The sequence below is a fragment of the Podarcis cretensis genome (genome assembly GCF_951804945.1).
Source record: "Podarcis cretensis genome assembly, chromosome: 3".
In the NCBI taxonomy this organism is placed as follows: Eukaryota; Metazoa; Chordata; class Lepidosauria; order Squamata; family Lacertidae; genus Podarcis; species Podarcis cretensis.
Window position 1 is genome coordinate 101,904,580 of NC_137172.1, and position 72,089 is coordinate 101,976,668.

Sequence of the window (72,089 nt, forward strand, 5' to 3'; positions counted from 1 at the left end):
TACCAAAGGATCTCTGCCCCACCTTTGCTTTTAGATTATGGATGCATATAGCACAGGAAGCATAATCTTCTGCTTTCTTGTACACACAGGAAGCGATATTCTTCTAAGATTTTCTGTACAGGTATGTGCACATGTGCATTTGTGTGTTTGTGTACACAAAGCACAAATATTTTTGCAAATCACTTAGAAGTGGCGGTTTCTTAACCACCAAGTAGTATATAAGTTTTATTAAACACACACACACTATGCCTTCTGATAAATTAGCAGTAGGATTTGGAAGTATATGCTCTCATAACCTTTCTTTCTAGACTGAGGAATGGAGGCAACCTCCTTATGATGCTCCCTTTTCCAAATCTCATGTAGGTCAACCCCCAAATGGCCAGTGCTAGATGTGTGGGCTTCAAAAGGTCAAGCAAATCACTTAAGCTACACTTTACACAAAAAGACATAATGAAAATAATCACAGAACACTAGTTTTAATTGAAACCCAGATAATGCTATAAAGTAGCTGTAGAGTATAACTGTGTACAGGAGGATCAAATGCATATTGCAAGTTTTAATGCAATGTAGTTAAAAGAGCTTACTGTTCACTGTAGGGATATTAAAACACCTTGATCCAAATCTTGCCTGCCTTCTATCCCAGCATTTTTTAAAATGGGAAAACCTACACTGAGATCTAATTCTACTTTTATGCCCAGGCTAATCAATATTACTTTTATAACACATCATATAGCTTCTTCCCTGAGGCTAAAGAAATAATCTGGGTAAGGACTCCAGGTAATTAGAATGGTCAAAGTGATGATGTACCCTTTTATTGCTTAGGTAATAAAAAGTGGAGCATTGTTGGTATAAATTTTCTTACAGCAGATAGGATTTGATGTGTTCTGTATACTAGTTACGTCTCCAGAGATAAATTTATAGATGGTTCAGAAATTTAGGAGTGAAATTACTCTGCCTAATATTCTAAAAAGTGGCACGTCAGTTGTTCTGTATCTAAACCCTGTACATTAAAAAATTCAATTTAAATGAATAAGGATGCACCTCGGAGACCTTCACTTTAACCACCTCATAATTGTGTTCACTTTGCTCCGCTAGTTATATTGCACTGTAAGGCCACGATTTTGCTCCCTTTGGTATATCTTGCTTATTTTGCTGTTAGGGAGAAGAACTGACCCTTACAGATGCTAATCAAAATTATGCAAATATTATATAAATATATGCACATACACTTCTAGGTACAGTAACCAAAAACAGAAAAAAAGAAAAAGTCTCCTACCACTGATCAACTTTCCCTGAAGTAATTACTGCTTTAGTCAAGGTTTATCCGCCGAAGTGAGATGCACTCTGTAACTTTCCAAGTTCAAACTAACTTCCCCCTATCTTCTGTCTTCATATTTTCCTCAACAAGTGTTACATATTTACTGGTTGCCTCTTGATATCCTGGCATTCCCTCCATTTATTCCGCATGAGCAGTGTCTAAACAGGGGTGTGGAACCTGTGGGCACAATCAGCAATGATGAGAGTTGCATTTTAGTATTGTCTGGGGAACCCATTGATTGATTGATTGATTGATTGATTGATTGATTGATTGAATTTATATACTGCCCCATACCCAGAGGTCTCAGGGTGGTTCACAGAATAAAATCAAAATATAAAACCACAAAATACATAATCAAAATAAAAACAACAACCCCATAATCTCCACCCCCCCAAAAAAAAAAAACGCATTTTAAAAGGGCATAGGATCCTCACAACATTTAAAGTAAGACAATTAACAACCCTGGACAAGAACCACTCGTTGGAAAGACCATGGTCTCAGAAATGTTCGCAGCAATATTTATTGGCAACCAAATTGGCCGGGTGACTTTCTGATACAAAGACAAAAATAGCTTTGAAATAAGAGTGGGAAGGGGACGCAGGTGGCGCTGTGGGTTAAAGCCTCAGCGCCGAGGGCTTGCCGATCGAAAGGTCGGTGGTTCGAATCCCTGCGGCGGGGTGCGCTCCCGCTGCTCGGTCCCAGCGCCTGCCAACCTAGCAGTTCAAAAGCACCTCCAGGTGCAAGTAGATAAATAGGGACCGCTTACCAGCGGGAAGGTAAACGGCGTTTCCGTGTGCGGCTCTGGCTCGCCAGAGCAGCGATGTCACGCTGGCCACGTGACCCGGAAGTGTCTCCGGACAGCGCTGGCCCCCGGCCTCTTAAGTGAGATGGGCGCACAACCCCAGAGTCTGTCAAGACTGGCCCGTACGGGCAGGGGTACCTTTACCTTTACCTTTTTAAGAGTGGGAAGGGGGTGGGGTGGGAATTAGCTCTGGTTGTTGAGCAGATGTAATACTAGTGCTTCATCTTCCGCAAGGGAAAGGCCTGTAACTAATATTGTAAACAAGTCCTCTTTGCTGAGTTGGATCTTCTTTCTTCTTGGCGCTGTTTCTACTGCTGATGCGCTTCCACCAGAATTCCGTTTGTCCATCCCAGGGCCACCATGACTTTCTGGATCAGCCTCTTGGTCAAAGTCTGTATATCTGTCAGGGTCTGGAAGAATGCTTCCATATTTGTGTGTTGAGGTCCCCAAGCCACCCCCAAATAAATCACAATTCACACAGAATTTTTGTTTAAGGTTTTTGGCACAATTTTGGCCACAACTTTATTAAAATACATAAATGTGAGTGGTTGCTTAGGCATTGGTTCCGACTGTCTGTCTCCGTCCAGGGACAGAACTGACTTCCGGATTCCAGCAAAAGCCAGTAAGGGAAAACAATATTGGGGACAAAATGGAGCTGAGCCCAAGACCCTCACCTCTCCCTGCAAGCTCCCAGGGGCTTGCGTGCCCCAAGCCCCATGCCAGGGATTCGTACGAAAGCATGGCGAGCCCCTGGATTCCTTTAATGGAATTCCCTTGCTGCAGCAGCATTGGAGGGGCAGGCACTGCAACCACATCCCCTCCACCAACCAAAAAATAACCAATGCCTAACCGCAACCTTACAAGTTGTGATGATTTGCTACGCAGTAGGCAAAAACCAAATGGCACCAGCCAATCAGCCAAATGGACAAAATTCCTACCAGGCCCCTGCCCCAAAAGCAGATGACTGCATGACTGGCATAGCAATGTCAAACACAACAGCCCTAAATTAGGGAGGGTGGGCGGGTGCACACAGCAAAAGAGAATGCTCAGTGTTACATGCCCTGCATATAAAACCTTTGGTCCATCCCACAAATTGGCAACATCAAAATTAGCCCAGTAACCCAAACAGCCCAGTCACTACCAATGACCTTCTAAACGATCCCGCCCAGGAACTGAGGGGGTAGCCTGTCAGACCCCACCGCAACACGTGCTCTCCATGAAGGAGAACACGCTTTCCCATCCTGGATATAAAAACAGCAGCTGGGATCCCAAACAACATTTGAGCATCGCTTGTGGGATTTCTTTTCTCCTTTGAACATCAGACCCCACCTCCACCCCAGACACCATATTGCAAATTATTGTTGGAACTCCTCTCCATTTTAAAGGCAGATTCTGATGTGGCACAGAGCCTGCTGGTACCACAGCGTACCAGGCTTTCATGGCCTTGTGGTGCTACCCACACTGGGTTGAATACAACATTCTCTGTCTGCCAGTACTAGGACTCTTGTGCTTACGGGCACCTGAGTTTTAATGCTGAGCGACAGAAGAATGAAACAAAATAGGTGCACTAGCTGAGACCAGTTGCGCAAGAACTTGAACAATCTATTGTGTAACAAAGCTCCTAGCAATCTGCTGGCTCATTCTCTTGTGCAACAACACTCTGCTGACACAAAACAAGGATACTGGCAGGCGGAACAATTATACTGCTAAGTGCCTTTAACTTTATGCTACATTGGATACAATCCCCTGCTTTTCAGAAGGGAAAGGCAGTATAGTTGGGTGGCAGAGAACATGCTTCACATGTAGAAGGTGTTTTCTTCAACTGATGACAGGCAGGTCCTGTTAGAATTAGGGAACAAGAGACGTGAACGTACGGCAATGGAGGCGATTTTGTGCCGAAAATTTCAAAAAAGCTGCAGAGCTCTATTTTTTTGAGCTTTTCCTTAAAAAAAAAAAAAAGTTCAACAGCTTTGGGCTACAAAGACATATATATTGACCTGATAAAGGCAGCTTCCTACACTGGATCTGAGCCTCTAGCATTTCATTTGAGCCTTAGAATTTCCTATTTCATTTATTAGATTTATATCGAAGTACAAGCTAAAAACACAAATAAATAGTTAAAACAAAAACAGCAAAATAATAACTGCCCCTCTCCCCTTCCAAAAACACATTTAAAAGGCAAAAGAAGAGGAGGAGGAGGAGGAATTTGGATTTGATATCCCGCTTTATCACTACCCTAAGAAGTCTCAAAGCAGCTAACATTCTCCTTTCCCTTCCTCCCCAACAACAAACACTCTGTGAGGTGAGTAAGGCTGAGAGACTTCAGAGAAGTGTGACTGGCCCAAGGTCACCCAGCAGCTGCATGTGGAGGAGCGGAGACACGAACCCAGTTCCCCAGATTACGAGACTACCGCTCTTAACCACTACACCACACTGGCTTAGAATGTTAATCAGCCAAAAGCCTGGTTGAAGACAAATGTTTTTGCCTGGCGCCTAAAAAATTTACAATGAAGGCACCAGATGACCCTCCCTGGGGAGAGCATTCCACATATGGGGAGCCACTGCAGAAAAGGCCCATTCTCCAGACCTCACATGTAGGAGGCACATGAAGAAGGGCCTTAGATGATGAACACAGAGTCTGGGTTGGTTTATTGCAATTTTATAGCAATCAGATTGAAATTATTGTGTCAGGGACTCTTAATACAGTGGTACCTCGGGGTACATATGCTTCAGGCTACATACGCTTCAGGTTACACACTCCGCTAACCCAGAAATAGTGCTTCAGGTTAAGAACTTGGCTTCAGGATAAGAACAGAAATCGGGCTCCGGTGGCAGCAGGAGGCCCCATTAGCTAAAGTGATGCTTCAGGTTAAGAACAGTTTCAGGTTAAGAACGGACCTCCAGAACGAATTAAGTACTTAACCTGAAGTACCACTGTATTTTAAACTATGACTCTAGTTGTGGTGGGATAATGAGCTGCTTGTGCGTCAAAGCTTGATCCCTCAGAGCTCACTCAGTGTAGTGAAGCCCTGCCTTGAGCGGAGCCCTTTGGCATGGCTCCGTCAGTCGCTGGTAGAATCTGACAGTGGGCGTCTGCGGAAACGTTTCCAACATAAAAGCTGTTTCACGGACATGCGTCTCCTGGATTCTCTGCGTGACAGTTTCCGGCGAGGGGTGGGGGTCCTTAAAGGGGGTTCTGATACCTCCTCACTGTTCTCACTGGAAGTATCCCAGAGCCTCCCCTCCGACTCCCTTTCCTCTGGAGCTCCTGCACCCCCCCTACTGGTTCCCTCTTCTGCTGAAGTGTCTCTCCTATTCTCCTGGAGCCTTCCCACCGCCTGTTCTTCCGATGGCAGTTCCCTGACATCCACCTCCCTCCCAGGGCCCCCTTCACCCCCTCCCGCCTCTTCTCTTACTGGCGGCGAGGCTGGAAATCCCTGGAAGGAACTCCCCTCATCCTCTGAGGATTCAAACACTTCTAACCACGGCCTTCCGTCTCTTTCCCCATCTTCCTCTCCTTCGTCGGAATCTGTTTCCACCTCCACCCCTGACTCTGGGAACCCTTCAAACTCCCCTTCCTCATCTGTGGTCCCGAAGTGTTCCCTCCTAAAACGTGCCACGGGTTGTGGTTTTCTTGGGAAACGCCGATGAAACGTTTCTATTAAAATCTCGTCATTGACTTCCTCTGCCGGTACCCATGTGTTTTCTGACTCTTCCTCCCCCTCCCATTCTACCAAGTATTCCACCTGATTTCCCTTCCACCTGGAATCAATGATTCCTGCCACATCCATGTTGCGTTCTCTCTCTTCTATGACGGGTGTCCAGGTGACCTCCCTCTCATGTTCCCCCCACTCACGTCCCTCTCTGTACGGCAACAGTAATGACCTGTGAAATACTGGGTGCAATTTCATGTGACTGGGCAATCGGAGTTTGAATGCTACTGGGTTGACCTGCTGTATGACCTCAAAGGGTCCCAACCGTTTGGGTCTCAATTTCTTACACCCTCCTTTGAACGGCAGTCCTTGGGTGGATAGCCACACCCGGTTACCCACCCTTATGGTTTCGCCTTCCCTCCTATTTCTGTCTGCTTGCTTCTTATATTCTTCTTTGGCTTTCTCTAAGTTGAGTTGGAGCTGACGGTGGATCGCTTCCATCTCTTCAACAAAATTTTCCGCTGCAGGTACACTCCACCTCCCCCCTCCTTCTCCTGGAAATGCCCGAGGATGACACCCATAATTGGCCAGAAAGGGACTCATCCCTGTGGACACGTTCTCCGCGTTGTTGTAGGCAAATTCTGCCAGAGGTAACCTGTCTACCCAATCAGTTTCTCTGTCCTTTACATAACACCTCAGATATTGTTGCAAAACCCCGTTTGCCCTTTCTGCTTGCCCATTTGTTTCTGGGTGCCTGGCGGTGGAAAAACTTACCTCCACATGCAACAAGCTCATTAGTTTCCTCCAGAACCTGGAAGTAAATTGTTTTCCTCTGTCGCTCAAAACCCTCAAGGGGGCGCCATGCAACCTGAAAATATGCTCCACAAACAACCTTGCGGTTTCTTCCGCTGTGACTGCATGTGAACAAGCTATAAAGTGGCACATCTTAGTTAGTAAATCTACTACCACCATGACCGCGGTTTTCCCTTTGGATCTTGGTAGATCGGTCATAAAATCTATGGATACCATCTCCCATGGCCTTTCTGGGGTGGGTAAGGGTTCTAATAACCCTGCTGGTGCCAACCTCTCTCCCTTTGCTCTTTGGCACCTGTCGCATCCCCTGACATACTCCCACACGTCTTCCCTCACCTTGGGCCACCAAAACTCCCTGGTAACCAACCACATGGTCTTGTGCTGTCCGAAGTGCCCCGCCGTGGGGCTGTCATGCAACTGTTTGAGCACCCGCCCTCTTAGTTCCCCATCTGGTATGTAGAGTGCCCCTTTGTAATATAGTTTTCCGTTCTTTTCCTCAAAACCCCCTGTGTTCTCACCTGTCTCCCTGAGTTCCCTAAGTTTTTCTTGGGCATATTCATCGTTCTCAATACCCTCTACCAGTTCTCTTTGCCCCACCAATGCCGCCCCACAAACCCAGTGGTCCTCCGAGATGATATGTCTTTCTTCCGCCCCTCCTTCCCCCTCCAAGTACTCAGGTTTTCTGGAAAGAGCGTCCGCCCTGACATTCTCTGCCCCTGGCACGTAGCGAATTTCAAAATTGAACTTGGAGAACTCTTGCGCCCATCTTACTTGTCTCTGGTTCAATATTCGGGCTGTCCTCCAGTATTCTAGATTTTTGTGGTCTGTCCGCACTTGAACCTTGTGTTGCGCCCCAATCAACAGGTGTCTCCATCTCTTGAACGCTTCGTGGATGGCGAGTAATTCTCTGTCGTACACGGTATAATTCCTCTCGGATTTGTTCAATTTCCTCGAGAAGAAGGCACACGGTTTCCATTCTGACGTATCCGGTCCCGGCTGTAGGAGTACGGCGCCCACCGCTCTGTCAGACGCGTCGGTTTCCACCCTCATCAGCTGCTGCAGATCCACGTGTAAGAGTTGTTCTTCCGAAGCAAACGCCCTCTTTAAACTTTCGAATGCTCGCTGCGCTTCTTCCGTCCAGACAAATTTCTTCTTACTGCTGAGACAATCCGTGATGGGGGCTGTTAAGTGGGCGAAGTTCTTGATGAACTTCCGATAGAAGTTTCCGAACCCCAAAAACCTCTGCACATCTTTCTTGGTTTTCGGTGGCCTCCATTCCAGTACCGCTTGCACCTTGCTAGGATCCATGGCCAGCCCCTTGTCTGACAACCGGTACCCTAGGAATTCCACCTCCCTGGTGTGAAACTGACACTTCTCCAGTTTCACCCACAGCTGGTTTTCTTGCAGTTTGCTCAGTACCTCTCGTACATCTCGCACATGCTGCTCTTCATCCTCTGAGTACACCAGTACATCATCCAAGAACGCAGCGCAGTTCTTGTAAAGCAATGGTCCTAGGACGTGATTCATGAATGATTGAAATACTGCCGATCCCGCCTGGAGGCCGAAAGGCATAACGCAGTACTCAAAGGCCCCCAAGGGGGTGAACATAGTGGTTTTCCATTCATCTCCCTTTCTCATACGTATCAGGTTATACGCCCCCCTCAGGTCCAGCTTGGTAAAAATCTTCCCTTTTCTCACCCGGGTCAGAATGTCATCAATTCTGGGCATGGGGAAAGTCACGGGTTCGGACACTGCGTTTAGGGCCCGGAAGTCCACAATTAATCTTGGTTTGTCTGAATTTTTTTTGTCCACAAAGAACACTGGGCTACCCCCCACCGCTCGTGACTCTCTGATGAACCCACGCTTGAGGTTCTTGTCAATAAACTCCCTTAACTCCTGCATCTCCCTGTCAGACATTGCATACACCTTGCCCACTGGCAATTGTGCTCCTGGGAGTAAGTTGATTTGGCAGTCAAAGGGTCTGTGCGGGGGTAGTTTATCTGCTTCCCTTTCGCTGAAGACGTTGGCAAAATCTGCATATTGTCGTGGTACCCTACCTTGATCCGTTGCTTCTATCTTTGCTAACGTGGCCTGGGTACCTACTTGGCCCCCTTTTTCCGTGCAGTGTCCCATACAATGCGCTGACCCAAAGGAAACCACTCTCTGATGCCATCCCACAAGCGGATCATGCAGCGCTAGCCAGCTCATCCCCAAAATGATGGGCGCTCCTCCCAAAGTGGCTATATTAAACGCTATCAGTTCCGTGTGTCTTGCTACCCTCATTGTCATGGGAACAGTCTGCTGGTTTACTTCTCCTCCCAACAGCGCCCTCCCATCAATCGTAGTCACCTGCAGGGGATTTTTTAAAGGGATGGTTTGTATCTGATGTGCGGCTGCAAACTCCTTACTCATAAAGTTGCAGGAGCTGCCTGAGTCTAATAGCGCCTTCACCTTTAGTGGGTGTCCGTTTGCCAGCTCCAGCAATACCTCTATTACAAGAGCTGGTCTTGGGGGTTCTGGCGTGGGCACATTCACTGTTCCTTGGCCTGGCTGCTGTGCCCCGACGGTGGCAGCCAGGCGTTGGCTTTTACTTGCTCCTTAGCTCCTTCTCCCTCCTCCCCAACAGCTCCCGCAATCCCTTGCCATTCCTTCCTTTGCGGACAAACTCTGGCAAAGTGACCCGGCTGTTGGCAGAGAAAACATTTCTTGGCGCCTTTTCCCTCCTTCTTCCGCCCTTCACTGGGGTTTGAAATTGCGCGCGCGCGCGCTGTTCCGATTTCCATCGGCTCTGCTGGCAGGGAAGGCTGCTCTGGAATCTCTGGAATGCGGAAATCCCTCCAACGCTCCCCTTTCCCTTCCCGCTTCTCCAAGGCTCTGGCTTCCTGGCGTGATCCTATGGCCAGCGCTGATTTGGTCAGATGGTCCATAGACTCCGCCCTGGGCGCCCGGGAAAGTTCGTCTTTCACTGCCGAAGATAGTCCTTCTTCGAACAGCATTTGTATCGGTTCCGCGGACAAATCCCAACCTAATTTATGGATCAACATGGTGAACTCAGTCCAGTACTCACGGACAGATCGGTTCCCTTGTTTACACGCGCAGTGCCTGCGCGCCACTCCCTGCTCAATCTCGCTGGAAAACATCAGATCCATGGCGCGAAAAAACTTCCTTGTGTCCCTTAGGGCTTCATTATTGGCTGCCATTAGTGGCCTCACCCAATGTTTTGCTCCGCCTTCGAGATGCCCAATCACATAAGCAACCCTCGATTCCTCATCAGTAAAATCATCAAACTGCAGATTGAGGGCATATTGCATCTCTGTCCTAAAGGCTTGATAATTCCTGGGATCACCCCCAAACTTCTGCACCAGTCCTGGCACTTTCCTCGAGAGCTGGGCGGCTTTCCCCTTTTCTGCATCATGAGCCCTCCTCTCCTCAAGCCTCGCCGTTTGCAGAGCTAACTGTACCTCCAACATCCTGTACCTTTCTTCCAGGCTTGGACCGGCTGCAGCTGCTCCCCCATCTCCGGCTCCGGCTGGGTTGCTCATGATGCCTCTCCTTGCACAAGCTGCTTTCAGGGACTGTCAGATTGCTGTGGTGGGATAATGAGCTGCTTGTGCGTCAAAGCTTGATCCCTCAGAGCTCACTCAGTGTAGTGAAGCCCTGCCTTGAGCGGAGCCCTTTGGCATGGCTCCGTCAGTCGCTGGTAGAATCTGACAGTGGGCGTCTGCGGAAACGTTTCCAACATAAAAGCTGTTTCACGGACATGCGTCTCCTGGATTCTCTGCGTGACAGTTTCCGGCGAGGGGTGGGGGTCCTTAAAGGGGGTTCTGATACCTCCTCACTGTTCTCACTGGAAGTATCCCAGAGCCTCCCCTCCGACTCCCTTTCCTCTGGAGCTCCTGCACCCCCCCTACTGGTTCCCTCTTCTGCTGAAGTGTCTCTCCTATTCTCCTGGAGCCTTCCCACCGCCTGTTCTTCCGATGGCAGTTCCCTGACACTAGTTGACTCAATATAACCCAGTATTACAGACCCTCCAAGTGTCCCTATTTTCCAGGGATGCCCCTAATTTAGAGAAACTGTCTGGTTTCTGATTTGATCCTAAAATGTCCCACTTTTCCTTTGGATGTCCCTATTTTCACTGGAGAAATGCTGGAGAGTATGGTAACATATGTTTAAAATACCTACTGAATGAATCCCACCTCACCCCCCCCCCAAGAAGATTTAAACCTGTTATAGCATCAGAGTGACAATGATGATGCTCTTCAGAGTTTTTTCAGTACTCTGCAAAACAGGTCATCAAACTATCTTAAGGAAACATTTGATTTATTGAGATTCAAAGTGCACTGTAGGTACACAAACTTATATTGCACACCTCTTCCTACCCTTCCCAAAGAGCAACTTTTTTGCATTGCATATAGAACCATTTTGAAACTCCCTTAGAGAATCAAGAGAGGAGGAGGAGTTTGGATTTGATATCCCACTTTATCACTACCCGAAGGAGTCTCAAAGCGGCTAACAATCTCCTTTCCCTTCCTCCTCCACAACAAACACTCTGTGAGGTGAGTGGGGCTGAGAGACTTCAGAGAAGTGTGACTAGCCCAAAGTCACCCAGCAGCTGCATGTGGAGGAGCGGAGACACGAATCTGGTTCACCAGATTACGAGTCCACCGCTCTTAACCACTACACCACACTGGCTTTCACTGGGCTGTTCACTGAAGAAAAGAATAGAGGAAAGATACTCAAAGGCTCAGGAGCATTGCAGCAAAAGCAGTGTCCTTCTGTGAGTTCCAACCAATATCCGCATGATGCTAACTTGCACTTTTGAAAAGGACACGTTACAAAAAGAAACTCTCTTGACATGCTCCATTTTAGAATTGATCAAAGAAAGATTAGGATGAATAATCCAATGAGCATGGGTGTGTGGGAATGGGGGGGGGGGATGAATGTGTATACCAACCCATGACCTTTCTTATTAAAAGCAGCATTTTCAAGGCAAAATCAAAAGTGGATAGGTCTTTTAATTCTTCATGATAGCATATAATGAAGTAATTAATCTCAGTTTGAGTTTATATGGATGTTTAGTAGTAATAGCTTTTCCGCCTATTCTGCACAGTTAACTCAACACATATTTTGTCATATTTTTGTTCAGCTAGAATGCTAGCCCTTGGGTAAAATAAAGAAAGTAATTACTTTTTGTCAAAATGGTGCAGGCCCATAGCTCTGGGGTTATAAAGCAGACTTCATTAGTGCTGTATGTCTTCCATTTTTTTGCCATTATTTTAGTTGCCCTGAGAGACCTTGAAAGATGAAACTTAGTACTAATAGACTCAATATAAAGCTTCTAACTTTAGCACAGCCTTGGACATATTATATTAGAAATACGGAACAACCTCCCATTTAAACAAGATGCAGCAGTTAAAAGTTTATAAATGAAGCCCTTCAACGTCTTAGTATTAACAGTATATTTCCATTTTCTTTTTTTATGGTGCAATGGTAGCTTGCTCAATTGCATTCATTAGTAAAAGCATCTATTTAAACATTGCAATACTTAACCTTCCACAAGAATATTTTACCTCTTCCCAGTGATTATTTTTTTTTAAGTTTCAGAGTAGATTCCTGCATGACTCTCCATAGACAGAATATGTGTTTCCTTACCTGTAGCTCACATTTTACAAAGAAACCTGTTTAGTATACAGCCAACATTAAGCAATTTTAAGTCTCATTGATTTGGGAGACATGCAACACAAGGCTCCTATACAGATTTACTTGGAGGTAAGTCACACTGTTTTGATGGGGCTTACTCTGGGTAAATGTGGCTGGATATGCAGCCTTAAGCATATGCTTAATTCAAAATGAATGAAACACATTGTGCTTGACCTTGGATAGATTACGCTCAAGTTCCCACCATTTGGGTGAAAATGAATACAGTTCCCTTAACAGTACAGCTATAACAATAAACATAAAGACACATCTAAAACATATTGATTAGGAAGTTGTCCAAAAGACTAAAGTGTGCTGAATAATCCCAGCACGTTGCTGAAGAAAAGCCATTTTAAAAATAAGTACCGTATCTTTCGCTCTATAGGACACACCCGACCATTGGACGCACCTTGTTTTAGAGGGGGAGAATGAGAAAAAAATAATCTCCCCCTCTCTGCTCAGTGCCCCTTCAGCTGCTCAGCGCCCCTTCAGCTGAAGGGGTGCTGCGCAGAGAGGGAAAGCTGTGCAGCACCTCTCCAGTGAAGCGAAGCCAGGAGAGCAAGAGGGGTCAGAGCACACCGACCCTTCTCGCTGTCCAGGCTTCAGTGGAGGCAACCCGAAGCCTCTGGAGTGCAGCGGAAGCTCCCGCTGCACTCCAGAGGCTTCAGGCAGCTATCCCCGAAGCCTGGAGAGCGAGAGGGGTCGGTGTGCACTGACCCCTCTCTCTCTCCAGGCTTCAGCGAAAGCAACGCAAAGCCTCCAGAGCGCGGAGAGAGTGCTCCCTCTTCGCTTCGGAGGCTTCGCGTTGCTATCGTTGAAGCCAAGGAGCCTGCATTCGCTCCATAAGACGCACACACATTTCCCCTTAATTTTTGGAGGGGGGAAAGTGTGTCTTACAGAGTGAAAAATGTGGTAACAAACGATCAAATAAGAGGATACTCTCCTCTGCACTGCATTACTTTTGATAGAATCCAGCTACTGAGCCATGCTGAAGGTCTTGTTACTAACATATAAAGTCCTGAACAGCTCAGGACAAGGCTGCCTGGAAGATGCCTGCCTGCCCCTGTATAAACCTATAAAATCATTTAGAACATCTGGGAAAAAATAGTGTATGATATGACATGCAACAATATATTACAAGGTGGTAATACCCAAAAAGGGCATTTTTTTGCTATTGCTCCTGCACTGTGAAATGACCTTTCTTCTGCCATATGAGAAGCACCATCCATCCATTGCTTGAGAGGCATTCTAAAGACATATTTTCTGTACCAACCTATTGGCGTGTATTTACCAAAGCCAGACTAAATGTATTTCCATCGGAAGTGCTAAATGGTAGGCTGAGAGGCATCACTTATCAGAACAGGCTTTGTTTATGTTCTCAGGACGTCGATTGCATGAAGCATATCTTACTGCATTGTAGGCAGTATGAGCAAGCAAGGGACCAGCTGATCAAACCCCTGCTGGCAAATCTGCCCAGAAAATCTGAAGCCTCCCATATTAAATATCTTTTGGATGACAGGTCTAATGATATTACACTGGCTGTGGCAGTTTCTCTTGGAAGTTAAAAGAATCAAGGATCATCATGCTTGAGACAAAACAAAATGTCCGCCTCGGTTCCTCTCTCTTTTGTGGTTGGCTGTCTTAACTGTATTTTGTTCTGAAATTGTTCTACGGGTCTTTGGACTGCGATAAAGATTTAAAATATAAAAATAAAAAATAAATATTTTTGCGCAGGCTTTCCTGGAACAATAAGTTTGGACCCTATTATTACTGGATTCCTGTTTTTATAATACTGGTGTGTTTTTTAATGTTGAATCTCTATCTTTTATATTACAATCTTGTATACAGCATACATTTTAAGTGGTTTATAAATGCTATTTAAATACATACATACATACATACATACATACATACAAACAAATATTGGGATGTGCATCCAACTGTGGATGCTTTCCATTATACTGCTTTTTCAGTGATGGAGGAGGCATCTCAATGTGGGAGAGCACTGGCCAGGACAAGTCTCTAAGGCAGGCATCCCCAAACTCAGCCCTCTAGCTGTTTTGGGACTACAACTCCCATCATCCCTAGCTAACAGGACCAGTGGTCAGGGATGATGGGAATTGTAGTTCTCAAACATCTGGAAGGCCAACTTCGGGGGTATCTGCTCTAAGGCACTGAAGATCAACAATCAATCAGGGGGACAACGGCCATGAGCAGGCATGGGCAAATGAGAGGGGATTTAGCAAACATTTTCATGACCCCATTGTATGAAAGTTTGCTACAGAATGAGTCTGGATTCATTGCTCCCACTTCCCCACACAAATGCTAAAGGATTATGAATTTCCTTTGCCTAAGGAGTTGCATTGTTGTAAAAATGAGGAGTTTATATAGAAAACAATATATTTTTTAAAAGAAAAGAAAAAGCCAAACCCATCACAAAACATAATCTAAACCAGGCATGATGAACCTGTGACCCTTTTCCAGATATTGTTGGATATCAACTCCCACTATCTTGGCTTGATGGGAATTGCAGTACAGCAACATCTGAAGGGTCACTGCCCCATCTCTAATCTAAATATTCCCATGCTAATTCAATGATTCCTTACAGGCATGTGAACTCTGATCCAAATGCAGGATTGCCCTATAAATTTCAACAGATATGACAACCATGTGCACATTCCTTAACATGCAGAAAACTTCTTTCACCGCTGAAATGAATTGTGCTGCCATCAGACGCTAAAGCTCTCTTTGTGCTTCAGAGCATCTGTTACCCTACCTTCATAGAATATTTATAGTATAAAGTATGCTTAACAATAAAAATGAGGTGATACCAAGTCCATATGCATCATACCGAATTTTCAAATTCATGTAAGTTTCATTTTCTACAATGCCACTCAGATTCAATGATGATCTAAGGTAAATGTTGAATGGCCATATCTTGCATACACTCTGCTATGTTTAAAATAGAAAACTACCTATATGCAAAAGAAAAATCTGGAATTTAATCATAAATGCTTTCCCCACTATTGACATTATAATGATACATTTTCAATCATAAACTGAAATTTTCTGCAGTGAAATGCATAGTGAAAAGCGGCAATGATGGATTTTTAGTTTTCCTTTCAGTGTAGCGAGCCTTAGAAATATGCTGATGGGATCCCAAGGAAAGATGATTGTGGACCAGCTCTCTGTTTGCATTTCTGTCCATCAGAAGCATAATGAATGGAATTTCTCAAAAACAAAATGTACTCAAGCTCTGTGTCTGCTTTCATCACATCTATTGCTTCAAAAGAAACGCAGTGAAGCTTTAGAAATGGAATAACATATGAGTATCATTCTGTCAAGATTGCCCCTAATGCTAATATTTCCCTTAGTAACTCAAGTGGCATTATGGGAGGGAAGTCAGAAGATTCTGGAATCATTTAGATTAGATATGCACATCTTAAATGTGCGTTGGCCAAAAAATTTAAGGAACATCATTTCCATTTTCTTATTCTCAGTCCAGTATTTCTGCTTGTTGCTAGCTGTCAAGAATCTGTTCACCTGAGGCAGTTTGAACACCCTGCTCTGAGCAGGCTAGCTACAGATCCTCTGAGTAAAATCCCCTTTCTCTGCTTTACCAGAGAATGCATGTTGCATAGCTTCAAGTTCCTGTGGTAAGGGATGAACATAAAATTCAAACTGATTGGGGAGCCAACCTTTCCCTCAGCACAACTTCCCTCTAAAAAGTTGCCACTTTTGGTGGTTTACATTTTATTCTTTAGAAGCTTACCCCACTACAGAGTTTTCTTTCAAAAAGCCCTCAGAAAGGCTCTGCCAGGGTGGAGGAAGGGGGGCGGTGGGAGCGGACCACCCCAGGTGTCACCACTGAGGGGGTGACAAAATGACAGGCAGCACTTACTGTTAGGCCTGCAGTGCGCCCGAGCCATGCATCTCTCCTGGGAGAGACTTGGTGACTTGGGGGCACACAGGATCCGCGCTGCCCAAATGGTCCACCCACTGCCTCCCCCACACACACTGTAGGACATCTGAGTGGGAGGTTGCAGGCAGACTCCGGAGGCCCCACGGTGCACCCCGCCCTTATGGGCGGCTCACCCCGCTCTTGCCCCACCCGTGGACGCACCTCCCCAGGCACCTGAGTGGCTTCCTCCACCACTGGGCTCTACTATTGCTACTCCTCCAAAATCCCCTTGCATGCCAAGATTGTGCCACCCCGTCCCCCAAACGTGACAGTCTAAATATTCCAGATTCCTCACCCCACCGACTGCAGCTATGGGCAATTCGAAAATTCTGCACCCCGCTCTGCTCCAAGGCCTTAGGATTTCCACCTCTTTCAACACCCCACAACTGAGTTAAGGAAAGTGGCAGGGAGAGACACACATTACCGGTGATGACTGAATCAGCCTTTTGTCCAACTGACGAAGGAGTGGGGGACTTTTTCAGCCTGAGGGCTACAATCTTTCATGGGTCCCCATTGCCAACGGTTGGCCAGAGGCAAAATGACACGGGCGGCACAGGACTCTTACCTTTGTACAGTAGGCTGCGTTCTAGCCATGTGAAAGCCAGAGCTTTCTCTACATGGACGTGCACACATTTCTCCACCAAGGTAAGCAACAGGCAGGATCACACTTTGAGGATATATTCCAAGGCATGGAACAGAGCTGCTGAGAGGTGCAGCCTGGAGACAATCTCTACAATGACTAGATAGAAGGACCTGGAGGAACCCTGGCTTGAGGTCCTCCAAGATTTTTGCTCATGGTATGTGTGTGTGTTGAAGGTTGCTGGTAAAAGAACCTAACTTTTCCTTCTCTTTCTTTTTCTTCAGCTCTTCTGGCGCCCCCACCCTACCATGGCTTTGGGAGCAATATCATGTCATTATGTCACATTTTCCTAAGGGGAACTGTGGGTACAATAATTTTAAAAAATAATAATACAAAACTACTTGTGGAATGACACTATGTGGTTATGAAGCAAATGTCAGAGGATCATTCTGGGGACATGAGAGGCTTTTGGACACCAGGGGAAACATCACTACTGTTGCCATGGTTATTCTGCTTCACAATTGTTCTGCTGCCCCTCCCAGGACTAATCTACTGGCACAGGAGGCATGTTTTGGGCTATAAGCATGTACACAGAGATAAAAACATGTGTGTGCATGTCTTCTGACATTAAGGCATGAATTTTCAAACATAATTCTCTTTTATGAAGGATGACTAAATGCATGAAATCAGAATGTTGACCAGTTACTTTTTCCCCATCGGGTTTTCTTCAACATAAACAATCTATGATGATAGAAGTCTCTATTGCTGAATTGCGTAACAATTTTGTAATTTTAAATGGGTTTAGTGTCTTTGTAAAGACCTTCTAGCAGATTTTACTAGCACAGTAAAAAAGAAAAGGGCGGGGGGGGGGGACCTGTAACGGTTGGATGAGTCTGCATATGGTTTACTGTAATTAGCAATTGTAATTTGCTTGTGCAATGCATGGATCTTGACAAAAAAGTTACTCATGCAGCAAAATTCCTTGTTAACAAATCCTAATGTGTTCTATTTTGTTATACTTCACTATAGCAACTTATAGCATCAGTGGCGTAGCGTGGGTTGTCAGCACCCGGGGCAAGGCAAGTAATTTGCGCCCCCTAACCCGTGGATTTGCGCCCCCTAACCCGTGGATTTGCCCTAACCCCAGATGTTGCGCCCGGTGCGGCCGGCCCCCCCTGCACCCCCCACGCGACGCCAGTGTATAGCATCTTTTAGGAGACTGATCACTACTATGAAGGAAGGGAAATTACAGTAGTTTACTATACATTGGATTAAAAGGCAGGTCTTGAAACATCTTTGCCATTGGATTCTCCTGGAAAAGAGGCAAGCCAATATGAAAAGATAATTAGATGATAAAATAAGAAAAACTGAATTAAGCACTGCAGGTTATCGGTGCTTATAAGCAATTCATCCACAGTGCATTAGTGAATTACATGCACATCTTTGATGCATGCTTTTATTTGATATCAGTGCACACAAGCCCTATTATTTAACTTGTAACAAATAGTCCTCCTACAGAAAAAACCCAAGGTCTATTTTTCAGCAGTTATTCCGTATAATTAAAAATAACAGGGTTATATTTTTCCGCACAGAGTTTTATTAGAACAATAATTGTTTGAGGATTGCTTGTTCAATTAAAAACGGAAGAGCTTGCGATCCTGTTTGCTTGACCAAGCGCATTTGGGGGGGGGGGGTTGGGAGAGAAAGGAAAAAGCCATATTCAGCAATGTAGAAGATCCCCAGGTAAACCTTCCTGGCGTCTCCAGTTAACGATTCTTAGAAAACTCTTTAATGGTAGATGTTGATAAGCTGCTGTCAGATATTGCTGAGCAACAGAGACCAGTAATATGCATCAGTATAAAGAAGCTTCAAACCTTCACTACCAATAGGTTTGATCCAGACTAATTTAGCATTGCATTTATTCCACGAAAAACACTGGGGCATATTAGTCAGGGTAGCCAAAGTGCTGCCTTGCAGATGTTGTTGGACTCCAGTTCCCATCAACCCTCAGCCAGCATGATCAGTGGTCAGGATTGTTGACAGAAATAAATGATGGTGAAGAAAGCATTCAGAGGGGTAGGCATAATTTATAGCAAAGCAACGAAACACTGCTGGGTTTCTGCTGGCCAGGGTAGAAGATGCCTCTGCTGGTGGGTTGTTGGTCCCCCCCCCCCTGTTTTCCCTTTCTCATTGGGATCTAGTATAAAAAATGAGGTCTCAAAAGTCCACCACCCAGTTAAACTCACTGTGCAATGCTTGTAGATCTATGGGGGAAAGTCCACAAAGACTGATGGAAAACGACAAGAGGGACAATAACTAGGCCAGCTTCAGGGATGGCATAGCTTGTCTCCCTTGTTGAGGACAGGTCAGTCTAAACTGACTAAGGAGATCCATCCATACGGTTCCGTTCCAGACATCCTCATTGAGGGTACCGTCTACAGGCCCTCTCGATGATCATTTGAAAGATTGGCTCTACCCCTTTCACACTGGAAATAAGCTGACACCAGAGAGGGAGATCTAATGCCAGAATCTCCCTTTCACAGCACTGCCTCCTCTGATGCCATAGGCCAACTGGTGTCAGATCTCTCATATTGATAGGGCCCAGGGCATTCTGGGAATAGGACCCAAAGTCTTCCAGTCCCCTAGAACCTGCTACCATCCCAAATTGTGAGGGGGGGGGGACTGAGGCACAGAGCTGAGCATATCTAAATGTCTCATACACCTTCCCTCCCTTTGTTTTGTGTGGAAGGGGGCAGGGAATACAAGTTATGAAAAATGTAAGGTTGATCACGCCCGTATTTCTACCTTGAGAGCAGAGCCCAGCAGGCTTATTGGATAAGGAGGCTAACTGCCTTTGTATCTCTCCCATCCTCTCCCCACCCAGGATAAATCCTTGAGGACAGGTAAAAATATTACAGTAATGCTGCAACTTGCGCACATTCAGTGTTATATGCACGACAAAAAAATAAATAAAAGGGGGTTGGGTTCTAGGAAAAATGACTTTGGCAAGCTCCCCACCACAGACAAATCCCACTCGCCATTGAACCCACTGAGTTTTGACTGTACAGTGGTACCTCAGGTTAAGTACTTAATTCGTTCCGGAGGTCCGTACTTAACCTGAAACTGTTCTTAACCTGAAGCACCACTTTAGCTAATGGGGCCTCCCGCTGCTGCCGCGCCGCCGGAGCACGATTTCTGTTCTCATCCTGAAGCAAAGTTCTTAACCCGAGGTACTATTTCTGGGTTAGCGGAGTCTGTAACCTGAAGTGTATGTAACCTGAAGCGTATGTAACCTGAGGTACCATTGTCTGCAATTTGGCTTTAGGAGTGATCCCCTTGCATAAGTTGTGGGCCTGCTGTAGAGCTGGGGACAGACTTCTGCCTGAAGCCCTGGACAATGGGTAGCAGAGGTATATTCAGGGACTCACAACCGGTTTGGACACAAATGGCACAGAGCCTCAGGGACACCACAGGGGAAGCCACAACTATGATTTAGAATGGAGCATGTGAGGCAGGGGTGGGGTGCCGAATATTAGCATCACACAACGCGCTGCTGAAATTTGAGACCCCAAGTTCATCTGCTGTGGGTAGCCAATGTGGTGCCCTTCGGAAGCTGTTTGATTAAACTCCCATCAGCCCCAGCCAGTATGACCTATCGTTGAAGGAGACACGAGGTCTAGTTCAGCAACATCTGGAAGGCATCACATTGGCAATCCATGCCTTAAAGACTTTGTAAACCCTGAAAAGCTTTTACTTCAGATGAAAGTGGAATGAGCAGGTACACAGTGAACAGTAATCCTTCTTTCAAATCCCCTTGAATATTTGGAGTGGGAGGCAGAGAACTATAATTTCTCCAACAATCATAGCCATTATTAGGGTATGTGGGCCATGTGGGTATGGGGCATAATAATAATAATAATAATAATAATAATAATAATAATAATAATTCATATAATCCATCTTCCAAAAACCATGATGTTCACATCACTGTGGATTTAACAAGTGGATCGATATTGTTCTGAACTTACGTTAGATAACATTTTCATGTATTTTTTTAGAAGCAGAAAACATCACCGGCATTAGGGAAGATTAAAGAATGTGGGTGTTAAATAATAACCACAGTGACTGCCTATGACCTGACATTCTTCCATGCCCGATGTGGTCAGGGTGTAACTTGGTAATTATAATTGGTATTTGTGGCAATTTATAATTGTCACTGAACTTAGTTTTGCAAAACTTTTCGGACTAAGCATGCAGTAACAAGAAAAGTATATGAAGGCTTGTTTAGCTTGTCAAGAGATTTAGGAATGTACTCTAGTTGGTCTTCCTCTCAATCAGAGTTTGGGATAATTTATTCATTAGTTGGAGAGCGCTGTAATTTGAATGCACCATTACAAGAATGCAGATATTGCTATCCGCTACTTTCCAGAAATCTTGCCTCCAGTGTATGCTTCATTTATATAGGTGGTGATTATGTTTTATTGATTAAAATCTTTAAAAATGCATGGCACAGGGTTTACATAATAGGAAAATTAAGCACGCATTTTAACAGAATAACTTCTTTTTCAGGTGATTAGCAGTGGCTTTTAGCAGTAAGCAGCTGTAAACATTTTCAGTAATAATAAGCAAATGTTGCAGTAATACAGGAAATGCAAACTATATTAAAAGACTGCACTTATCAAAGGAACATGTCCTGCACCACCTCTTTTCCATTTTGTAGTTGCAATAGATAAATATTTCCCCCACCCCAAATGCAAAGAGTATCTGTGCTACCTTTGGAGTCATTTCATACTTGGAATGTTATATAAAGCTATGGTCAATATGGACAAAATAGTGGGGCAAAGTCACTTCAGAAGACAGAGAGGGGAGGGATGCAACAGCGACTAGGTCACCCCGGTGACATGTCAGCAGGAGTTCCAGATTGGCTGTGCCAGCAAATTTACATCTGTGCTGACTCCTCCCCTTTCCCCATCCAAATTCCAGTATTGTTACAAGTGTCTGTATGGATCCCATAGGCATCTGCTTCTCACTGGGTCCCTCAAACATCCACCTCCCAGAGAGTGATGGTATTTTTTGCTGAAACCATTCGTTCATATTACCTTCACTACACTGCTTCCACTGGGTCTACAGTGGTACCTCGGGTTACATACACTTCAGGTTACATACGCTTCAGGTTACAGACTCCGCTAACCCAGAAATAGTACCTTGGGTTAAGAACTTTGCTTCAGGATGAGAACAGAAATCGTGCTCTGGTGGCACGGCAGCAGCAGGAGGCCCCACCATTAGCTAAAGTGGTGCTTCAGGTTAAGAACAGATTCAGGTTCAGAATGGACATCTGGAAAAAATTAAGTATTTAACCCGAGGTACCACTGTACTTTGAGTAGAACTTTGTTGGCTTCATCAAAAAACAAATAACTAACAATGCAAAGCTTGGTTTTGAAAGTGAGTGGAACGCATGCCAACTTAAATTATGCTAGGGTAAAAGATCCATATTCCAAACTCAGGAGTTCAGAAGCAAGACTACTGTAAGATAAAAACAAGCCTTTAAAATAGTTTGACTTGTAGTCCCAGCAAAGGAAGAATGGATACAAAAACTTATGGAATACGCAGAAATGGCGAAACTTACCGGAAGAATAAGAAATCAAGATAACAAACTTTTTATAAAAGAATGGAAATGGTTTATTGAATATTTACAGATAAATTATAAACAGATAAGAATATTGGCAGAATTATTGTAATAACCTGCAGCTTCATATGAGTATATATTTAAAGTTGATGAATAAATGAGCAAATTAAGTTAATTTGGATATGCAGAAAATATTAAAAATAAATTTAAGGAACTGCAGAAAAAGGGGGAAGGAAGTCAAGTTTTGAAACGTTAACATATTGTAGAATCAGTGAAATGTATAAACCTGAAAAGCATATTTTAATATAAATAAATAAATAGTTTGACTTGTACCAACCATTTTGCTAGAGTACATTCTATCTGGTTTCCTGGTCGCATGAGTGAGCTGAAAGGAGTTAGGATGCAGCAGGAGTTAGGGTCTCCCTTGCCTGGTCAGTCCTCTGCCACTCCCCCAGAGCACTCATTTTTCATCAATAATGCTGTTGTAAGATCTGCTAGTTGCACAGCCAGCTGAAATGGGATGAATAGCTACACTGGTGTATCTCTGACTGAAGCAGCATGTGGGTCTACACTGCTACAGCCTTGCTGTGCTGCAAATCAGCCAACTGAGCCAGAGATCTGCTGGATACTGACTGGCTCATCCCAGTGGATATTGGGATTGGATTCCTCCCTAATTCAGTTGCTGAAAGCAATGTAAGAAGCCAGTCATTACCACTGATTGCTGTGATGATTAAGTTTACTATAGATCATCAAAGGTCTAATCTCCTTATTTCAGAATATCTCCTAAAATCTTTGGGGAAGACATCCATTCTTACATTCTGTGAACTCAGTATACCCATCTATCAATCACAAGTTGTAATAACTGAACACATCTGAAATGTTAATTAACTCCTCATTCTTTCCAGACTGGACTTGAAAGACATTGTTGTAATGAGATGCTAGTACTTCTGTAATCAAAGTATTATTTTTCCAAGGGTGCTAATATTGCAAGCAGTGCCAGATTTATGTATACGCTAAATAGGCTGAAGCCTAGGGCCTCTTGGGGGCCTCACCAGCTCACATGTTCCCCAGCGGGCAGTCTCCCCTCTCCCAAAATTGCAAACCCAAGACTTCATGTGGGGGCAGGACAACCCAAAAGCTGTTAATCAAGCAAACTAGCACCCAGGTCACCTTTGTCACAGTCAGGATGCCTATGTCCTGGCCAGGCCTGCACTCAATCTTGTTTTTGTACAATCTTGTTTGTCCTCAGTAACCAAAATTATATTATCAACATATACAAGCAGAAAAGTTGTTTTCCTTCATTGGCAAGGAATCGTACAAAACAAAGTGGCACTAATAAAGAAAAGTTCCAACAGAAAGCAAACTAAAAATGCTTTTGCAGTTCATCAAAAAATATCCAGCAATATCAAGTTATAGAAAAACTGGTACTATTAACAGTAATCCTTCTAGTTGGTTAATTGGTTTGGCAACTTCCATGCACATGACGTGTGATGCTAATTATTTCCCCCAAGAGTTAAATGATAACTAATCAGAGGCAGCTACAGGAGAGCTATGAGATTCAGGTGAGGATCAGATGCCTTGCCAATCCCAGCAGGTACATAAGAGGCTGACCAGGCCTGGGGAGGTCGCATTTACTGTGAGGCAGCAGTGCTGCGGTGCAGTCTTGGGTCTCTGTCAGCCGGCGGGAGCTCATCGATCCCACCTTCGTCACCAATATTAAATGTTTGGAAAAGTCAGAAGCCCAAGGCAGTATAAGTTCCTCAACTAAGTTTATTCAACATTTGTCAGTGACAACAGCTCACTCAGGAACACAAGAACCAAACTGACTGGATGACATGATAATAATTCCAAGCATGAACTGACCGTTGACACTTGACAGTTGAAAGAGCATGCGCTTACTTGCCATTAGAACATTCGTCTACCAACGCTTCTACGACTGGTTAGAATGTGCCTTGTAACATAAAATGTGTTAAGCCCAATACATAACACCATCCAAAAGGTATACTGAAGAGTTTGCTAAAACAGTCATAGCAGTTACAGCGGTTGTTAGTAACTCAAAGAAGGTTTGGGAACCTTCAAGCTTCCAAGAGGTCTAAAGTTTAACCTCAGAGGATGCTGAGCCATGGTTAAATGCCATGAAGGCTGAACTTGATTCCTTAGAGAGGAACAAGACATGGGAACTAGTTCCAGGCCTGCCCAGGCCACAAAAGGTTTACAAAGTTCAGTTATTGCAAAAGTTTCTCAATGGGTGGGGTATAAATAAAAAGTTTATTATTATTATTATTATTATTATTATTATTATTATTATTTTATGCATTTTTTAAAATCACCATGGTATTTAACAATAACATTGTCAGGGAACTGCCATCAGCTCAGAAGTGAGAGGTGGAAGGGCAGTTGGGTTATAGGGAGCCTCCAAAGATCGTGAGAAGCAGCACTTCCCCGCCTCTAGTGGGGAAGAGATGCAGGGCTCGGAGGATGCAAGAGAGAGCATGCAAGAGACCACGCCGGCAGACATAACAAACATCTTATGTCCTTTAGAGGAGAAATTGTGAATTGTATAATTTTTTTAAATCCCCATAGTATTTAACAATAATATCTTACGTTCTTTAGAGGAGAAATTGTGAATTGCAGAATTTTAAATACCCTTCATCATCCTTGGCCTCACTCAGTTTTGTTTATAACACTCTTCCATTTTCTTCTAGTTGTGAGGGTGGGGCCTCACAAGTGGAGTAGCGTAGGGCCTCTCGTCATCTAAATCCAGCCCTGATTGCAAGTGTTCAAATATGAAGTAAAGGACTTTATTAAAAAGAAAGAAAGAAAGAAAGAAAGAAAGAAAGAAAGAAAGAAAGAAAGAAAGAAAGAAAGAAAGAAAGAATCCCTGTTGTATGAAGAGAGGAAATGGTATGAGTATATAAAGGGACTTTCTGGCTAACGTCGTGGCTTGAGTAATTTATTATTTGATGAAACATAGCAGCTGCTTCCCAGAAACTATTCTTCTTCCCCACTGGTAGAGGAATAATCACAGGAAGTTGTTCAATCAAAAAGGTCATTTCTGCCTTCCAGGAAAATGTTTACTAAATTGATATTAGCTGAGCCTGAAACTAAATGAAAACTTTTCATCAGCCTTAAGACATATTGCAATTTGTTAAATACAGTATATTTCAAAAAGCTAACTTTAATTTTAATACAGTTCAAAATTCTTCCTATGATTGTTTCTCTCCAAACCCATAACATAGATCTTTGAAAGAGCAGGAGAACAGAAAAGATGTTTTCTTGATTTACTATGCATGGCAAGCTGCCCATTAATTGAACATGCTGATAATCCATTTTATTGCCCATCTATCTCTGAATCTAATTATGTTATGCACGGAGATGCAAGGAGATATAGATACAGATAGAGATATATATCGTATCATTTCAGAGCCATACTACAAAATGCAGGCATGCCTTCAACACTTTAGACCAGGGTTGGGAAACCTCTGACCCAGGGGAAGAATGTGCCACCCAGACCACTCTGACTGGCACTTGCAACTCTCCCCAGTCCACCCCTCCTGCTTTCACTCTGGCAGGAATGTGTCATTGAACCAAGAATGGTGTGAGAATGTGTGTATCTCTATGTGATAAAATTAGAAGAATGCCACCACACAGCCTCCATTTGAGGATTTTTGGTGCTGCTCCACAAACCTGGATTTAATGTATGAATCCAGGGCAGTCTGGGGAAACAAAAATGAAGGCAGGTTGCATGACAGCAGTAACCATAGCATGGGAAAAAGACTGGAGGAACACTGAGAGGGGAACAGCAATGGTTTAAAACAGTGGTTTACAACCAGTGTGCTGTGGCACCCTGGGGTGCCTTGAATGACGGTCTGGGGTGCCATGGGCAACGCTGGCCTCTGTCCCTCTTTCCTTCCCTCCCTCCTCTGATGCCCTCTCATGTCTCTGCCTCTCAAAGGGTTGTAAAGCTGTTTGTTGCAGCAGCCCTGGCTACAAGATTCCCAGGTGAATGGTGCCTCTGGGGCTGGCCCAGGTCCCTGTGGGGCAGTTTGAGGAGGCACCTCTCTTTGGGGCAGGAGCGGCACAGTTCAAAGACCAGGGGCGGCAGCTGCCGCTGCCCAGAGGACTTCCTAGGAGAGGGGAGAGCAGAAGAGGGTGAGGGAATACTACACAAGGGAGGGTGTTTTAAAAAGGATGAGAGGCTGCCAATTCTGCAAGCAAGGGGTGACATAACTGGGCTCCTGAGCCCCACAGGGGTGCTGTTAAACAACAGCAGGTGTTTGTGTAAAGTACTCTGCATCAGTTATGGTTCTTTCAGTTTTTCACTTTTCTGTTCATCAATTCTCCAGCAAGTTGTGATTTATTTATTTTTTTAGCAAGTAAAATCCTCATGAAAGCTCATCAGCATTTCCGTGCAAATCTGTCCTAGTAAGAACATTTCAAGCAGTTTTAACTTATACATTTTTGCAATCAATTTGCCCCAATATTGTGTGTGTGTGTGTGTGTGTGTGTGTGTGTGTGCTATTCTATGTTTATGCACACTTTATCCTAATATATGCATTTTGATCGAATAACTGCTTCGCAAATTTCAGAGCAATGCACTTTTTTTTTAAAAGGAAGGCTCTGTTTTGGTTCTCGTATTGCTTCAGAATGTGGGAGTAAGGTAGGATTGCCATTAAAGATGAACTACATTGACTTTCTCCCCATGCCTATTGTGAAGGGGAGACTGCTTTCCTGGAAGACCCCTTGGCCCCTAGGAATTGGTTCCCATGATTCCACCTGAAAATAACAACAGTCCGGAAGCACCTGTGTAATCTACGGCTTTCTCTTTGAAATTTCACCCCTTATAGTTTGTTTAAATCAATAAGTTTGTGTGCTGGGATCTCATCAAATGATGTATCAACAATAGCAACAAATAGCAATATCAACAAATAAGAAATATTCATAGTATAACAAATATTCATATTATAACCAATTGAGGGGGGGAGTGTGTGTGCGTGTGTGTGTGTAGAAAGGGTGAACTTAGCAAGAGTTTTAGCACCAATGCTAGTAGAATAAGGATGGAACCCTCTTTGTATTATCCACAACCTTGAAATTTTTATGTGGTTCATAACATCTGCTTCAATGAACAGCAGCTGGCTAATAACTGGCCAAAATAGCAGCTGAACAAGGGAGATGTGAATCATTGAACTCTACCAATTACATGCTCAAAAGGGTCCATGAAAACCAAAGCTCCCTATGTGAGTGCAATGTAACAAGTGCATTCAAAGCATCCGCACTCTTCTGAGAAAATGAGGTGGCAATAGTGAAATCTTTAGAGGGTGCTATTATCTACATTGAAAATAGTGGCCCAGAGATAATTGTAAGCCATGTGTGCTTGTGATTGAGTTTTTTGAAGCTATGGCCTCAATCCCAAGTAGTTCTGCATGCCCAGCTGCACCTTAATTTATACCTGGGGAGGGAATAAGAAGCACAGCCTACAAAACAAACCACTGTGGAAACTTTGGGGAGAAAATTGTTTTTTTGGCACAGAGAGGACTGCTGGTCCAAGGAAAAATGTCTCACTGGGGGCGTGGAGTTCCTTGGGCATGCCCAGTGCAGCCAGGATTGGGAAATATATAAGACTGTGTTGGTTCCTTACTTTCTCAAGTACAATGGTACCTTGGTTTTCGAACATAATCCATTCTGGAAGTCCATTCGACTTCTGAAACGTTTGAAAACCAAGGCACAGCTTCTGATTGGTGCAGGTGCCCCAGAAACAATAGTCGACAGCCACATTGGATGTTCGGCTTCCCAAAAATGTTTGAAAACCAAAACACTTGCTTCCAGGTTTTCGGCGTTTGGGAGCCAATTTGTTCGTCAACTACAGAGAACCAAATTTCCACTATAATCATTTCTGTGTACAATAAAGGTGCCCAATAGTTTGGAAAAATGTCTCTCAGAACCAGAGCAGTGCACAGAAACGCCGTTTACCTTCCCCGCCAGAGTGGTACCTATTTATCTACTTGCACTTTGACGTGCTTTCGAACTGCTAGGTTGGCAAGAGCAGGGACCGAGCAATGGGAGCTCACCCCGTTGCAGGGATTCGGACCGCCGACCTTCTGATCAGCAAGTCCTAGGCTCTGTGGTTTAACCCACAGTGCCACCCGCGTCCCTTTGAATAAACATCATTTATTTGAATAATATTTGAATAAACGTCAACCAACACTGAACGTCAAAGAGTATATAATGTTTTACATGGAAACAAGGCCTGGTAACCCATAATTGGTTAATTCAAATTTAAGTAGTGTTTTGTTGGCAACATGGCATCAGAGAAGGTGGTATCCCTGCATATATATTTTTAAAAAGAAGATCAACAACATATTGAACAACACTTGTTCTCTAGTAGTGTGTCCTGCTATGCCTATAAATCTATGTAACTAAAGGTGATTGGTGTCAATTAAGGAACAAGATCATATTTTGGGGGGAAATGTCAGTAGCAGTCATAGGAGCCAACTCCTAGGAGTCGTGGTGGCTTTGGGGCTCCAATAAAATATTTGATGAAGCTGCACCCCCCAAAAAAAGTTGATGGGCATTGTTATTCAAATGGTGCATGTACACCACAAATGTGATCCATTATTCGGGGCAGGGCTTAACTGCCTCCCCCCCCCAATATTTTATTCAAGTTGGCACCCCCGGTAGCAGTTCTCAAGCTGCTGTTCAGAAAAGGAACAGTTATCACGGTAGGCAGAACTATCCCACAGTGAGTTCTGGTATTGACGTAACTAGTCTGTGAGCCATGTTAAGCAGTCTGTCACCTTGTAGGGATCAGGAAAACAGGAACCTGTGCCTTCAGAAGATCATGCTGAATCCATAACAAGTGCCATCTTAGCACTCCTAATACCTGGAACATGCCCCAAGCCATTTCAAAACACGGTCTCAAATGTGATCCACCAGAGTTACAGTATTTGTAATAAACTCATAGTTGCCATGGATTCCAATATCACAAACCCATAAAAATGTTACTTTCCATAACATTTCCTGATTGCTGTCACCATTTTGTATACAAGGGTATTTTTTAAGTAGTATATAAATAACAATCAATAGCTGCCAAAGTTACCTTGTCAGAACTATCACATCTCCTGGTTTCCTCCTTTGTAAATTAAATGTAGCTTTATTGTACAACGTTTAAAAGGTTCCCAATACATTTGTCCCTATACACTGATCAAAATGAACTTCACAGAACATTTATTCTAGTTGCCAGATGGCCAGTTTCATCCATCTATGAAAGTCATGGGCTCCTTTATCTTCCAAAGTTTTGCTAAGCAGTTTTAAATTCATAGAGCTCCATCTGTGTTGTTATTGCTATTTTTTTTTATCTTTCCAGACAACAGAAGAAAAATGATTGTAAGAACTGAATCAAAGTTGATTAAGCCATAGCAACTACAAGTATGAGCAGGGCCAGATAAAACCCATATAGACCTATTTGAAGAGATTTCCCTCAGGGTATATCCACCACAAACCTAATGGTTTTATATCAGTTTAACTGTAATGGATTTCCCCAATAAATCCTGAAAGTAGAGTTTTGCCAAGGGTTTTGAGCGTTCCGTGTTAGAGATCCCTAGTGTGTTCTCACTATATATGTACCAAAATTTCCTGGTATAGAGATAGGGAACAACTTTTAAACAGGTTTAAGTTTGAAACGTATTTGCACACTACATTCAATGAGTGTTCAATCTGTATGCACAAACAGTTGATCTGTACACACAACAACTGAGCTCCACAGCTACACTATTGCAGATAATAACTGAAGTGAACAACTAAGCAAGTGTACACACTTTCACACAGACACATGTATAGAGACAATTTGTGTCTGTGCTCTGTTGTAACATGTGTACAAGCCTGCAGTTAGGTCCTAGGTTTCCCTTCTGATTTGTTGTTGCTGTTGTTATTATCGGCATTCTGTTCTTCACAATTCATTCACAACATAAGTGGAGAACGAATCAAATAGCACTATTAGAATAACTTGTTGTTGGTGTATCAAAAACCAATCCATAAATTAAGACTCAGGTGTTAAATGCTAAGCAGAATCATTTGCAGCAGCTTTCGCATAAACAAAAGGAAGCATTTCTTAACTCATAATTCATTTAAGGAATCCACTGTACAATACCTTGGTACAGGAGGAAAGCAAGAGCCATTTGGGCAAGCTAGAGTCTTTATCAGAGTTCAAGAAGACATTCCCTTCAGAAAACCTGAGGAGTGGATGAAGCTGGTTCAGTGAGGCTTGTGGCCTGGCAGAAGGGGGCATAGCTGGAAGGAGATGTGAGACCCAAGTGCCATACAGAGAAGTCTGGAGAGTTGCATTAGGCCCCAAGGACTGAGGTTCCTCAACTGTACTGAAGGATGTGATGCATGGATGGTCATTAACCTAGATGACTTGAAAATGGGACCAGAGACCTTGGAGCTATCTACCAATGAGCTAATAACCATCATAGCTAGGAATGAAACCTGACTGGAATTGCAGACGGGGATAACAAAGAGAAGGCGCAAGGCACACGCAACCCACTAAGACATTATGAAGGTGTATGTGCTGAAATCTCCCCTCTTTCAGTTGTCCATGTCAAAAGCATATTTGGCTTACACAGGGCATGAACCAGACAGCATAAAGCACTGCGGAGTCCTATTAATTTCAAAAGACGAAGGCAACCACGAATTTTCATAATCCCCCTTGAAATCAATGGGACTTGACAGAGGAAGCTGCTCTATATTGAGTCAGACCATTGGGTCCAAGTAGTTCAGTATTATCTACATTAATGGGCAAGGGTTCTTTAGAGTTTCAGACAGCCCTACTCAGGGATGCCATAGATTGGACCAGGGATTTCTCTTTGCAAGGCACATGGTCTACCATTGAGCTGTGGCCCTTTTCCTTAATAGTGCTTAACTTTTTCTGGACTACTTTGTGCTGCAACTTCCTTGTACAAAAAAAGGCAGCCCGGTAAGCCATGCTGCTCTTGAGTACTAATGTTCTCCTCATCTAGCATCCTTTTGTGGTACACAGTGTGCCTGTATCCTAGATTCCAGATCAATAGAATGTGAAGTTAGATACTTACCTGGGAGCTCCTAGCTACAAACCTGCCATTAGCGCTAATGTAAAATGCATCAGCATATTGCTTTGGGAATCCCAACTCCCACTGACAAGGATTTGATTGCAATGGCTCCGAGTGAAGAGGACCTTTTTGAATCCCAGGGAACAATGTATGCCAACATTAATGACTTGCAAGGCATTTTGCATCATAGACCCTTTTCAGTAGCTACTTCAGCTTTATTAATGTGTGACCACGAAATTCCAGATTCCTCCAAACTGATGCCAAAGTTTTGTGCTGCGAACCCCCCGTTTTGTATACCCCCCAACAGGTAATTGACAAAACAAATCAGGCTCACAAGTTAATGCCAAAAACATCAATTGATTCCAAACCAGTGCCTCACGTGTGTGCGCCCCACCTCTCTCATGCACGCACCCTTCCCCTCATGCGCACACCTGCCCCAAGTGGCCATTTGACCATTTCAGGGCCTGCACAGGGTTGCTGTGACCCTAATTTGCTTTGTCAGTTACTCAGTTGTGGGGGTGGCACAAAATGTGGGCACTGAAGCAGAAAACGGCACAAATCTTTGGCATCAGTTTGGGGGGATCTGTAATTTCTGGGTCACACGTTAATGAAACACTTGTACCTCAAGTGTAAACCACAAAATATTTTGTACTGTGCCACTGGTTTACTACACATTATTGTGCCATATTCCGTACTATAAGTCCATGTGCCTTTTTTGTCCTGTACATTAAGACATTTTTCTCTTTAAAATGAAACATAGTTTCACCGTATGCCAGTCTACATCCTTCAAATGATCTCAACAGTTCAGTTCATAAGGAAATCAAAGTGGTTTTAGCTGATCTGTGCCATTTTACTTAAAAAAATAAAAATAAAATATATTTGCAACTATGTTACCCTGGTAGAAATAGTCCTTCCTTGAAATTTACCACTTGCCAGCTTTTTGAAAAGCTATAGAGAAAGCTTGAATCGCTTAGAAAATAACATTCCGTTTGCTTTGGTAATGTTGAAAAGGGGTACAATTTTAATTTAAGAAACACTGCAGCCAGAATAGTTCTCATTTCATCCCCTGAGGAAAGCAAAAAGCAATATATAGAGAGAGATGTTAGCTGTTGCATTCAGCAGTTAAAGTAACTATCCAAAAATTACCATTTGCCTCTGATGCAAAGCTTTGTCTCATTTTGCTAACAGTGTTTTATAACTCCTAATGTTATGGTTCAGAATATGAATTTGTACAGCTGTTAATTCGTTTGTATCCTTCTTAAGATGTCAGCAGACCAAGAGTCCAAAGACAACTGCACTGTAGAAGCACCCACAAAATCCCTTCAATGTTACATACTTAGTCTTGCTCAAATTGCTTGCTTGTTCCCATGATTGTTTGTTTCTTGCAAATATTGTATGTGGTTTCTGTCCCTATCTAGATATAAAACCTCTCTTGCTCTGGGTGTGTTTATTTTGGAAAAGGGCAAAATCAAATTGCCAAGGGTTTTTCTGTCACGGGAACCAACATTCTCAAACGTCATTATAATAAGGAGCATGTGTGCAGCAGTATCGACACACACATGTACTAATATTATTATCTGCGAATGGACTCTTCAAAAACTGGCAATATCTTTCTTAGCACTCTCTGAAAATAGCTCATAATTATTGAGCAGATGCTAAAACAAGCCAAGAGTCTGCTTATCATTACCTCTGGTCAGTGTAAAACCTAGAAGCAGGGCCCATTTGTAATTAGATTGTGCTTCGTTTCTGAATACGTTAAAAATTGGAGTCTATAATTAACTGAGGAACCAAATTAATTAGAGAGATGGTGTACTCTTCAATTGTCTCTTGAGACATACAGATGCTAACATTAATTGCAGATTCAGGACTTCCTTCAGGGTGACCTGGGGCAGCCCAATAAGATTTGGAATTGGCTTGGGAATCTGTTGTGCCCAGATAATATCTAGTACAGCTTGTGTCCATGATATCGGAACAATTGTGTTTCCTATCACTGAGATATTCAGTGGAGTCCTCCATGGCTCAGGTGTGTGGCTTGAATCTGCCTTGGGACCTGGAGGAAGACCTGGGAGGAAAGAGGAGGAAATAATAAGTAGAACATGTATTGTTGAGTTTTTGCATAGAAAAAAGATTAAAAATCTAAATCAGCATCTGAAATATCCTAATTAGAACTTACTCTGCATGGCAGAAGTCTAACAGAGGAAGGAAAAACCCTTAATAACAGAAGTTCTTACCAAAGCTTATTTAGTTAATGAAAGGCAAACCTGTTTCATTAAGCACTCACCTAGCCATCAGAGTTTTAATTACTGTATTAGTCAAAATAGCAACCATTTTCTTACTAATGAGGTCTAAAAGCTAATCTTTTTGGAATTATAATCTTCTACACTTTGAACAGGCCAAAATCGTTTGTTTAGCAGTTGGAATATACTCACCTCTTATGGCTAAATTTCAATATGTTCAGACATAATTAAACCCAAGACTATGAAAGAGTCATATAATTCAAAAGCACAAACACACAAATATGAACTAGGGCCAGGGGTAATTAAGACAGGGTGTGTGTGCAGAACCTGAAATGCACAACATGTTGTTGGACTCCTGCGTGTATCAGCTGCAACAATCATGGCCAAGGATGTGGGTGATGGAAGCTATTATCCAGCAACATCTAGAATGGCACAGGTTCTCAATCTCTGGACTAAGATGCAAATGCCATCAAGGAATGCAATGTAAAGCCCAAAAATAGAGGAAGCAGCAAACTAGGCCATTTCTGCCCTTAATGGTTGGCACAGTGCCTTGGTAACATCAGTAGCTAGAAGACAGAGCTTTCTCTACACTGCCTGAAAAACTGTTGCTGTTTATTCCGCAAAGTTACATCAAATGGATGCCTAGCAACTGGTGGGCTTTCACCTCAAACAAAGCTTCTTATCATTTATAATATGTAGTCTATGGCCAGTTCTGCAGACTTCTGAAGACCATGTGCCCCATATGTAAAATTCAGATGGTTGCATAGAAACAGTCTTAAAGTTTTACTAGTAAGACATCATTGTTAATTAAATGAGTGAGAGGGCAGCACAGCAGAAGCAAGAAAACTAATATCCATGCACGGAAAGATGAGAGTAGTGATGGCAATGCAAACCGGATATCGAAAAATAAATGGACAAGATGGAATGTGGACATACAGTGGCAAGCATCTCTCAACTGTGATCTGCATGTGCAGTTGAGTAGCAGTGAGATTAGCCTGAGAAAGTGGAGACAAATTATTCAAAGTTTTGGCCTAGCAGTAGGGTTTCCCTACAGAACTCTACACATAGAGTTGGCTGCTCCTCCTCCTCCTCTTCTTCTTTGGCGATCACTCGTAGCCGAGTAAGATTATCTTCCATGACTGTGGAGGCCAGTTCTGGACCCACACGTCCTTCCACAGTGGGGACATTGGTTTCCGGGCAGGAGTTGATCACGGTGTGGGTTTGCCAAGCATGCCTTCCTCTTAGCACATTTCTCCCTTGTGTCCTGAGTTTGAGTGTCTTCAAAACCCATGACACCTTTGGTAAAGGCTGTTCTCCGTTTGGAGCGCTCGCAGGCAAGTGTTTCCCAATTGTTGGTGTTTTCACTACATTTTTAAAGATTTGCCCTGAGACAGTCTTTAAACCTCTTTTGTTGACCACCAGCATTACGCTTTCCATTTTTAAGTTCAGAATAGAGCAGTTGCTTTGGAAGACGACAATCAAGCACCTACGCTATGGGGACTGGGGCTGAGGGAGTTGGAATCCAACAACATCTGGAGGGCCACAGACTTCCCATCACTGTTCTATATCCATTAAATGAACACTTCTGTGAAGTGAAGTGAAGCCATTGTGCATTAATGCATGCAATTGATATGCTACTGGCTGCTATGGTAATTCTTCTTAGACATACCAGAAACTATAGCACTCAAATCAACCAAAGCTTACTGTTATTTGTCACCTGTATGCACAAGCAGTAGTGAAATAATCATGGTGATGAGAATTGAGTGGATAGGTGGATGGAGGAACAGACTTACATTCTAGTAATCTTCATAATACAATGGATTTATCTGTTTTGATTCCAGAGGTCACATTCACTGCAAGTGAAATAGTTAACACCTGGACAGATGCAAATGATCTAATCCATGAGAAACAGGCTACATTTCTTTACACTCATGAAGTGCTGCACGTGAACTATCATTTATAATAAGGAAATGTAACTTTAACCACATTTTGTATGACAAATGTGAGTACATGGTAGTGTATAATATGCAGCATGAGAAATATGAAAAAATAAGCCCTATCAACACAGCATGGTGTGTCTTTACAGCACTTGAGTCACATTTATTATAAAGGTTTATCATATTAATATCTCACAAGAAAGGAAGAACTAATAAATAATTCTTTTGCTTACTACAATCTATACAAAAACTGATGTAAGAACTATCAAAGGATATTTTCGAGGATATAAGAGAGAAAGAGAGGGTGGGAGGGAGGGAGGGAGAGCAAGAGAAGCTAAGTAAGATAATTTCTTTATACAGTTGACATGATTCGAATCTCACATATGACATATTATCGGTTTTAATATCATACAGAGGCAAAAACAATATAAATCCCGTACTCATAGCCAAGATCAGAAATCTAATAAGGTTTTGTGAACTTGCTTCTATTTTTCAATAGTTGTTGCCAGTTAAGGCACACTACTATACATTTTGCTATCTTTAATATTTTTAAAAATCATGAGTAATCGGACAAGCAGATCCCGACTTCAGAGCATCCCATGTTATTAATTCCAGTTAAGGCTCCTTACTCATAAAAAAGCCACCCAGATGCAAGGGCCCACATGTACAAAAACATTTTACCATATTTACTTGAATTTAATGTGCACTTTTTTCCAAATTACATCGCAAAAATTAGGGTGTGCATTAAATTCGATGGCACATTACATTCAAGTAGATGGTAGGTTTTCAGTACAAGGGGAGGGTGAAGAAGAGCTACAATACACCCCCCCACACACACACACACTTGAACACACAACTGCACCAGTTAGGGATTACCTCTCCCCTATGAATCAGCCCTAACCCATCAATCTTCATTTGAGGTCCTTCTTTTTGTGCCTCCTCCACCAGAGAACTGGTCTTTTCTGTGATGGCTCTCATTTGTGGAAGGCTCTGTTATTACATCGTTGCCTGGCACTGTCATTACATCATTATTTAGACATAAAACATTCCTCTTCTCCCAGGCCTTTGGCTAATTAAACAAAACATGGCCTATTAAATGGGGGAGGGGTTGTTTTTTGTTACTATGATATGTATTTCTGTGTTTTTTATATTGTAAACTGCCCTGTGATCCTTGGATGGAGGGCAGTATGGAAATTTAAATAACAACAATATTCATAAGTTTTAATTCGCAAGGTGGTTAGATCTCAACTAGGGCCAGGGCCTTTTCAGTACTGGCCCCGACTTGGTGGAACGCTCTGTCACAAGAGACTAGGGCCCTGCCCTAGTCTTGACATCTTTCCGCAGGGCCTGCAAGACAGAGCTGGTCTTTGGTTTGGACTAAGTCTGACCCTTATGTTTCCCTCCCCTTATGGTTTTGATCTATGGGCTACTATTAAAATGAGGCTGTGTTTTAAATTGTATTTTAACCCATATTTTAAATTGGTTTCCCCCCTCCCTATTATGTTTTTATTGTAATTTTACTGGTGTTAGCCACCCTGAGCCCGACTCTGGCCGGGGAAGGTGGGGTATAAATAAAAATTAATTTTATTATTACTGCTATACCAATTTTCCAGGATAATTTCAAAGATATCATAACCAATGCGGCTTCCAAAGATATCTTCCATTAGCTAAGTGAAGGAAGGAGCATTACTGAATCATGACACACACACACACACACACACACAAGCACATATGCACAAATACAGAGTAAAACAATGGTTGAGGTGGGTTGTGGAGTTGCTTAAGTAGATTGCGTGACTTTCCTCACCCAGTGTTTCAGCAGGAGGTGGGGGTGGTTATGTGAATGTCCCTGTGGTATCCTCATACAGGCACTGTGGTTGTCTGCAAGGCATTTCCACACAGTGGGGTTAATGCCAGTCTTCATGCCACATCTGCAGACATCTTTGTCATGCAGAGTTGGTCCGCATATGAGCCTGGTGCCTGAAGCCAGCTGCCCATAGAGCACATCTTTTAGGATCCTATCATTTTCCCAGGGCTTTTTTTCTAGCCAGAACTCACCAGAACTCCGTTCTGCCACCTCTCAGGTGGTCACCATTGTCATTGTCATTATAAGAGAACAAGGGAGGTATTCATGGTGAGTTCCAACACCTCTTTTTCTGGAAGATAACACTGCCTCTTCCATTCCACGGACATGACCAAGCTAGCGTAGACGTCATGCATGGAAATTCTGGGAATGTGGGCTTCAGAAAGCACATCTTTTTTTGAGATTCTGTCCTGCCATATGTTGCACAAAATCTTCCTGATGCAGCGCATATGAGTAACAGAGCACATCAGTTTCCTGATTTGCAAACTTTGAAATAGGCAGTTCCAAGAGGCTAGAATGAGGGATTCTGTCAGCATGAAGAAGAAGAAGAAGAGTTTGGATTTGATACCCCGCTTTATCACTACCCGAAGGAGTCTCAAAATGGCTAACATTCTCCTTTCCCTTCTTCCCCCACAACAAGCACTCTGTGAGGTGAGTGGGGCTGAGAGACTTCAGAGAAGTGTGACTGGCCCAAGGTCACCCAGCAGCTGCATGTGGAGGAGCGGTTCACCAGATTACGAGTCTATCGCTCTTAACCACTACACCACTCCAGTTCACCCATTTTCTTGCAATGTTACATCCAATTAGGCTTAAAAGATTACTTAATAGTCTTTCTGTCTAGCTTAAAAATGGTGCAGACAACGTACAAACAGCATATCACTTCAGTACTTGCCTGCTCCCTGCTGTTGTTTCTCATTTACCCATTATTAAACAAAATGGCTTAGATCCAGAGAAGTGCCAGTGGAAGGTAGCTGCCAAAAGTTAAATTGCCTGTCCTCTCCTCTCTCCACCATCCGTTGCCCCTTGCAAAGTCTCCTGAGGGTTGAGGACCACTTTTGAATGGTATGAACTGGACTGTGGCGCCTGGCACTCCATAGGAGGGGCATAGCTGACAGATGACTCTCCAGCATATGTGTTATGTACACTGCACAGCTGAGGAACCTTGAATCAATGTCATAGCATCTCAGAGATGACCTACACCTTTCTGCCCAGTGTGTGTGTGTGTGTGTGTGTGTGTGTGTGAAAAAAGAAAAAAAAAGAAAATGAAGCAAAAAGAATAGAATAACAGCAACAGCAAGAAGAAGAAGAAGAAGAAGAAGAAGAAGAAGAAGAAGAAGAAGAAGAAGAAGAAGAAGAAGAAGAACAACAACAACAACAACAACAACAACAACAACAGGTAGCTGGCTACAATAGTATGGATAGCTCAAAAGTAGTGCATATGCTTTTCATCCAAAAACCTCAGGTTTCATCTTCAGCATCTTCAGGTAAGACTGGGGAAAAGATTCCTGCTTGAATCCCTGGAGAGTCTGTGATCTTCAGTTTAACATAACATCAGGAGAGGAAACTCACAGCTCACATGCATAGAACACTCATGAAAGCAGTTAGATGCAGGGGAGCTTGCTGAGATAACAAATGAACAGCCTCGGGGTCAAATTAGTTGTTGAGCAGAACATCTGAAAAGTGTGGGTGGAGGAAAAGAGGATACTATTTGAAGATTAAGAGAGTTGGTTCCGAGTGAATAGCATTTATGTAGCTCAGAAGTTACAAATACACAAAGAAAGACTTCTCTCAATTTTCTCTTATTTGCTAGCATCTAGCCATTACAGATACAAGTGGTGTCTCAGTAGTTTATGTTCAGCTGGATTTCCCTAAAGGATTTCAACTTCTTTTTTTGACCACAACAATGTGGGTAGTTTTCACTGTGCCTGTTCCATTCCGAGGTATCTATTATTGAGCAGGAATAAAGAAGCCCAGTCTTCACTGCTGTCAATCTCTTTCAGTCTTAATAGATTATGTTTCAAAAGAATTAGGCTGGGATCACCTCAAACCCCTAAGCAGCATTGCACCAAATTGAATGTTCTGCCTTGCTAGCAAAGGCCCCACAAGACATCATCTCAAATTGTAGATTTAGGATGGTGTTGGAAGTATGCAAAACTCTTCGTACATTCTAATAATGCTTTCCTCCTATTTTCCAAATTGATCAGGCCTTTCAGCATAGCACTTTCAGATAGAAATGTTTTATTAAAACTTTTAGGCAACTGGAAGCCATTCACAATGGTCAGCATTATCTGTGAGTAATGTGTCATTATTGCACCAGTTCCCTGATACAACCATATATCACCAAAGTGCTATTGCTTTAGTGATGAATTAATGTAATACATCATCAAAATGCCATTATAGTGATGATATATTATTCTCTAATATGCCATCAGCTGGCAAAAAGCAAGTCCAGAAAGAGTTGTGCAGAAATGAGGGGGAAACACAAATAAGTTGGGGTAGAATTACATTTTCCCATTCTAAACACATTTCTATAATTTTAATTGAATGACTATAATAATTGATGATATATTTAAGATACGCAATATTTCCTATGAATGACTAGCAAATTCCCAAGACTTTTACCTCCACAGTTTGAGGCAGCAATGATTCCAAATAACAGTTTCTGGAAACCACAGGAGAGGAGGGTGCTTTTGCACTCAAATCCTTTTTGTGGGTTTCGTTCAGGCATCTGGTGGGCCACTGTGAGAACAGGATGCCGGAATACATGGGCCATTGGCCTGATCCAGCAGGCTCTTCTTATGCTCTTTGGAGTTCAACAACATCTGGAAGCAGAGTTGGATTTAGGGGAGTGCGACCGGTTTGGTTGCACTGGAAACGAGGCCTCTGGGCACCACAGGGGATGCTGCAACTATGATTTAAAATGGAGTATGAGAGGCTGGGAAGCAGGGCCTCAGGAAAGAAGTAGATAATAAACTTTTTGTTATGTACTGAAGTTCTCACCCTGGGCCAGCAGGGGGATACTGTAAATAGTTATGCAAATGAAGGATCAAAAGTGACATTCAGTGATTGGATGGATACTGTAGATAGTTATGCAAATGAAGGATCGAAAGTTACGTTCAGTGATTGGATAGTTTTAGAAAGTTGCTACAGTAACGTTGTACTGGAGCTCTATATAAGCAGGCTGACTGAGCCCTTCAGTTCAGTTCTGTTCTGGCCTCTGAATAAAGAAGAGCTGTTTGAAGAATCGCTGTGTCGTCTGATATGTTCACCCACAACTTAACACTTTTATATTTGTATGTTGTTGTTGTTGTTGTTGTTGTTGTTGTTGTTGTTGTTGTTGTTGTTATTTTATACCCCGCCCTCCCCAGCCAAGACCGGACTCAGGGCGGCTAACACCAGATATAAAACAATTGATTGAAATACAACTTAAAAAACAAAATTAAAATGCAACATGAAAATGCAGCCTCATTTCAGCAGAAACTCAAAAACCTTTTTGGGGGATGAAAACGTCAAGTCTCCACCAAGGCTAACTATCTAGACTGGTCTTATATGGGCCAGAAAAAAGCCCGGGAAGTCCCCAAGTAGGAGTTCCATCACCGAAGGAAAAAGGAAAAAAGAAAGGGGGGGGGGATCAAGTTAATTCCAAGCCAAAAGCAGGCGGAACAACTGTGTCTTACAGGCCCTGCGGAAAGAAATCACATCCTGCAGGGCCTTGGTCTCATGAGGCAGAGCGTTCCACCAGGCCGGAGCCAGTGTTGAGAAGGCCCTGGCTCTGGTTGAGGCTAATCTGACTTCCTTAGGGCCCGGGACCTCTAGGGTGTTGCTAAAAACTAACTGAAAGGTATATCTTGCAATGAGCCTACTTGGATATGAAATACTTTAATTGCAAATACCTTACACTTTCTTACTTAGCATATATGAACCCTCTTAATGTACAGCAACGCAAGAACAGTTGCACACAAAGTTTAGCACTTGCTGAATGGAAGATGCAACATAGCATACACTGAGTACTGTGCACAAGCCATCTAATGCAGTTTTTTTTTTAATGTATTTAGAGGCCCCTCCTGATCAGAGGCTATAAAATTTCATTGTTTGTACACACATCCAGCACTGGCCTAATTGACTTCAGTGGTACCTGTGCAGATGTATATGTATCCTACATGCCACATCGGTACAATTCCCTTTGACATAAACTGGTGTTTTACTGAGGAGTTCTTGATGGATCTAGACAAACCCACATGATCAATACTAATGGATCTAACAGCATGCCTGCATGTGTAATCGCATAGATCTCTTTTATGATTTCTGGTTTACAACTGTTTCTATAAATACATATAGGAACAGGAAGCCACCCATAAATCCCAATAAATGAATTGTGTTGCTCTATTTCTTAAAAGATATAATATTTAATAAAAATGTATGCACTATATCTTTATAGAATATTTCTATCGTTAGGTTGCTGTGCTATATTTTTCAATTAAATTTACTAGTGATGAATGGAAGCTAAGCTTGGCATTGTAAAGGAAATCACATCGATCACCACAAAGTCAATATAAAATCTTGGGCAACTCTGGGATAAATTATACAAATGCTAGGACAATATTAATATCTTAGGGCTATGGCTCTCAAAACACTTTTAAAAAAAGTTTACACAAGGTCCATTATGCATTAATAGCAAAGCTCTTGAAAAGCAATCTGTTTGGGAAATTACAAATGATAAACGATTTTACCTCTATACTGAGTAAAAATATAAGCAAGGGTATGAGACGGAACCAGCAGCAGAGCAAGCCGATCAGGCACCTGGGGCCTCCGTAGGGCCTCTGAGGAGTCTGCCTGCCTCCTCCCACTCAGCTGCCCTACAGCTGAGGGGGAGGGGGTGGGCAGACTGTTTGGATAAAGCGGAGCCTGCAGGCGTCCAAGCCACTGCGTCACTCCCAGGAGAGACGCATGGCTCGGGCGTGCTGCAGGCCCCATGGTGAGTGCTGCCCGGCATTTTGTCATCCTCCTCAGTGGTGACACCCAGGGCGACCAACCCCCACCACACACACCCCTTCTTCTGCCCCTGGACAGAACACAACCAAAGCTGTCAACTTTTCCCTTTTCTTGTGAGGAATCCTATTCGGAATAAGGGAATTTCCCTTAAAAAAGGGAAAACGTTGACAGCTATGAACACAACCCATTTCAAACTGGCAATGTAGGAAAGCAAACCACTGAACACTTTGACCTCTTTCTTCTCTCTTTTCAATCAGCCACATGCAATGCTGGGTTCACTGCAACACACGGGGACCTGTGAACTCCTTCTAGGAACCCCACTCCTGCATCCACCCTCATTGTCTGAGACGGTCAGTATTTTGTAAGAGGAATTGAAGCACACATTAGACATTTAGGTTTGTGCAGGTCCACAAAGTAGCCAGTGAAGAACCAAGTGCTATTAGGGTTTTTTTCTGGTTACAGAGATATTTTGATGTATACCATTTCATAGAATGGTACAGTTGGTACTCATCTAGTCCAACTCCAAGCAAAATGCAGGAATTTCAATTAAGGCATCCATAACAGATGGCCATCTAACCTCTGCTTAAAAACATCCACGGAAGGAGAGTCCACAGCCTCCTGAGGGAAACCATTCCAGTTGAAGTGGATTAAGACACCCTGGTGCAATGTATACATTTAAACAACAGCAACAACAACAAAAACCAGGCTTTTTGCACTGAAAAGAACCCTGGGTGATCAGAGTTCAAAATCATCACTGAAGCCTCCATGCACAGTGATGACAGAAAAAGAGAAAGCAACATTAGGTAAAAGGTAAAGGTAAAGGACACTTGGATGGTGAAGTCCAGTCAAAGGCAACTATGGGGTGCAGCACTCATCTTGCTTCAGGCTGAGGGAGCCGGTGTTTGTCCACAGACAGCTTTCTGGGTCATGTGGCCAGCATGACTAAACCGCTTCTGGCACATGGGGGACTGTGACGAGTGCCAGAGTGCACGGAAATGCTGTTTACCTTCCCGCCACAGCGGCACCTATTTATCTGCTTGCACCGGTGTGCTTTCAAACTGCTAGCTTGGCAGAAGCTGGAACAGAGCAACAGCAAGCCCAAGAGGCTCAGTGGTTTAGACCACAGCACCACCTGCTCCCCTAACCTTTGAGCAACATTACTTTGTGGGGAGAGGCCAAATGAGTGGATCCACAGACCCTTTCACCACACTTTCCCCTACTCATGAAGGGAGCTACCCTCTACCTTAGAGGATACATGGCAAAAACTCACTGCTCTGGTCTAGTGGCCAAAGCTGTTTCTGATAGCAGACTGCCTCAGTGGCCACGGCTTCTTAACAGCTGCTCTTATATTTTTGCATTTTAACCCCCATGGCCAAATACATTGGCCATACATCTTGGAGAAGATTCTCCAAATGCTAGGATTTTCTCACTCTCGGCTAAGGCTCTCAGGTTTCCCCAGTTGATTAATTTAACTGAATATCATGATAGGGAATATATAGGTCATACAGCTTGAGCTGTAGAGATCTCCTTCACTCACATTATTACTGCTAAGGTGTTTAGCATTCCATTTAATGAGCAGCGCCCCCCACCCACCTCAAAATCATATATGCTGGCACTGCAATTATTTTAGCCCACTAAAACCTTTGAATCCAAATGATGAATATAATATGAAGCAGAACATTTGGGTGGGGCAGTGAGGAATAGGTGAAGAACTTCTGGACTTTAAACCTTAGAAACGGGAAGTGCTTAAGACTGCTCATTACCATGACTTTAGCAAGCTTCATGATGTCAAGTAAGAACATGATGGATTTGTCTCCTGAGATAGATGGAGTGTGCTTGGCAAATATCTGTAGATACAATACCAGAATACCAGTACTTGGTGGAGTGGGATGGGCAATACTTTTAATGCAAACCTATAGCTAACCAGCTGTTTCCTCCCTACACCACAGTTTGTCCACCATATTCTTAGGCACAATTACAATACCAGAATACCAGTACTTGGTGGAGTGGGATGGGCAATACTTTTAATGCAAACCTATAGCTAACCAGCTGTTTCCTCCCTACACCACAGTTTGTCCACCATATTCTTAGGCACAATTTGGTGAATATTTCACTCTGTTCTAGCACTTTCTGGAAGCCCTTCTGAAGAACAATGCAAAAAACCACACAATCTTCCAGTGGTCAACCTGTCACCGCCTCTTTAATTCCTTGATAAGTGTCTTGGCTCCCCATTGTAAGAGAAAATGTATGCTGTTTCTTCCCTTTGAACCATTTGAATATACAGGGTTTAGATGGCAGCAACTTCTACTGCATTAGGTCATGAGGACAAATCCCTAAGCCACTGAATATCGCAAAGCCACCAAATGTGTTCTGATGTGAACATCCTGTTGGATGTGACATGGAAATTGATGCATTATAGTAGATTCTCTGGACTAACACGTTCTTCTAAAAAATAAAGGAAGGAGGAGGGATGGCCAAAGGGTGTTTTTGGAAGGGCTGCAGCTCAGTCGTAAAGCAGTTGCTCTGAACAGGTTCCAGATTCAATCCCTGGTATCTCTAGGTAGGCTGGAGAGCTACTACTGTCATCATGGACAATACTGAGCTGTATGAATTAATGGTCTGGTTCAAGATAAGGCAGCTTCCTGCATTCCTCTGCATAAACTTAGTCTGGACTGATAACTTTTGATGCCTAATCATTTGACCACCCCAGGTTCTCCATGGATTCACATTAAATTACACTACATCAATGGTTTTCAACCAGTGTGGCGTGGCACCCTGGGGTGCCTTGAATGATGGTCAGGGGTGCCATGGGCAACACTGGTCTCTGTCCCCATTTCCTTCTCTCCCTCCTCTGATGCCCTCTCATGCCTCTGCCTCTCAAAGGCTTCCACAGTTGTTTGTTGCAGCAGCCCTGCCTGCAAGTTCCCCAGGCAAATGGTGCTCTGGGACTGGCAGTGGCTGCTTCCCAGGCCCCTGTGGGGCAGTGTGAGGAGGCATCCCTCTTTGGGGCAGGGGGGGTCGTTCAGAGACCAGGGGCAACAGCAGCGCCTGCTCAGAGGACTCCCAAAGAGAGGGGAGAAGAGAGGAGACAGAGGGAACGCTCCACGCTGCACTACATTGTTGATTTAATCAAGATAGCTTCTCAAAATAAATCTAAAATGAAAGGTTTGTTCACACGTTACATAGATACAAGCTGTCTCTACATATGTGCAAGTGTTTCTGCAAAAGAGTTACCCTTGTTGATTTGTACAACTATTTATGTACAGGAAATACACGATACAAAGCTTGTACACTCATTGGATGAATCACATGAAGACCCCAAATGTATGGCTTATAATCCAGTGCTTTGTACCACACTTCCATATAAAATATTATCTTTTATTGGGAGGCCTCAATTTCTGCTTATGCATGCCATGCATACAGTAAACCACGGCTGCTTCAAAAGCTCAGTTGCATTAGAGAAGCAGATTTCAAATTCAGCTCAACTCTTGTTGTACGCCATGAAATATCAAGCCGCACTGACTGCATCAGTGAAGCTCAGCAGGCCAACAGTGCCTTAGCTGAGCAAACTTCAAAGCTGACTGATGACTTAATAAAATGCTGCTGCATACCCATGATGCTGATATAGAGAATATCTTGCACGGTGCATTTCAACCTTTGGAACTTCTGACTGAAAGATGGAGGGGAGGAAACGGAGAGAGATTGCAGGGTGACTTTCAATGAAAGTGGAAGGACTTTGTGTTACACAGGAACGTTTACTGAAACCTCGCATCTGTTCGCTCACATCAAAGCAAACAAACAATGGGACAGACTTTGGCTGTGTACACACCATACATTTAATGCTGTTAAATGGCGTCTAATATCCCAGACGCGGGTGGCACTGTGGTCTAAACCACTGAGCCCAGGGCTTGCCGATCAGAAGGTTGGCGGTTCAAATCCCCGTGACAGGGTGAGCTCCCGTTGCTCAGTCCCAGCCCCTGCCAACCTAGCAGTTTGAAAGCACGTCAAAGTGCAAGTAGATAAATAGGTACCACTCCAGTGGGAAGGTAAACGGCATTTCCATGCACTGCTCTGGTTTCGCCAGAAGTGGCTTAGTCATGCTGGCCACATGACCTGGAAAAACTGTCTGCGGACAAACATCGGTTCCCTCGACCAGTAAAGCGAGATGAGCACCACAACCCCAGAGTCATTTGCGACTGGACTTAACTGTCAGGGGTCCTTTACCTTTACCTTTTAACATCCCAGAGCATGTGCAAAGTGGCTTAACATTACCAGTAAGTAACCACATCCAGTTCTAATACAATTAGGATCAGAGATAAAGGGTTAAAGGACAGGGGGATTGAAGCAGAGAATAATTTATGTTGCTACACATTTTTCTTCCAATAAACTCAAAGGCGGTGTACAAAGAGTTGTCCTTTGCCCTTTTATCTTCACAACAACCCTGTGAGGAAGCTTAGGCTGAGAGGGAATTACTGGCCCGAGACCAGCCAGCCCCAAGGCTGAGTGGAGAACTGAACCCCCATGAACTGGATCCTAATCCAACTCTCTGTGAACGACTGGAGTAGTCAGGGAAGGGGTGCCCAACCAGCCTCAAACAAAGCTATTTTCTAAAAGGGCAAAAGCGGAAATGGAGGGAGGGATCTGTGGCCCTCCGGAAGCTTCTTACAATCTAGGAAATGACACCAGGCTGAGAACTGTGGGTCTGGTCAGAGCTTCAGGGGGGCAATTTAGATTGAAGAAATGGCTTAGGGGAAATGGGTTACACACATCCCAGAGCAACTGGAGTCTTAGAGCTTAAAAACTATCGCATATGGCCTGTCCTAAATGTCTAATAAAAAATATTTCAAAACAAAAACAAGAAACAAAGCTTGCCACAGCCTTGGTGTGAAGCAAGACAGGAAAGTGAATTTGCGTTCTTGATGAGCAATAACTTAGAGGCGAGAACGAACACTACAAATTTTTTATTTTATTTGAATATGCATAGAGTGCACAATCTGGTTGAGACAGACCTCCTCACAAAACACCCTCCTCCAAGCCCACTCAAGCGATATATGGCAAGTCTGTCTGCCATTATTCTTCCCTCATATGAAACTTGCTTCAGTACCTCTCCAGTTCGTGGCCTCAGCTGTGTTATCTCAGTAGCCATCTGGCATTCAGACGTATAAGGCGAGGACATCATCTAAGGAACAATGGTATCATTTAAGTCAACGGAGCTGTTTTTTCTTTTATCATCATCAGCCGAAGAATTGTGTTATTGGCCTCTAAACAATTGTGACTAATTAGAATCCTTGCTGGATATCCGAGGAGAAGATGGCTAGAATGACAGCAGATATAAAAAGGCAAGCAGCTCGGCCAATAGGAACATTGCCACAGAGAGAGGCTGCATCTGGATTAAGGCAGCTCTGGCTTCTCATGCACTGACCTATAAAAGCAGAGGATAGCAAGATTACTGAATGCTGCTGGCCAGGAAAATGGAAGAACCAAATCAATTTAGGGATGTGCTGATTTAACCCTCTGCTTTTGGGGAGATTGGAGTTTGGTTCAAGTGAAATTTAGGAACACATGTGGCACATTATTATTCTTGAATGAGATGGTGTCCTGGAATTATACTAAAAAGAAAACAAACTATCGCCCCATAAGTCTCCTGGATATTGTGTATAAACTCTATACTCGCCACCTGCTAAACAAATTGGTTGACTGGGCTGACCATTCTAACTTGCTTAATCCGGAACAGGCAGGGTTTAGAAAGGGCCATAGCACAATAGGCCACTGTTTGGTATTACAGACAATGATAGATAAGTATACAAAGACACATAAGAGCAAACTTTTTGTAGCTTTTGTAGATCTCACATCCGCCTTTGACTCAATCTGTAGGGACAAATTATGGCAAAAACTACATGACACAGATATTGATAGACGACTTCTCAAAATACTTAGAGAGTTACATACAGACACCACAGTTAAAATCAGAACTGGGATGTCAGGCAACTATACTGACCCTCCGCCACTGGGGAAAGGGGTTAAACAGGGCTGTTTGTTAGCACCGTTCCTCTTTAATTTCTATATAAACGACATTGTCCAACATATGGCAAAGTATAAGTCATCAGCTCCTGCCCTGGAAGGCAAACACCTGAATATACTGCTATATGCTGATGACATGGCGGTCATGGCACTCACTCGAAGGGGTCTACTCAGCATGCTGGAGGGGCTCGCAGCTTATTGTTCCCAAAACTCTCTAAAGATAAATTATGATAAAACAAAAATTGTGGTGTTTACTAGAGCTCGACATACATTTAGATGGTCTCTAGATGAACACAAAATTGAACGTCTCCTTTTTAAATATCTTGGTATCACTTTCCAAGCCACATCTAGCTGGCTTGCCGACTTCAAGACTGTAGAACTTCTAACACGTAGGACAACTGGTGCTCTGCTCAGTTTCTTTTATTCGAGGGGAGGGCAACTGGTGATCCCGGCACTAAAAATTTTTGTTGGAAAAGTGATTCCACAGATGTTATACGGAGTAGAACTCTGGGGTTGGAATCAGAAGCTGTTAGAACGGCTTGAAATCTTCCAAAATTTTTATCTCAGAAGAATTCTAGGCCTCCCTCAGAGTACTCCGGCAGCTCTCCTAAGAGTGGAAGTAGGATTACCTTCTGTGTCTGCCAGGGCCCACTTAAGATTCCTGCGTTTTTTCACCAACCTCATAGATGCCCCGAACACCTTATTGGCTAAACAAGCCTTTATATCATTACAAAATAATACCACTTGGCATAAAAGCCTATTAGACATTCTATCCAGATACAACCTACCTGAGTTTAATACTCTCAAATTGTGGAGCCCTGATAAAGTTCGGGAATGGATCTTTGAAAAAGACGCCTTTTTGGACTCCACCAAGATAAAAAACTCAGGGTTTTCCTACTGGTTCCCCCGAGTAAAAGCAGTCAAAATCTGTGCCAACTACTTGGTGGATATCACCGATCCCATCCTTCGGAGAGCTTTCACTATGGCACGGTTTCAAACATTGCCAACTGCCTACCTGACCGGTAGATACACAAAAACCCCAGTAGAACATCGTTTATGTCCTTGCCTTATGAAAATTAAAGAGGATCTTACACATTACTTCCTCTATTGCCCCATTTACTCGGGCTTTAGAGACGCATTGCTGCAAATTATACCCAACTCTATAACCAGTCCTGAAGATAGAGTAAAATTTTTGTTAGTTGATGCAAACCCACGCATTACCCATGTGGTAGCGGTCTTAGTGATGAAGGCCATGAAAGCCAGGGAAAGATTTATAGACGACAATGTAAAGACCCCTTCACAGTCTGTTTAACTCGCTGCTTGTTTTTCCTCCTTTTCTATCTTGTGGGAAGAAGGTTTTGTTGGCATAGTATGTAATGAATTTTAATATTTTTAACTACTGTAGTGTTGATTTTTGTGCACAAGCATGGTCCTCACAATAAACGGATTTGATTTTGATATTAAAATCATCTAAATAAAAGAAAGAAAAGAACAAAACAAGCTAAAAGCTTAAAACAAGCAGCAAGTGCAGCAAAGCTGCCTACAGTGTTGATTGGTTTCTTAAGTTTAGATTTAAAGGATAAGATTGTCATAGCAAATGTTGCAGAGTCATTAGCTTTCCCCTCTTTGCTTTCTACCAGAACATCAACCAAAAGTAAGAGATCAAAACTGGATATATTTCTGGACTAAACGTTTCAGAAGGCAATCCTGCAGATGGGTGATGGAAGAATAATTTTTGCCTCCCCGAAAGGCTCATCCTTTGAACCTGAACTCAAGAGAACACTCAGCTGTATATGTGCCTTGGCTGAATTTTCCATTCGTTTTAAGTTTTGATATATTTTGCTCTTCAGAGCATAAATCCATTCCAACACCGAGAAGAATGAGAATGACACCATGTCACATCAAACAAGAGACTGGTCTTCACTTCGATGCACAAATAAAGCTTCTGGATGTGAGGGCTTCTCCATTTGCATCGGCTGATGGGGAATCTAGCCAACACTCCTTTGGAGAGGATACGTCAGTGGGCAACTGGAGCCCACAACCTCAGAGAATAATTATATTGGGATATATTGTACCCAGCAGTGGATGGAACGGTGTGGCCGTGCTGCTTACCTGGCTGAATCACTGCAGCACACCAGGACAGAGAGGGAGAGGGACAACAGCAGTGGTGAGGCTAGTGCAGTGCAAACATGCCAGCAGAGCCAATCCAGTGCTCTTGCCAGCGCATTAGAACAGCACCAGCGGTTGGATGGCCATCTGTCATGGATGCTTTAGCTGAGATTCCTGCCTTACAGGGGGTTGGACAAAATGACCTCTCATGTCCCTTCCAACTCTACAATTCTACGATTCTATGAATCTCCCCACCACCACCACACTATTCCAATGAGGCTTCCACTCACTTCTGCTCATGGAAGAATTTCTTTCGTCTGAGGAACAACTGGCTTAAACTCTGTGCCCTCCAGAAAAGCTGCTCTGGGACACTAAGAGATCCTTCATAACAATGTGCAGGGTGGCACAGGAACAACAGAAAGAACATGGGGATTGGGAAAACCTTCCTCCAGTGAATGCCTCTAATGGTTTGGAGTCCCTTTGGCAAACTGAAGGAGCTCTTCCATTTGCATAATGACATTTGTTTTAAAAAAAATCAATGAAAAGCAATAATGTTTATTCTATCACATTTGTACAAGATGACTAGGCATTTATCAAATATGGCTGCCTAGAAATGCATGCTTTTGCATATACTAAAATACAATGAAACTGTGGTACATTTAATAGATCTATCCACACACGTTATACCTCAACAAAACAATAGTTCCAGACCTACCCAGATGCTTTCAAAACTGATTTATGGCAGTGGAAAATGTAGCCTAAATTCCACTAATATAGCATTTAATATTAGTGCAAACCATGTGGTTATTACTCTATTATTATGCCATAATGTATATTTTATGGCAAAACCAACAGAAAGGGTTTTGAATATTAATAATTGCATTTTCCCAGGCTGAAAGGCATTTGCGAAGGTGATGCAGGTTTTTTAAAAATAATATTTTTAATCACAAATGTTTAAAAAATGACAGACGCAAGGATGCAAACAGTGGCACAGCAATCACTTTCAGTAGCTGATAACTCTGGTTGCGCACACAGATACAAGATATTCCACAAGGCAAGAAATGTTTAAGGATACATTCCATTTTAGTGGTCTGTAAATTTTCATAATCTTATATAGATTTCCCCGAACTAAATCACACAGAACGTAAGAAGCTGCCTTATCCAAATTGGACTATCTAGCTCACAAGGTTCCCAGAGTTCCAGACAGGAAGTTTTCCCCAGCTCTCCCTAGAGATTCTAGGGACTGAACCTGAAATCTTTGTGATTTTATTCATTTCTTAACCAGACACATTTTGTTCTTGCCACTATAGTGATGTCCCTGCTTTTATATGCCCTGCTCACATTGCTTTTCCCTCTTGACTTCCTTTCTCTCTATATTCCATGGATACACAATAAGGTGCACTCCAAATGATGTTGGACTCCAATTTCCATCATTCCCAACTTGCATGGTCCATTGTCAGGGATGATGGGTCCTAAAGTCCAGAACATCTTGATAGCATCTTGCCAGCTGCATCTGGAATGAGTAGCTGAATTTCTTGTGCCATTGTTTGACCTGCTAATGACAAATTGAAATATGGTAAGGGGTATCTTTAACAAAAAGACATTCCTTAAATGCTCATATTTGGATTGGAACTAATATTAATATTAATGTTTCTGTGAACAATAATAAATCCCTGAAATTTGAAAAGTGCTCTATATTTTGCGTGTGTAGGTCCCCAGGCCACCCCTCAAATAACTTCACACATAACACGTAATTTTAGTTTTGGTTTTTGGGCACTATTTTGGCCACAACTTTATTAAAATACAAAATCAGTGAGTGGTTGTTTAGACATTGGTTATGACTATCTGTCCCCCCGCCTGGGACAGAACTGACATCCCGAGGTCCGATCGGTAGCCAGTAGAAGAGAAAGTCAAACTGGGGGTCATTTGAGCTAAGCGTCGGACCCACGCCGCTCACCCCAGCAGCTCCCCGAAAGCTTGCCTGCCCGGTCCTATAACAAGGATTCCCATAACAGGGATTGGGCGGCCCTGGTCCCATAACAGGGATTGGACGAAATCATGGCAAACCCCAGGATTCCTTTAACGGAATTCCCTTCAGCGCAATAGGAGGGGCAGGCACCGCCTGAACCCCTCCACCACCAGCATATTATAACCAATGCCTAACCGCAACCTTACAAGTTGTGACGAATTGCTGAGTAGTAGGCAAAAACCAAATGGCACAGCCAATCACCAAATGGCAAAATTCCTACTAGGCCCCTGCTCCAAGGCAGACGACCCCATGACAGGCAAAGCAAGGTCAACCGGAAAGAGGGTGGGTGGGCGGGTGATCCGATGCACTCTGCAAAGAGAAAGAGAAACCAGAGTGCACCAATATTTAAAGACTATGGTCCCTCCCACCCAATTTGCAACATACAATTTGCCCCAGCAACCCGGTTACCCAATCATGATGCCAGGCAACAATTATTAACCTGCCTGGCAACAAGAGGCCTGGCCTGGTGGCCCACACCGCAACACGTGCTCTCATTTATTGGAGAACACGCTTTGCGTGTGTAGGTCCCCAGGCCACCCCTCAAATAACTTCACACATAACACGTAATTTTAGTTTTGGTTTTTGGGCACTATTTTGGCCACAACTTTATTAAAATACAAAATCAGTGAGTGGTTGTTTAGACATTGGTTATGACTATCTGTCCCCCCGCCTGGGACAGAACTGACATCCCGAGGTCCGATCGGTAGCCAGTAGAAGAGAAAGTCAAACTGGGGGTCATTTGAGCTAAGCGTCGGACCCACGCCGCTCACCCCAGCAGCTCCCCGAAAGCTTGCCTGCCCGGTCCTATAACAAGGATTCCCATAACAGGGATTGGGCGGCCCTGGTCCCATAACAGGGATTGGACGAAATCATGGCAAGCCCCAGGATTCTTTTAACGGAATTCCCTTCAGCGCAATAGGAGGGGCAGGCACCGCCTGAACCCCTCCACCACCAGCATATTATAACCAATGCCTAACCGCCACCCGAGCTTTAACGCTCGCCGCCAACCACTCACAAAAATTAGGAACCTAATTTTTTAGCCACAGCATCCAACCAAATCATTCCCCAAATCAGAAAGGTGCACTCCATCCGCCCGGTAAAGGGCTGCCGTCTTGAAATAAATGCTGGGGTGGGGAATAACCAGCCCACCCAGCTCCAAAACCTTCTTGCACACTGCAGAGTTAATGCATATCCTGGCCTTCTCAGCGGCCTTCTGGCGGGAAACACTGCGCCAGGTTTGCCTCTGCAACAGGTGAGACCAAATATTCTCACTGAAGGTAATGAGGCTGCCAATGCCTCCAAATCCCTTTTTGGATTGAGGTGCGCAAAGCAAGGCAATCAATAGTTGCCACATCATTTTCCCCCAGCTGCACCACTATGGCCATAGGGTGGGGAGGTCCGAGAGCAGCCGGCGACCAAACAGCGGCATAAACTCTCCCCATGACATTCCGCGTCTGGAAAACCATGACACTTGCATGTGCTGTGGGAGGCCGAGACACGCTCCCCTTGCAGACTGCCTCGCTCTGCTGCCAGCCCAATGAACGATGCTGTGTCCCACTATCCAGATGCGGACCAGCGTGGGATCTACAAGGGTTGAAACAAACAAGCATTAGTACCAATCTCAGCATTTGTTTCGCACATAACCCTTGAAAGCATTAGATTTCCATGTCCCAAATCCTTGATCCTGGCAGCTGAGAAGCCCCAATGGGCCACCATAGTCGCTGCACCTATGTGAAAGGAATGAGGGGTGAAACCAGAGGCCGAGATCCCACAAGCAGAGATGGCCTTACGCATGACTTTTGTGAAGTAGTGTTGCGCCAAAGGGTGACCATTTTCAAGCATGAGTAGCGGGCCGTCCCCAGGAGGTCTCAAGGCCAAATACTTCCTTACATCCTTGACCGGGCATGGGCCCACCTCCCCAGTCGCTGGGAGGCGGACAACCTCCCCCCGACCCAGCTGGTCAGTTTTGGAGTTGCGCACTACAAGTCTCAACTCCAAAAGGGGAACGCATATATCCTGAAGGAGCAACCCATGAGAACCAGCAACTTCTAGGATCGAGCCAGCCCCCCAGGGGAACAAAAAGCCAAATATTTCTGTATCCAATAACAGGGCAAGGGCCCACCTTACCCGAGACTGGAAGCCTGATGATGGCAACCCAGCCCACTAGGTCTGACTTAGAGCTCCAGACACTTATGACAAGCTCCAAAGCAGATAAGGAAAAATCCTGAGGCAATAAGCCTCCAAACTCTCCGCCCCGTGCTGGCTCCAACACAATTTCCCCAACCCTCAGTACACCAAATTACAATGGAATACTGAAAGATGTCTCGTCTAGATTTAGAACCAGGAGACAAGTCTTAACTTGTTGCGGATACTGCATAGGTCAAGATTGACCGGCTTCCTGCCTGCAGTCCTGTGAAGGCTGGAGTCTTTTCCTACCTTCCGAGACCCTGTGCATGACACACTTTTAGAAGGGTCTCTGAAAAATTAAAGCTTTACTCTAGCAGGCACTGCAGCGGACTGAATTCTGATAGATTTAACAGTGCATCCGATCTGCAGCAGGTAGGCCAATTACTGCAGGTCCTGCTCAGAGAATGGAGGCAAGTTCCTCTGAATGGCTGAGGACTGCCAGCTAAACGCTAAGGAATCAGTCCAGGCCTTCTCATAAGACCTGAAAGCAGAAGGGGAAATGTAAGCTACTACTCCTCTTAATTATAAATTGTTGCCAAAGCGCCACGGGAGCTCCAGAAAATCCAGCTATAGCTGGGCGTCCGGAGCCCAGGATCTGAAGCTCTCCAACTGAAAACGGGATAGAGTGACAGCGAAAACATTAGATGATCCCGTAATAAAGCGAGCAGAAACGCAATATTACACCTTAAGCAGTGCAGCTGGAAAGCACATAAAAGGGGGCGGAGACTCTGCCAAAGCATGAGGACCATTTTGCCAGGACCCTCACACTGCCTGGTTATCAGACCTAGGCAGACCCGACGGTCCCTGTACTCCTCAGTCCAGATGTGCGCTGACACTACAATGGGGAGAACTCAAGAAAAGTTAGGTCACATGAGATAGCCTTGCCCTGCCAGGCTCAAGGCCACTGTACAGGATGATGAAGGGACCCCGGACCATGAGACCACCTGGCCGAGCAGGAATGGAAGGGGCAGCCTGGAACAACCACCCTGCATGCCATCTTTTTTTTTTTTTTAACTGACTTAGCAATGATGGAATCTGACAAAGCAACATTTGCTATCAGAGGAAGTATTACAAGAATAACATCCTTCACGGCAAACAGCTTTTCCACAGGCAAGCAGAGGTATGGGCAACAATATCCAGCTAGCCCCTAAATACGTTAAAGGGGGCAGTAGGAGCCACTGTCCTATCCACTGCCAACGGAACACCCAGCTCCTCAGGGAATAAAAAGGGCGTCCAGTAAGCCCAAGCAGGGGCTGGTGTCACACGAACCAGCCAGTGAGATAATCCAAATAATGGTAGCCCCAGTTAAACGGGTCATGACTCGCGATGTTCAATCCAGAAAGACGCTAAAGGACTCGAGTGCTGCACAGCCTATAGCGCAACACATTGGCATCGCCTTTTCAATGTAAGGACCATCCAATTGAAGCCCAACTAGTTATAATCTTGAGGGTGAACCGGCAGCAGCCTAACAGCCAATTCAATATCGCATAATGCCAACCAGGCCCACTTCCAATTTGTTGGTAAGCTCAACTGCCTGATCCAAAGATGCATATTTCACGGAACAAATTCCAGAGAGTCATTCACTGAGGTGCCTTTGGGATGCGATAAATATGGATTATATGGGGCTTTCTTAGGGACGATCCCCAAAGGGGATAAATGAAAATCAGGAATAGGAGAAGAATCAAGGGGATCCCACCAAACGTCCCAATGAAAGCTGCTTCCTAACCTTCTTACTTGCTACCACAGGTAGCTCTCTGACTGGCTTTTGAGTTGCTGTGTTCTGAGCCACTGGTTGAAAAGCCAGAGGAATCCCAAACCTTGGGAAAACCCTTCCCACAAGCACAAAACCACTGACCCATCTAGATAACCTTTTAGCCAGGCTTTCAAGGAGGATATTTTTATGGAAATAGGGGCGAGAGGTATTGAGTTATTGCTTGCCAGCCCCCGCTTGGGCAAGATGCCCTGCCTTGTGTTGCCACCATGATGTGTAAATTTACAGGGCCAACACTGGCCAGAAACCCTAAAGAAGTCCGAACAAAGCTGCCACCGGGCCAGCTTCCTGCATACCAGCTTCAGGTTCTATTGCTCAGGGAATTTCCATTTAAAATGTGGAGCTGTGCAAGTGGTCCACATGTCCCTGTTCCTGCGATCCTAGCGAGCTGAGGGGGTGATGGCAGCCCTGCATCTAACATTCCCATCATAGTGAATTACCACTTATAGAATAATGGGGTTAGAAGGGACTCCGAGGATCATCTAGTCCACTCTCCCACAATATAACAACAACAACAACAACAACAACAACAACAACAACAACAACAGTAATAATAATCATCATCATCTATTTGTACCCGCCCATCTGGCTGGGCTTCCCCAGCCACTCTGGGCAGCTTCCAACAAAATTAAAATACAGTAATGCATCAAACATTAAAAGCTTCCCTAAACAGGGCTGCCTTAGATGTCTTCTAAAAGTCTGGTAGTAGACATCTGGTGGGAGGGTGTACCACAGGGCGGATGCCACTTCCAAGAAGGCCCTCCACCTGATTCCCTGTAACTTGGCTTCTCACAGTGAAGGAACCACCAGTAGGGTGATGAGGGAGAGTGATGAGGGAGCATGCAGCTGTCCCATACAGGGACCAATCCTGCAACCTAGGCATTACTGGCACCATACACTGACCAGCTGAGCTATCCAGGATGATCCCTAAAGACCCGGAACAGCCTCACCCTGACCCCTGGAGAGGTCCAAGGTGATGTCTGAATCATCATCAGAGCCCAGGGATGATTTACCTGCAAGGAGGTGTAAGCATCATCCCTGCTCCGCTTTTTCCTGCCTCTGAAGACTCTTCCTTCTGGAAGAAGGCACCTGGGGCATCAGCAAGTCATCCTCTGCAGGAGAGGCAAGCTCTGGGGACATCTGCAAAGGCCCTGTCATAGTCTGCAAAAAGAAAAACCTAAACATGTGAGGAACAGGTGAAACCAATGTTTTGTGCACCACATGGGGACACTATTCAGGCCAGAAACGCTGCCAGAGTCCATCAAATTCTAGGGCCAAGCGGGCCAAGCCCTAGGATCACCTGCTAGGCCAGCATAAATGTTTCCAATGAGATAACAAACTCGAGGCAGCCCACTGCTGTAGCACCCTGCTTGTGGTTAACGCTTAGCTGGAATGAAATATTCAACGCAGCAATAGAGAAATTAAAATAATAATTTATTTGTCAGACAAATAAATATGAGGCACAGTGGTATATGGTTACCAAGCTCTGGCCTGCCTTCCTGCCATTCTGGCCAGCACTTATATTTCCTTAATCCAGCCCCCTTGCTCCTCCTGTGGCTGCCTCTGTCCAATCAGCCTGGTTGAAATTCCTATTGGCTGTTTGCTAGAACCAATCACAAAAGATACACCCATTTCCTTCTGCCCTTTTATGGGAAACAAAAAGCTATATATTCTTCTATCTATAAATGACAAATAAGTAGTAATATATCTTACATGTGTCTCAACAAGGAACCTTAATTACCAGCTCACCTCGCCCTATTGCCCTCCAAAACAGATGGTTAATCTTAAATTTTTATCTTAAACAGATGTCAAGGATCATCATTGAAAGATCTCCTTCCTTTGGAGGTCTCTAAACAAAAGCTTGACAACCATATGTGCTCTAATGATGTTTCCTGCTTGGCAGGGGGGGCTAGGCTGGTGGCTGATGGCCCCTGTGATCTCTTCCAACTATATGAAATAAGAATCTAGCATAAGGATTTAACATTTCTTAGCTTCTAATTCCTTTGCATAATTACATTTAAGCCAATATATTTAATACATAACATAGATAGCTTTTTAAAAGGAAAAGAAATCTTAAAAGGATCTCAGTTTAAGAAAGAAACAACTTTAGAAAAAGACTTCCCAAAATACTCTCTTCCTTTCTGCCAGCTAGATGCTTTTCCATTGCTCTTGACCTTTGAACCTTAGGAAAATATGGCTCAAGTTTAATGGGAGGCACATGGTTTTATTTTACTATTTACCCACTCTTAATTATGTTTTTCTCTGCTTTTTTATCTTCTGTAATATGTAGGGTCAGTGTAACCTTGGCTGTCAGCCTGTAATTCCCTTTTTACGACTTTGAGAATTGTTTTCTGCTATAAATCAGGGGGCCCCCTTGTCTAGGAGGAAAAACATTGCCAAGGTTCTTAGGCAGCTGCTCTTCTGCCTGGCATGAAACATTTGAAGATCTTTAAGCTCATTTTAAAATACAGGCCCTGATCAAAAATGCAGGCTATGATTAGATGCCTCATTGCCTGTCCAGGTACCCCTGTTAGCCCTTTAGAGGGAAGCACCTCCTCAAGAAACCCAAAGTTTTTTTGGGGAGCAATATCACAAATGGGCCAAACTACCCAGCAACAAAATAGTCCAAAAGGAGCAGCTTGTTTTGCTTTGTATAACAATGGCTAAGTGGGGGATATGAACCCTGTCTCCCAGGTCCTAGTCCTGTACTCTAGCCACTAAGCCACAATGGCTCGCCTCTAAAATGGCAGTTGCCATTATCAGGGCAAAACAAACTTGAAGAAAATAAACTTGTTCAGAAACAGCATAGTTAAAGAGCATACAAAGAGTGCTCACTGGAGGCACAGAGAGCCTCTGGCTCCACTCTGTCTGCCTAAGATATACATTAGCAACAAGTGAGCCTGCAAACAAACAGATACATTCTTAATAGAGAGAATGAGTCACATGTCACAGAGACTTAACAATTTACTGTACTGCTAACTGTAGCAGGCTTAGGCTTGAAAAATATGTGCAGGCCGAGCAGGCCGTGAAGGCCTCCCTGCTTCAGCTCTCTGCCTTTTATAGTCTCATTGCAATATTAAAGGAACTCAATATAGAGTGCCCACCCAAGGCTAGATTAAAACTCGGTCAACAGCACTGCATGCACCCAAAATAAAGCCAACCTTTGGGGATACTATAAACGAAAGTGATACCAGCCGAGCTGGGAACAGCCCTGACTAGCCCCACAACTAAACAGGCAAAAAATGGGGAAAACCTTTTTGCAAAAGAAAGCTCCTAATGGGGGCTCTCTCCCTATAGGGAAAGGCAAGCCACAGATACAGGGAGAATCTTCCCACAGGCAGGGTAAGGGGTGGGGTGAGAAATCAAACAGGAAAAAAGGGAAATTAGATTAATTAAGGGACTAGAGAGGATTCAAAAGAAGGGGGAAAATAAAGAAATGTAACCAGACATGAGAAGATTGCTCCTGATCCGATGCACTCTGCAAAGAGAAAGAGAAACCAGAGTGCACCAATATTTAAAGACTATGGTCCCTCCCACCCAATTTGCAACATACAATTTGCCCCAGCAACCCAGTTACCCAATCATGATGCCAGGCAACAATTATTAACCTGCCTGGCAACAAGAGGCCTGGCCTGGTGGCCCACACCGCAACACGTGCTCTCATTTATTGGAGAACACGCTTTCTATGTCAATGAAAGGAAACTGTGAATTTGGTATGTCTTATCTTAGAAAGATCATCACACTTGCTTGGCAATGGAATGGACTGATCATTTGGAAAGGCGGCAGAGAAATCAATTTTGTGACACTACTGATTTAGCTTATTCAATATATTTCTGTCTATCAAACCAACTCCTTGATCAGTAATCATCTAAATAGTCGCGTATGGATGGCATTAATGTTTTCACCATTGAATTACTAGCTAGACACAAAGAAATGGATTGTGTATCTGGAATATCCATAGGGATTAGTCTACTGTTATTAATTTGACTAGACACTGGATGTCAGTGTTGCTGTTTGCTAAAAGGAATGAAATATAAAAGGCAGCTTAATAGAAGATATCAAACAGAACAAGTCTAAATGGCTTTAACTTCTAACAATATTATTTTATATTTATCATGGATCTTATTGGTCTGAAAATATTGTTTTCTATCTAGATATTAAGGTCCTGATCAAGTCACACTCTGTATTTAATTTGTTAATTAAATTTGTATACTGCCCTTCATCTGAAGAGCTCAGGGATATTACATAACAATTTATTTTTTTCCAAGCGCAGATAGCTTTGTCGATATATTTCTAAATCATTCTGAAACTACAGGCAAATTAATGGTGTCTCAGAGTGTCACCATAAGCAACGGTAAACACATTTATAAAATCTGGTATGAGAGAAGATAGTTTAAGTGAGTTAAACTGAAGTGTTCAGATGTAAACCTTTACAGTACATTCGACTGCAATGAAATCATCTTAAAGCCTGATAGTTTAATTGGATGGAAATGATGGGACACATCCTCTGACAAAAATAATAATAATCAAGCCAGAACTGGTCCAATTAAGGGTTGGTTTTGCAGTTATGGAAACTCAAGAGTAACAGTCTGGATGCTCTGAAGGGATAGACACATTGGTCTGGAAAAAGCACAAGAGAATGGCGCATCATGCATGCCATTTCACTATGCCATTATCACCACACTGTTTTTATACATCATAAATCTGGTCCCGGGACTTCCCATTTTGATGTGATTATGGATTATCGTTGTGATGCTTAAAAGGACCTTCAAAGTCAAACTTTCCTACCAAGCTTTGTCTGTATTTTTATTTGTGTGCTTGTTTGAACAAGGAACTAAAGTGTAGATTCAGATTCAGCCATGTTGGTTTGAGGCAGTTGAATAAATTAAAAAATTAAAAAATTGTCCAGTAGCACCTTAGTGTGTTTGAAGAAGTGTGCATGCACACGAAAGCTTATACTCAGAACCAACTTAGTTGGTCTCTAAGGTGCTACTGGACAATTTTTTAATTTATTTTAACTAAAGTGTAGTATTTAATGATGAATATTCCCTTTTTGTAGTGGAAGGTGGCCAGTTGTGGACTGTTTGGCAGCATCCTGTTCTGCTGTCCATAGCCACCGATTGCAGTGGAACCAACTACCGTCTTTAAGAAATGAGGAATAGGTGGCCAAATACAACATTTTATGTAACACTGCAATGATCATTTGCAAGTCTGATGTGCACAATTGATTGGGGCCTCAAAGCAGGGTGACCATTTGTGTCATGTCAGACTTCCAGCCTGATCCTCAAGATGCTTACTTGGAAGTAAGCCCCACTGAATTCAACGGTACTTAATTCCTAATAGGTATGTGCTTAGGATTGCAACCTTTGTCTATTTCCTCCCCACATTTCGCAGGCAACTTAATGATGCAAGTAGGGGAAAGGAACATTGCCATCAGCCGTTACCATGGACTATTAATCATCTTACAGCTGCAGAATTGGAATAATGCAGTGCATAGATTTTGCTACCACATTGTACAGTCATGTTTCTAACAAAGTGTGAGGTGTAAACAATGATTGTGGGTTGTGCGCTATTAAAAGCAACGTACGGTTTTCATCTTACATAGCTATATAGAAAGAAGAGCCAAGACTGACCTGAAAAACAAAAGACTCTGTTCCAATTAACGGAACCAGTCTGTACATAACTAGCCTCCAGACAAGAAACAAACAAACAATCCCCACTGAAGGGGAAGTTTCTTCTAATTAGAAAACCACTTACTCCATTTAATGGATCAAAATCACACATGGGATAGACATCAAAGCCTCCATTTGTTTGTTTTTTTGTACTGGGCCTTGGATCTCTTGCTGTTTCCTTGTTGCTTTTTAAATAAAAAAAAGTTGCTTTCAGGGCAGCTTTCATAAGCCTGAATTTTCACCTATAACATATAAATTAGCATATCTGAATGCTATGCAAAGTTGTGCCGTGGGCCTATGCCTCAAGTGTTTTAAGGCCCTTGCAGAGCCTTGCCTCCCATGAGCTCAATCCTAGGTCATCTGTAATGCATCAGAATTACTATCCTTCCCCCTTCTCTTCAGGTGCCATCCACATTTTGTGTTTCATTGTGTCTTGACAGGCTAGCAATCATGCAGGCTCAGTCTTGAGGCTGAAGACAGGTGATCGGGTTTTCAAGAAAGCTGTAGGCAATATGACACGGACATTGTTGCCCTGGCGTGAACAACTCAGCCCACTGTCACCTCTGCTTATAGGTCTTTGTAGTGCTTCAGATCTTGCAAACCCCGTTTGACAGGCAATATTGGGACAAAGGAGATGGGGAAATAGAACAGGAAACGATGCTTCCTGAAGCAGCAACATCTACTGTCTTAAAAGCTAGAGTGCAGCCACAGAGTAGAAAGTCTGTCAAGCATGGGTGGAAACCCCCCAAACACCAACATCTAAACTTTTGCATCTACCTAAAATAAGTTTCTAGGAACAAAACCACTGCTTTCAAAATGAAAACAGAAGCGGGCTAGAAACGGAATAAGAAGAAGAAGAAGAGGAGGAGGAGGAGGAGGAGGAGGAGACCCCAGAAAACCCCAGAAAACCACTGCCTGTTAACGTAGCATTTACATTGTAGTAGACAATACTCAGCTCAATTGATCAATTGATCAATGATCTGACTCAGTATGAAGCACCTTCCTATGTTCCTGTGTTCACTGGCTGTCGGCCCCAAGGGCTAATCTGGATACAAACTGCTGTGCTGCTTCCATATTTGTCTCAGGAGACCTCAGAATCTGTATTTCACTGATAACGATGTCAAAGACTCCCTTTTCAAGCTATAGGTCTGCCCTCAGGTAATGAAACTGTTCAAACTTCATTGCCTCTTTATGATGACATCTAAGTCCTTGCTGGAATAATAGCTGCTTCTGGTCGAAACAAGGGTGTTTATCAAATGGTTGCCTCCTTTGCTTGCATGGAGCTTTGTACATTTAACTGACATATCAATAGGATTGAGGATGCTAAACATCTTTCATACATCAGCTGTCGGTACTTTGTGGAATTGAGTAAGGAAAGGCGTTTCTCACTTGCCAGTAATCACTTGGAAATCCAGCATTTCATTTTGCCACAAAATGCATTTACGGTGGGGAAAAGAATGAGAGCAAAATACTGTACAAAAGAAACTGATGCTCACTGGTGGCGGTTGCATATTTTATTGGCATGATTTCAAAATTAGCTTATGATTCAAAGCAATTTATTTATTTATATATACATACCCCGCCCATTTGGCTGGGTTTCCCCAGCCACTCTGGGTGACTCCCAACATAATATTAAAAACACAATAAAACATTAAACATTAAAAACTTCCCGAAACAGGACTGCCTTCAGATGACTTCTAAAAGTCAGGTAACTGTTTATTTCCTTGACATCTGATGGGAGGGCATTCCACAGGGTGGGCACTGCTACCAAGAAGGTGCTCTGCCTGGTTCCCTGTAACCTCACTTCTTGCAGTGGGCAACCGCCAGAAGGCCCTTGGTGCTGGACCTCAGTGTACAGGCTGAACAATGGGGGTGGAGATGCTCCTTCAGGTATACTGGGCTGAGGCCGTTTAGGGCTTTAAAGGTCAGCACCAGCACTTTGAATTGTTCTCAGAAACATACTGGGAGCCAATGTAGGTCTTTCAGGACTGGTGTTATATGGTCTCAGCAGCCACTCCCAGTCACCAGTCCAGCTGCTGCATTCTGGATTAGTTGTATTTTCGGGTCACCTTCAAAGGTAGCCCCACGCAGAGCACATTGCAGTAGTCCAAGCAGGAAATAACTAGTGCATGCTCTACTCTGGCATACTGAAACTGTATACTGCAAACTGCATACTGAAACTGTATACGTGACAGATTTAACAGTTTCTAACAATGTATACTGGGATGCGGGTGGCGCTGTGGGTTAAACCACAGAGCCTAGGACTTGCTGATCAGAAGGTCAGCTGTTCGAATCCCCGTGACGGGGTGAGCTCCCGTTGCTCGGTCCCTGCTCCTGCCAACCTAGCAGTTCGAAAGCACATCAAAGTGCAAGTAGATAAATAGGTACCGCTCTGGCGGGAAGGTAAATGGCGTTTCCATGTGCTGCTCTGGTTCGCCAGAAGTGACTTAGTCATGCTGGCCACATGACCCGGAAGCTGTACACCGGCTCCCTCGGCCAATAAAGCGAGATGAGTGCCGCAACCCCAGAGTCGGTCACGACTGGACCTAATGGTCAGGGGTCCCTTTACCTTTACCTTAACAATGTATAGTAATATAAATCAGGGGGAAGACCATGTTGACAATCACCCAGAACCAGGCTCAAGCAAAAGTGGTGTTTCAAAGCCTGGGAAAGGTTCTAAGGAAAGAGAGGTCTAGAGGTCTGCATTTGACTCCTTGGCCTGAGGTTCCCCACCTCTGTAGTAGACTGAAGAAGTTTATAAGAAAGCACCTGTTCACCTATAGGCTTCCACATGATGAAACACAGGCAGGATCAGGTAACCCTCTGATCATATGAAATGTACACATGAGTGCAAACAAGGCAACTATATTAAGGTCTCTTTTCTCAGAAATTACATAGTGTGTCCTTCATGAGAATAATATATCAAGGAGGCTTCTAAGGCTTTGGAATGCATCTCATTTAGGGCATTTTTAATCTGATTCCTTCTACACCTTGTTCAGGGGTTCCCATCTGAAACTTCAGGCATGATACTTGATTGTCTGATTGGATTATTTTTGCATGACTGCGCCATGTTGGTGCAAACTCAGCCCCTGACTCATCAAACAGCAGTTGAGAAGTAACACCTTTCAGAACGGTTTGAGACAAAATACAGTTAAATCATCTTTCCTGCCTATGACACTTTGCATCTTCTTCCTATCTCCCTCCCGCCCACTGTGTGTTTTGTCTTTGTTTTCATACCAGTTTCTTTTTTTCCTTTTGGTACTGTTAGGTTCTTCCACCATTCTGCAGCAATTAAGCAACATGTTTCCAGTGTTTGATTGTTTTTTACATAATAGGAACTGTTTCCAGAGGGGTGAAAAAAAGGTCTCCTATCACTGTAATGATGAAAAGAAACCCATGTAGCAATTTACTTAATTGGGAATGAAGTAGTTGGTAATAATTAAAACAAAATTAAATTAAATGTAATCTTTGACCTTGGTGGGGAGTGGAAGCCAGTAAAGAGGTGGGAATGCTTGTGCTATTAATATGTTGGTGGAAAAGCCATTGCTTATAAAAATCTAATCTTTTTATAACCATTAAAATTAATGTTTTCAATCCAATATTCTGGGAACCTATTACCACTAAATCTTTACAGAGTAATAAATAGTGAAAAGATGCAATGGAGCCTTTGTCCTTCAAAAATAATATTTCAAGATTTGTAGGGAGCATTGTTATAGTCCCTTCATTCTTTTAGAAACCAGTGGCCAGAAAGGAGGAAAACAAATACACCTCCAGAAGTAATTCTAAAAAAAAATTGCAATCACTTTCCACATCATGATGAAATGCAAACCATTTTCTTTCAAAGACTGTAGGCATTCAGTCTTTTGTCTAGTTTCAATGCTGACAATGTGTTGCCTGTAATTTGCCACAATCATTGATCCCAACTAATGCATACACAGGGTGGCACAGTGGTGTAAACCACTGAGCCCTGGGCTTGCTGATCGGAAGGTTCAAATCCCCACAACGGGGTGAGCTCCCGTTGCTCGGTCCCAGCCCCTGCCAACCTAGCAGTTCGAAAGCATGTCAAATTGCAAGTAGATAAATAGGTACCACCCTGGCAGGAAGGTAAACAGCATTTCCATGCGCTGCTCTGGTTTCGCCAGAAGCAGCTCAGTCATGTTGGCCACATGACCCAGAAAAACTGTCTGTGGACAAACATCGGCTCCCTCAGCCAGTAAAGCTAGATGAGAGCTGCAACCCCAGAGTCGTCCGTGACTGGACTTAACTGTCAGGGGTCATTTACCTTTTAATGCATACACACTGGGACATCCATGCATGGAACAGAGTTTTCCTGGCCATTCTCAATCCCTTGGTCCTGCATCAAAGGGGTTCTGAGCTTAGAAGATGAACTAGATACTTCATAGGCCAAGGACCTTGAGGAGCATAAAGGCCCCCTGAATCCAATGCTGGGGGCCCCATTGAGGCCCTCCATGCTGGTATCTGATGAGGAACTCCTGGAACTCTCAGAGGAGAAGGAGGAGGATTTGAGAGTGGTGCTACCAAAAGCTTTGGGTCCAGGCTGAAGGGTGATGATACAGTATCATCACATGCCCAGAGTCATCGGTCTCCTAATGAATAAGCCACCCTGGACACCTTCAATGTCAGCATTTGTGGTTAGGGTGCAGTTTAGGAGGCCAGAGTACATAAGTCTTCCCTCTTCAACTTTCTAGTTGCTAGAAACAACAAGGAGTTCTGGCTTATTATTCTTGGGTTACTAGCTCCACATTCCAGCTTCCTTGCCTTGCTGTGTTGTACCTAGTCTGACCTATGATGACTGATTGCTGATCTAGATTATGTTTGGATGTGCACTGATTCTTTCTGCTACATCTGCAACCTTGCGCTCATTAGCAAACACGTTGATGGGGGCTTATATCTTCTGAAACTGGCTGAAAGCCTCACTTAACTACTCAGGTCCCTGGCTGACAACACTGGAATGTGTTCCTCCCAGCCTCAATTAGCACTTTGATTCAGGGTGATTTGTATATTTCCCTCAGCGAAGTAAGGCTTATTTGTGTTAGGCATTTGGTATGACTGACTTCAGTTTGGGTGGACATGGCATAGGGCATCAGCATAGCAAAGGGGACCCCCATAAGGGGTCTGTGGAGAAGGATTAGCTATGGCATGCCCCAAGCTCAGTTTGGGGCCTCCATCTTCCTGGAATCTCTTACCCTGGTTGCTTAGCAACACCCTGGATGCTTGGCTTGCACCATGGCAAACTTTAATGGGGGGTGAGGCATTTCTCAACCCTGAAAGAGTACCATTTCTTCAGCATGGACTGAGTACAATGATATATTGATCGTTGCCCTAATAATAATTATTTTTCAAATCTGAGCCCAGGTTTATCACCATTAACTGCAATCCATTATAAGGAAGAGATACAGGGAAGAGGACTATTAAGTACTCTTAATATGTGGAAAAACTATGGTTTGTTAGAGCATTGACTGCAAGATGGCTCTTTCAGAATATATAATAAAATCAATGAGGAAATTTTACAGGCGTGACCACAATTTTTTCCAATATCTACAGTAATGAAATATTGCCCATAGTTTAATTACAAGATATGGCCCTCTTCAAGAAATATCAGAATTTGAATATATAATGCTGGAAGATAAATCACAAGTATTATTATGCAAGATAGGTGAAATGATCAGTAATTTAGAATCAATGAAAAACACTTATCAATATAAATGGGAAAGAAATGTTGGCCCTGATATATGGAAACTGGCTCTGGTTCAATATTCCTCAGCAAACTATCATCATTTATTTTAAAGTAAGTTTTTATAAACTTAGCATGCAATGGTATTTGACTCCACAATGACTTAATCATGCAAATAGGACAGCAAACATACAGGGTTGGCATTGCAAAAATAATAATGCTGTTATACAGCATACTATCTGGACATATCCTAAAATAAATACACTTTGGAAGAACACAATAAAAGAAATAGACATTGCAGGATATATACTCCAAATAGATTCACAGGTTATCTTATTTGGATATATTACAGAACTCATTTTAATAGATGATAAAGTAATGGTTATCAGTTCATTAATTGTGGCTCATATAACTACTTTTTCATAATTGGAAAATGGACATGATTCCTACAGTGGAAGACTGGATAATTAAAGTGTGGGATATAGTAAACATGATCAAACTGACTAATTTCATCAAGTCAAAGAAGTCAAACACTTTGTAACTGATTTGTGGAGAAATGAAAAAGGTTCATAATGCATTTGTCCATCAAAGTTCAAGAAAATGTAAATCTATAGACTTTATTAAATATATTATTTTTCATCTTTGAATTACTGTATAAAGATCATGGATAGGTAAAAGATGGATAGGTAAGATTGACAAATATATATTACATGCTTCATTTCTGCACTTTTTCATGATTATCATTGAAAAACGACAAATTGCCTGATATAGCTGACATTCTTTTCTTCTGCCTATTTAAGAGCTTCAAACAGTCCTGCTCCCATTAAGGTGTGTTTTCAGGACCCACCCTATTCTTGTGACTGTAACCTGTTTTAACTGTTTTAAATTCTGAATTTTAAATGGTTGTAACCCACTCTGGGATCTTCTGGTAAGGGCATAGCTGTCAAGTGTCCCTTATTTGAAGGGACAGTCCCTTATTCTAGTGTCATGTCCCACTGCAGTCCCTTATTGATGGATGTCCCTTAAATGTCCCTTAAATATGTCCCTTAAATTTCAAAGGAAGCAGCTCCTCTCCCTCCCTGCCGGCCAGGGAGGAGGGAGGCTCCAACTGTGTTGCTTGGCTGTGTTGCTCACCCAATAAGAAGTCTAAGAACAACTGGGGGGTGGAGCTTGCATGCCTTGTGTGTGGCTAGTTAATGCAAGCTGAGGGGGGTTTTGAATGCTGGACGCCATTTTGTTGCACGTGCTGCTGCAAACTTTGCAGTGCAAAGCTAGACCAGGGAGCCATCTTAAGTTGAGGCTGCATAGGCCTTGTGGTGCATGTGATTCAGATTCTATTCAGTTGAACCTCTGGTTACAAAGTTGGTTGGACAGTGTTCTCGAAGCTACCATCATGAGTTTGACCAGACTGCAGGAGGACAGGAAGACTGGGGTGCCTGGAACAGGTGAGGCTGCAGGTCCCTTATTTTGGCTGCTGGTCCCTTATTTTCAAGGCTGCTGGTCCCTTATTTTCAAATCTGTAAGTTGACAGCTATGGGTAAGGGGTGGAAATGTATAAAAACATCCATGAAGTTTAATATTGGTATAATGGCTAATACACCCTTAACAGACATAATGAGAATCCATGGTCTCCAACTAAACAAATGAGGCAACTAAACGATTAAACAACAGTGAAAGACCCAGGTTTGCATGTTTCTTTTTCTACTCTTTCACGTGCCATGGGAGGAGATTCAAAACATACACTTCTAGCTTTAAACTGATCACAGTTCCCCATTCTATGCAAACTCAGCGAACTGTGGTTTGTTTAAACTATGGTTTCAAATTAAGGCAGGATGTGAAACTACATTTTGACCCTGGATTGTTGTCACTAACCATAGTGTTCAAGCAGGCCAATTTTGATATCATAGAGAACTGTGGTTCATTTAAAATCAAGAGTGATGGAGAAAGGAAAGGAGGGAAAATGGGGGCACTATGCTAGCCATGGTTTGTTCACATCTAAACCCACAGCAACGGAACCAGGCCTCTGTTTCTCTGTTCCTTTGTGGGTTTGAGAAACCAGGCTACCAAACAGAGGACTTAAATCAGGTGTTGTTCAGCTTCAACTCCATGCTGGCCCTGACTAATATAATCTAACAAGATCAATTAAACAACAGCCAAGCCAAGTAATTAAATTATAAGTAAAAAGAGGTAGTCTGAACTGAAAAATATTTGTGTGCCCAGAGTGGCGAAGAAAGCTCCCCTCAAAACCAAATTTTATCTGCCCTGTGGATGGTCTGTGAAATTACAAATAGTAAGGAATGGACTTTAACAAAGAATATGTTACCATTGTGTTAAAGCCTAATCTGTATAAAGAGAACATGAAGTGGCAAAAGGTTCTTTATTGGACTGTTGACACTGTGGGTGGTAGTGATGATCTGAGAGTGCCTTTATGTTTAAATTCTCAAGGAGAGGGGGGAAACAAATTCACATAGAAACTAGCATATGTCAAGGATAGCTAGCCTAGAATCATTCTCACTGAGACCTAGTTTTCTATGTTCAGGGAGCTATTTTTAAATAAGAACCCAGGATGGTATGTAATTAAGTGCACGAGGGTTTTGCTGTTAACACCTACCCCAAATCTGCTCCTGAGGGTTGAGGGCAGGGGGAACCCAGAACAGATTTGGTTGGGGGCACTGGGGGGGAATCCTTGCACTGGCAAAAGCACTTTGTTAGATAGAAACCATCCACGGTAATGCCACCAGCTGCCTGTCTCCACCTGCAGTATAAAGGGGAGCACTGTCATCACTGAATCTGCTAAGCAGACCTCAGTTACCACAATATAAAGTGATGTTATTCTGACTACTTACCAGCTCTGCCGTAGGTTAAGGCAGTTCATCTTATTTTGTGGGTGTTGAATTATATAGCCCTCACAGGCATGTGACCAGGAGCGGTTTCTTTGCTGTGCAAACAGTTCTGCTGCTGTTTATGTACTCACTGTATCTTCCCATTTCAGCTGAAGTTAGGAAATTTATTTGCATATGTTTAGCCAGAGCAGACATTGCTATTCTCCTTCGGCAAACCACTTTTCAGCTTACCTTACAGTGAGCAACTCTTTACACTTTGCTTTTGTCTTTTCGATTCATTTTCAATAAAATATTTTAAAATTTTATGAGATTTCCCCCCACTCATTAACATAACAAGAAAAATGCATAGGGCTATCTAACTTTGACAAGTGCATTTTATCCTAACTGTCGAGACAGAGGATACATGAATGAATGCATAGCTATTGTTGAATAGCCAAAATGATGCTGTTAAAATTCTGCAAGGCCTTGCAGAAAAATAATGGCATTAGCGTGACTCACAAACCTCCCAGCCTTCTGTAGAAGCCATTATAAAATGCAAACAGTTATGAATCCTGCACATCTTGAAATCTTTAACCATCCGTCTGCTGCTGATATACTGCATTACCATTGCTATCACATTCTATAAACTTTCTTTGAAAAGTGATAAAGCTGCTCTGCCTTAAGGCTACTATCATTTAAAAAAACAAATATTGTGTTTTAAAATTTAAGTATATTGAATAATTTACCAATCTTTTTTAAAGCTGTGTGCTTTTTCTCTCTGCACCCAGGTCACCAGTTTGAAAGAGCGCTAGGTAGAACACAGTAAGGACTGAATTTTATCCAGTGGATAGGAAGACCCAGATTGCCCCACAGAAAGAGGGAGAGAGAGAGGGAAAGAATGAAGATGCAAAATGGTGTGGCCGATAAAATGGGCTACAGGTTTATTAACGTGCCCAAATCTGCAATGAGCAAAAACCTGTTGGCAATAAGCTAACAAACCCTCAGACTTCTGAACTTCAGGTCAGAATGCGGAGCCCACTAGGACTCTTCCTCTTGAGGATCCTTCTCATGCAATCTCACTCCGTGTCCATGTACAACCCCCTCTGCCCTGCCCATTTCATTTCTCTTCAGGAGACCAGGGGGGAGGGGATCTGGTCACAACATGAGGGGGAGACTCCCTGGCTTCTGCCTCTGCCTTGAAGTCTGAACTGTGCTTTGCC

The 72,089-nt window shown here is 43.3% G+C and overlaps 2 long non-coding RNA genes across 2 annotated transcripts; one reads left to right on the forward strand and one right to left on the reverse strand.

The window, feature by feature from the left end:
• The first annotated feature begins 23,912 nt into the window (after positions 1-23,912).
• LOC307213133 lies at positions 23,913-26,525 on the forward strand. Its single transcript, XR_013837408.1, has 3 exons — positions 23,913-24,449; positions 25,156-25,241; positions 25,875-26,525. It is a non-coding gene; the product is annotated as an uncharacterized lncRNA (long non-coding RNA).
• Positions 26,526-47,509: 20,984 nt separating this feature from the next.
• LOC307213176 lies at positions 47,510-52,202 on the reverse strand. Its single transcript, XR_013837430.1, has 2 exons — positions 50,083-52,202; positions 47,510-48,188 (listed from the first exon to the last, which is right to left on the reverse strand). It is a non-coding gene; the product is annotated as an uncharacterized lncRNA (long non-coding RNA).
• Between the last annotated feature and the right edge of the window lie 19,887 nt (positions 52,203-72,089).